The 72089-nt window shown below is 33.9% G+C and overlaps 1 long non-coding RNA gene across 1 annotated transcript; it reads left to right on the top strand.

The window, feature by feature from the left end:
* Positions 1-18459: 18459 nt before the first annotated feature.
* LOC143911141 (uncharacterized) lies at positions 18460-70084 on the top strand. The gene is made up of 4 exons (XR_013260551.1): positions 18460-18622; positions 49746-50227; positions 66302-66379; positions 69230-70084. It is a non-coding gene; the product is annotated as an uncharacterized LOC143911141 (long non-coding RNA).
* Positions 70085-72089: the final 2005 nt, after the last annotated feature.

Genomic DNA, 72089 nt, shown 5'->3' with positions numbered 1-72089 from the left:
TTATCGAAATTTTCGATATTCGATGTAGTTTTATTGCAAACGTGGATGCATAGTGCATCCCCGATATTTTCATTTGCACAAAAGTGAAAGGGAATTCGGATTCGATCCCCGATTCGTCATGGCATATGCCGCGTCATTTGTCATCGTGGCATTTAACAAACAACTGTTAACTTGCCGTTCTGCATCGAATGATTAATGGCGTATGCGGCCGATATGCAATTTTGTTATTTTTATGCATTTTTTGCCGTCGTTAATTGTCGTTCAGCAATGTTGCAATGTCATTATTAAATGCAACGCATATTTCTTCGATGTTATGAAACCGATCGATGCACGTGCTTAAAATTCACGTAAGACTGGATTCTCTAGAAGGCAATGCTTGATGGTTCATTTTAGCACCATTTCGATGTATTGATGATTATTTCATTAATTTATATTTCACAACGCGCTTTCAATTTTATTTTAGTAATGAAATACAATAATAGTACATTTATTTGATTAAATGAAAGTACATTTACTTTGATTAAATATTTCAAATTAATCTCTGAGTGAACTTTTTAATCTATTGCTGTAAAAATAAGGCAAAAATGAAAAGAGGTAAATTTAAATTTAATCAGTGTTGATTATTTATTGAAAAATTGTCAATAATGGTTAGGTATTCGGTTTTTAACAGCTATCGACTATGTAAAAGCACTGCTTTAGACATATAAGTTTCCTACTTATGTATTTTTTTTTACATTCAAAATCTAAGTGCTTCAATGAACTACATATAAGACAGATCAATGTATCTTGTTTAATGCAGTTTAATGGTAATATATGCTCTTTTTCATATGTAAATCTAAAATATAAATGCAATAGTCGGTCTCTAAGTAAAAATGCATTTTTGATTGCGCTTTCAACGGAAAAGAAAGGGCAGAAAAAAGATAAAATTAATTGTTACATAAGAATATTTTGATGATGAAATGTAGTATTGAAACCTTTATGTAAATGATTAAAAGGTCCTAGGATTGTCAAATTCGAAGTATCTATATTTTCGAGACATTAAAATAAAAAAAAATATTCAATTTTGGAATAAAAGAACATTTATTCAAAGTTGGAAAAATTTGTTGTCTACGATCGAATAGTACAGTGTTTTTTAATTGGGGTTTTCGTGGCCCTCTTGCAGTCATTGAGCAGTTCAAGAGAAAATCAGCTTTTGGGATGCATAGCTAACTCTAAAAAAACCATAGTCAAAATGAAATAATACAAATTGTAATTTGAAGTCCGTGTAAAAAAGTCATAATTGCTTTTATTGGAAACCTCAATCCTTTCTTAATTAATAATGGACGTCTTGAGATAATACAATCTCATTTGAAATACAAGATGATGATCATTTGATAGACATATGTATGTATATATATTATATTTCAATCGAACATGTACATATACTCGCCTTTACAGATCGTTCCAAAGTGACGAGTGTACTAAAACAGATACAATCAATACTAACATCTATGGAGAAATTTTTGCAGCATTATATTATAGAAATTGGCGAACCTCAAGACACTGAATAACTTGAGATTGGAAAGGAAATGCTAATTTATAGAAACCGTTTCAATGAAAATCAGAAAAATTGGCAAACTCTGATAGGAATAGATCGACCTGGAGTCACAAAGTCTGAACAACAGCTACAAGTGAGAATCGAAATGTGACCACTCTGCTCGAAAGCATAATATGCCAACTACTAGTTCACGCTGCTGGTTATATGTATATATATTAAACATTTAAAATAGCTTAATGATAATATGCAATCCGAATTAATCTATATATACATACATATATAAAATTGAATGTCTGTTTGTCTGCCTGTCTCGTATAGGCTCCTAAACCACTCAACCGATTGTGATGGAACTTTCAGAATTTGTTGTATGCATGTCCGGGAAGCTTACTATGAAAAAAACGGGAAAAAACCTCGTTATAATAATATTCGTAATTATGATTTTACCGATGCGAAAGTTTGAAGCGCCATTGTCTAGTCAAGGAAATGTGTTCGTTGGTAACCACGTTACCAGTTGGTTTATGACGACACGGCGTTGACGAGACGTTAGTAGAGCTCCAACCATCACTTGAAACGGAAACGGGAATTGCATGCCTTAGGGCCGGGCCGCACCGCTCAACTCGCGAACAACTTGGTTGAGGGCGACCAGACCAATGCATGCAGGTAGATGGGACATGCCACACCCGTCAACTTGCTTGTCGCACACATTTCCATACATTTTTTCGTGTCGCGCAACTTGTCGGCCGACAAAGTTGCACGGTGCGGCCCGGCCCTTACTCTGGCATAGCAACGCATGTCGGGTTCAGCTAGTAATACTATGCATATAAATATTCAAGATCAATTTAATTTGAAAGCAATCGATGTTATTATTGAACTGGAAGAAAATTTTTTTATCAGTAAAGTATATGTACATAAGCTCTGAAATGCTGGAATATACTACAAAAAATAGACCATTAATTTAGCAACAACGAACCGAAACACTACCAAAAATAAATCAATGCTGAAACATTGATAGAAGTTTTAATTAATTTTTCAAAAAAGTGAATCAACGAAAAGAAATCAAGCCACGAGTCTTAATTGTACAATGTTTCCCATTTAACTTTCAGTGCCCTTCAATATAATTTTTGATGAATAGCACCTTTAGAATAATCGTGCGCGCATCCCTTTGTGAAATATCCGAGCGGGGTTCCAACCCTCGAACGGAGTACAATGCCGGTCACCAAAAGCGCCCGCTGTTTAAGGGTTAGCCGGGCAGAACTTCTGTGGGTATTTAGCACCCCAGCTACGGCGCAAAACGAGAGAATGCGACCCTCATTTCGATATATGTATATATGTACGTTGGGGTACAGCAAACCCGCCAATTGGCGAGGAATACACCGCAGCTCAATCACACATGGTTGCACGCTCGGGGTTAGACAGGACGAAATTAGACGCGGCCCGGCTGCGAAGGGTTGAGGGGGTGGATAATGGGGGGTAGTTTCCGACCCCGCTGGCCTGCTTCTGTTGCACTGTTGAGGCTTAATTATGAACGGATAGTTGAGCCTGAAAAGGGGTTAAATTGAACACACTCGCTATTGTGTTGCGCGATTGAAACATCGGCGCCGAGACTCACTTGCCCCAAGTGGAATTGATTTTATTTATTATTATGTATATTATATATACTATACTTGAAGCTCGTTGCTGAATGTTTAATTTGTTAATTTGTTGTATAGTTTTTAAAAGTAAAAGTTTTTGATGTAATCGGTAGATGTCGCAAGAAATTGGTATGCGATGGAATTTTTGTGTGACAATAAATTAATCATGCGTAACGAATATTATTAGTAAAACAATAATAATATTATAGGTTTCTAAATGTTATATAGAACTGTCTTCTAATATGCACAGTTTGTTGTACAGTTTTATTAAAAAAAGAGGGATTCAATTTTGAAACTTTACATACATACATAAATATATGTTTCTTATCAAAAATGTTTGTAAAAACATACGCACATTATCTTTTATTTATTGGTTTGATTGTATTTGAAATACACATTACAATATTTACACAATCATATGGGCCGTCATAGTTGAAAGTGGTTAAAGTCCACTGTTCTTTATTTCTAGAAATATCTCGCAAAACATTAATAAATATAGAATTTGCGTTTAACAATTCAAAAAAATACTAGTAGCCTATTTAATACGTTTATTTTGCTATTCCGAGATTCTGGACATATCCAATTAAAAGAAGTGATAACAATTTGTGAATTAAGCCAAACAGAAATAGTGTTTTTGGAGCTGAAAATTGGACTATCGCCACTTTCAAATATAACGGCTCATATCATTACTTTTAGATAACATTTACAAAACGCAGTTTGCAATTTTGAGACAAATATTAGAGGTCAGTTTAAATTGGTTTTCAATCAATTTAAAAATTCATTCTTCTGAGTCAAATATGATCTGCGAAAACCTCACCACCTGTTCTTTTAATAAAAAAAAATCGCAATTAAATTTTGGCCCGACATCAGGTGGTTCATTCCCAAAGCGCCTACATTAAATGTTAATCTAAATTGAAATCACAGCGATCACATTATACATACTTTGTATTCAGATAGACACGGTGCAGAGATGGATCTCCTTTTCATTAAATTATTTGTCATAGTTCCCCACCTCCTCCCCCCAAATATTGAATGTGAACAAAGGTACGATGTGGGGTGCGCGAATGCGCGTCTGAAAAGGGTAAAATGGGGTAGTTTGAAGCAGGTGTTGCAGCAGTTACAAATAATAGGTTGTTTGGTCTCGCCAACCGCCATCAAACCCACAGATTCATCTTTATTAAAATATATAATACGTATACAAGTGTGTATTATATTAATATACGGCAAACAACACGCAAACGCAACCCCACAATACGAATTAAGTCAAACTGTGACAAACGAAATTTTGATATTGGCCCTTCATAAAACAAATCAACCAACTTCAACTTTTGATAATGCAAAATCACACTTTCATATTTCGACTTGAAATGATGTATACTCACTATCAAATTGCATTGGCTTATTGAGGGCACAAATAAGACAGTTTGAAGAATTACATAACTTAAATTTATAATAATAAATTTGTTTGGATATGACCAATATATGTACATTTGTATCTAGTAGAGTATTTGTCAAATTTGAGCTTATTTAATTACTGTTTAAAGATGGATATTTTTGCTAGCTAACTAACTGTGACTAGAGAGTGGATTTTACTGTATGTATGTAATTTTATGTTCGGACTATCAAACATTTTAAATGTCAACAAATTATGAGATACTGTAAGCTAAAATTCGCCTAATTTGTTGGAACCGTTTCCAATGTAATCAGATACATTGGCAAACTTTCAAAGGAAACGATCGACCTTGGAGTCACATATCCAAGGCATTATATAATCCAGGGATAGAGCGCTTGACTACACAATCGAATGCATTACATGCTAACCACTGATCTAAGTTGCTGGTTTTTTTTTATTTAAATTTCAGGATCTCTTGAACAGTCAGTTTAGATTTATAATTCTTATACTTATGTATTATGTATAAGATTTATAATTCTTATTAGTATGATTCAAAATAAGTCTCGAAAAAGCTATATTATAAGAAGTAATATATAACAGCTACATATCTTTTAACCATAAATCATGAGTAGGTCCTTTTTCTAAAATATGATTGACAACATTTTCTTGAGAGTTCAAGATTCAAATTAAAATGCATCGACCTGGAAAGTTAAATGGGATATTTAGCTTAACCTGCCGTTCGATTTTGTGATTTATCTTAAAATAAAACACCTGGTTTTAATAAGCTGTCGATACCTCGAGGTAGAAATTTATGCTTCGCTAAACAATTGATATTTCGTATATTATCATCATCATTCACAGCCATTTTCCATCTACTGCTGGATAAAGGCTTGTCCAAAATGATTTTCATATCTCTGTTTTGGGCAACTGTCATTCGTCTTAACCTACGAATTTTTCTGATTTCATCTACCCATCCTCTATGTGGCCTTCCTTGTACCCTCTTACACTCTCTCGGGTACCATTCAAGCACTTCTTTCGTCCGTTCATTACATCAAATACCTTTTTACTGGCCTCTTCTTACTTCGCTTTAGATTTTTTACTCCGATTTCGTTTGACGAAATTTGAGTTCTTATCCGATCATTTTAAAACTTTGCCATTTTGCTCGGTTTGGTCATCAATATATGCGGAAATCAAATCCGCCATTACGATGGTGCGAAATAATCGTAATAGACACGTTTGATAATACTCCATTATCGTTCTCGGTGACGTCTCTTAGTATTTATCCACATTCTTCTGATCGTTTTTTTCCCTTTTTGCCACCCTCTCGCTATGTCAAATTTTAATTAATTAAACGTCTATAACTTTTTCTTTTTTCACTCTGTCTAAAATATAATGTGGAAAGAGGCTTATATATGTATGTAACCTTCGTTCGTTGGGTCGTAAATTCGTGACGTCATCGAACAAATAATTCGATTTTTTTCGATTCAAAGGATTCGAAGTCCCCGGGGGGCAAAGGTGCCGAGGGCGAAGCTGCCTTCACGCCAGGGGCGAAGCCTTAGGGCTCCACCCCCTAGAGGGCACAGACGCTGGGGGCAAAGCCCTAGGTGGCGCAGACACCAGATTCTGGTGTACATATAATTTCATATACATATAATTGTTTATAAGAGACTTACTACACTAATATATTTGTTTGATCGTGACAGTCCTTTCTTCGATATATATATTGAGTGAATGCGACAATATATATATATCAATATATATATATATATATATATATATATATATATTTCGCATTCTCCAGTTTTCTCCTCCGAAACTAGACCAATTTAAAAAAAAAATTATCATCGGTATGAGAAAGATATTTTCTATGTTTGTGTGGTAGTATTTTTTTTAAACATCAACCGTTAAATAAGCACGCTAGACTTTTTTCGTGGGTGTAAAAAAGAGGCGATTTTATAGATGTTTGGCGGCTCCTAGCTCCTATAAAAAATAACTAATCAAAAAAATAAAACCACAAAAACATGCCTATGGTGGATATCCATAGCATATTAAAAAATAATTTCTCTAGTGCCATTATTGAGGAAGAGAAAAGTGTAATACATTTGTATGGACAAGGCGCTGGTGTACGGCCCTCTTAATCATATCTTGAACATTTTTGAGAAAAACCGCACAGACTTTCCGATATCAATCGAGATTGAATTCTATATATATTTTTTTTGATTTTTAAATGCTTTTTATTATTACGAAATTATGTTCACAATACATCTTACATCTATTTTAATAGCTACTGATCTACTGATCATTTTCTATTTTACAATTTAATTTAATTTGGTTATTAGTCACAGTATTATATTATTCTAATGTTAATCTAAAGCATAATAGGAAAAAGAGCTCAAAAACCTATGAATTCTATATCGTTTCTTAAGAATTTATGATATTTTTCACAATGCAAAAGTCACGTCGAAAATCAAATTCGAAATATATAACGCTGTCATACATACATACATATACATATACAAAGGCACGTTAAAAATGAATTAATATGCAAAGACGACGTCGTGCGATATTCGAGAGAGTGAGAGAGGCCCACACACGCTCGCACATAAATAATACACGAGGGTCGTGAGGGGGTTGAGCCGTGAGCGACAATCCCACGTCAATGGGGGTTAATTTTTCGGTTAGCGACTCCGAATAGTAGCGGGCTAATCACGGTTATCCCATCCCGGCTTCCCGAGGCGTCCCGAACCCCGACCCGATGTTTGCACAAGTGGTTTTCCCGGCTCGAAGGGGTCGCACATTGTGCACATTGTGCGATACTAATCAGAGTCCCTCGACACCTATCCCGATCTTCCCGAAATTGAAATGTCATCGCGACATGCGACACGTGTGTGCGGTCTTGCGAGGGTTAGCTGCCTACCTATGTGCAAACAAACATAGATATTGTATGTATATTGCGGTGATTCGTTTGAAATCGTCATGATTTATTTTCGATATGGTGTATGTATACTAGTATTTGAATTTCAATTGAAGACGTAACCCATTTACTAATTCGTGCTTTTTATGTATATGTTACAGTCAAAGTGTGTTTGTAATATATTCCACTTGGCGTTTTGGGTGATTCATATTCGAATACAATTCAAAAGGTAAATTATATACATACAAGAGCAAATACACTGTAAAAATGTGCGCCAGTTGTAGTATAACAGAGTATTGACAGCTCTGATATTTTTGATTTTTAAATGCTTTTTATTATTACGAAATTATGTTCACAATACATCTTATATCTATTTTAATAGCTACTGATCTACTGATCATTTTCTATTTTACAATTTAACTTCATTTGGTTAGTAATCATAGTATTATATTATTCTAATGTTAATCTACAGCATAATAGGAAAAAGAGCTCAAAAACCTATTTACAATCCTTATAAATGTTCATAATACATCTAATACAAAATATTAATTAAAGACTCTCTAAAGTCGATGACCTAAAGTAGATTGTGTTTAGGTAATCTGTGTTTATACCTAAAGGGTATAGATATTTTGTTGTAATCACCGAGACTCTTCACAAGTGTGTTAGTATGGTTATTAGTGATTCCGCCATAGAATCTACTGGTTAGTTTGTTAGTAGACAGCTCTGATGTTTTTACGAATGCATTAAAATTCAATAAAGCGTTAATATTACGAATAAAGGCAATGATTACCGTATTATGATAACTCTAAGAATGTGTTTAAAACAAAAATGTGACTTTCAACTCAATTTACATAGTAGTCGAGTGACGTTTTCACGAAAACCTAACCGTTCCATCCTACCTGTTACCAACTTATAGTTGAATTGGATTTTTATTTGTAATATATTTTGACCAGTTGTAATGATATTCGCCATATGAATATATTCCATTTTATATTCCGTCTGAAAATATACTTCAACTATAACGGTAGTTGGTACCAGGTTAGATGGAATATATTCCAACTATTCAAAATATATTACACTTCAAGTGTAACATATGTACATATTTTGGTTGAAGAATTAATGTGTTTTGCTAGTGATGACGTATGTATGTTATACTTAAAAATGTGACATATAGGTACATTAAAAAAAGCTGTGCATACATATGCTAAGCATAAAAAAGGATTGGAAACTTGGCTGAGAAGTATGAAAAGGGTAGTTGATATATGTATTAGTTTGAGTGACGAGATTGAAATGGCAATGGGCAGATCATGTAGCTTGAAGACTGGTCAAAAGAAAAACTCAAATGATAGCCAAGACAATGTAAAAGAGTGCAAAGAAAGCTGCATGGTAGATTTATGAATGGGATGGGTGGGAATTGGTCAAAACAGAGAGAATGGTAAAGAAGTGAAGAGTGTTGGAGACACCATCATTCAGCAGTGGATGATGAATGGCTTTGTAGATGATTTTCAGTTTATATTGTTGATTTTTAATGTAGTAATTTATCTCGGTATATGTACATATGTACATACGACAGATTTATTTGGTTTAATTTATTTAATAAACGATCCCAATAAGGCTTTAAGCACATGTTAGTAGCAGTTGGAACATATTATAGTAACTGTAAAACAAAGGGTATTTGATTTTGAACAATATTTAACTGTTTATAATTTATTTATTTATTGAAAAATAAACAAGCCCCAGATGTAGAAACTCATAAAAACAAAGAATAAATATAACAAAATAACATCTAAGACCAATTATAGATTTTTACAAAATACATAATATATTTATCTAGTACATAGATAAACAAATGAGAAAGAAAATAATAAAAACTAAAATACAACTAAATAGAACAATACACAATTAAACATAAAGTGAAATAATATAATTAGACAAAGAATATATAATAGAAATAGAAATAGAAATGGATCAATCAGTCAAAACTCTCCCGATGGCAGTCCTGAATTGATGTAAGGAAATACCGAATAGATCAACCTCATTTAACTCCCCGTTAAGCATACGATAAACACGCTGTAGATAGGAATATTTTAGAGAATTGGTTTTGAAAGGATTATGTGAAAAGAGTGCAATGTGTCTAGAATACCTAACTGGGATCCTGAAACCAACCCTACTCAGTAAATCAGAACAATTAAGGAAACCATTTAGGAGCTTAAAAAATAATGTAGCATTAGTGAGTCGTAATTATGATTTGGTCGTAGCAAAATGCTATTATACCGATATACTTGGGTTACACTGTATATATCTACTATTTTTATTACAAAAAAGTATGTTGTCCTGATTCGAGGACAGTTAATCATTAGCATCATTAGCAAGATCATATACGAGGCGAAAATCGAAAATTGAAAATCCGTCCAACCACTTAATGATAACCGGCATAAAAAAACGGCGGTCTAAAAAATGATTCAGTTTTTTATGGAGTACAATAGTCCTGGAGTGGGGGCGAGTTTACGAGTGTAGTTTTTACTTATTTTAGCCCGATGGATAGAAATAGTGCACGGTTTCGCACAACCCTATGATTTTCTGAAGCCAAGAAATTCAACTCCTTCAAGATTGAGAGATTGTAAATTTCCCTCCGTAATATAATGTTATAAGTGCTTTCCAAGAAAGATATCTCTTTGCTTTGCCAAGGAGTTGAATTTCATAGCATATAAACATACATAGGTATATCTATAGAACTTATAGGTCTTCATATAATATGAATAAATTTCTTTTGGATACGTTCCAACACGAAGGAGTATTTATATTGATAGAGATGCTAAATAATGGTCTCAAACACATTGCAAATCAATGTTTGATACAATAGTCGAATTGGCGTGCTCAAGATCTTTTTTCAGATCGAATTTCAGATCAAAAATTTTAGCATTTTTGATCCCTTCTACCAGGGAGTCGGAATCGTGGAGTCGGAGCATTACATGCGGAGTCAGAGTCTTGACTTGACAGAACAACTGACTTATTTTTATTATTACTAGCCTCTTCTTACTTCACTTTCGATTTTGTCATCTGACGCAATTTGTGTTCTTTTCCACTCTCTTCCGAACGTTTCCAAACATTGTCATTTTGCTCGGTTTGGTCATCAATATATGCGAAAATCAAATCCGCCATTATGATGGTGAAAAATAATCGAAATAGACACGTTTGAAAATACTCCATTATCGTTCTCGGTGACCTCTATTAGTATTTATCAACATTCTTCTGATCGTTTTTTCCCTTTTCGCCACCCCTCGCTATGTCAGATTTTAATTGTTTAAACGTTTTAATTGTTTTCGTTTTTCACTCTATATTTTATTATTTAATAGTATTACGTTACTTAAACATAAAATCAAGGTTTTATGTAATACATATAAACATATATTTAATTACATTAATCCTTTACGTTAATCATCTAGTATACATATTATTTTTGATTCATATAAATAAATTTTTTTAAGATAATCATTAAGCTTATAATTTTTAGATTTATTTTAAATATTATAGAATTTACCTATACATTTTTTATATTCATATTTTTTTATTACCAATCTATTAAGAAAAATCCATCCTACTAAAATCTTTCAAGTTGCAGTCGGTAAATTTTGATCCGACTCCACAGCTCTGCTTATTACAGATATTTTCAACGTGCCAAAATAAACTTCATTTTCACTCAAACAAGTAGTTTTTTTTTGATTTTTAAATGCTATTTATTATTACTAAATTATGTTCACAATACATCTTATATCCATTTTAATAGCTACTGATCTACTGATCATTTTCTCTTTTATAATATTAATGTAATTTTGTTAGTAGTCATAGTATTATATTATTCTAATGTTAATGTACAGCATAATAGGAAAAAGAGCTCAAAAACCTATTTACAATTCATATAAATGCTCATAATACATCTAATACATAATATTAATTAAAGACTCTCTAAAGTCGAAGATCTAAAGCAGATTGTGTTTAGGTAATCTGTGTTTATACCTGAAGGGTATAGACATTTTTTTTGTAATCACCGAGACTCTTCACAAGTGTGTTACATAGTATGGTTATTAGTGATTCCGCCATAGAATCTACTGGTTAGTTTGTTAGTAATGTCTGTAACAAACGGAATATTATTTATGGCATGCAGTTTTTACAAGTTAGTATATATGGGTGTATTATAAATTATTTTTAAGGATTTATTTTGTATTATTTGGAGCTTGGAAAGGTTAGTATTCGAGGTGTTATTCCATACAGGTGAAGCATAGGTTAATTCAAAAAAATAGTCAATGTGTATGAGGCCTCAATTGGCGAATGTAAACAGGAGTAAGAATTTTTGAATATTAAAAGTATAGTGTATTGACAGTAGGCCATCTAAGAAGAGAATGTCTTAAGAAGCAAAGTCTTTCTGAATCTATTAGATTTTTATAGAGATTTTTTGCGGATGCTGTCGTCGATATTACAAGTGTACGATATTCTAATGGTGTGATACGAACGGTGATTTTTAGTTTGGATTTTTTCTCAGTGGGAGCTTGCGGTCTACAAGTGGCGTAACCCGGAAAATTCCAGGGTCCCGGGAACAATGGGTGTCGGCGTTCGAGTCGAGCGACAATGGCGACGCGCCGCTCACATAAATATATATGAGAGCCGAAAAGCAGCCGCTCATAAAGAAACGGTCGCTTTTGTCGAAAGTGTTGTTTGTCGACCCATATATGCATACAATGGACCATGGGGGTATTCCGCTCACGAAATCCACACCAAACAGAAACGGAGCTTTTTCTACAAAGCTCCGACTCCGTGCTCTCAAAGTCGACGGCAAAACTTTCTATCCAGATAAATCTGAATCGTACGTATTGGGTCCTTGGAGCACCTTGGTGATATGTCCAGGATTTCGCGCTTAATTGATTTATTTTATTATAAGTTTAAGTTTGGACCATTGTGGCATTACAGGAGTGCCTAATGCGCCATACTGGTCGAAAAAGTACAGAGAGATGAGAAAAATAAAATTATATACATATATATATATACACAGACAAAAATACATTTATACATAATCATTTACATACATACATATATACAAATATACCAGGAAGGCTTAACAGGTAAACCCCAAATGCGCCTTCCTGGTCCACATAATTATCACACAGATACATGTAAATCTAAACAATATCTGACATCTATCGTCAGATATTACAACTATCGTATTAATACGATAAATAACGATGAATAACTTTCATGTAACAATACGAATTTTATATTCGATAAACAACCACAGAGACATCTATGGTGAGTAATATGGCGAAACCTAAGATATAACAATAACTAAAGGTGCGCAACAGAAAATTGGGAAGGAAACGCCAATTTTACAGGAATAGTTTCAATGAAAATCAGAAAAATTGGCAAATTCTGATAAGAAACGATCGACCTTGACAAATCAAGGTCTGGCCGATAGCGAGATTTAGCGGGAATCGAACTCGTAACATCAAGTACGAAATAATTCAACATTCACCGCTAGACCACGCTACTGGTTCATAACAAACAACAGCATTATAATAATAGCAGATAAAGTAAAAATATCAAATAATAAAATACAAAGTAGGGAATGTCTTGCACCTATAGCCAGCACTAATTTATAAGAACCAGATGCAAATACAAAACATCAAATGGCAGAGAGAAGATCAAAATTCCTCTCATACATCACATTCAATTATGAAAATAAGGATGAGCACAGTCTACCTGACAGATAGGTTGAAATAATATCCGATAACTTACGCTCACTGAGGTGGAAAATATCACATTCAGGCTCAGCAACAACGATTTCATTGATAAGTCAGATAGTTCTTGGAATAGGAGCCATCCGATAAAGAACTGTGCGAGCAGGAGGTACAACCATGAAATGGTGATGTCTACTACGCATATAACACTACGTAGAAGCTGGAGAATTTATGTTCCTTTTGATATGCTATCATTTGGCTAAATTGAGTTTTATTATAATTTTTATAGTCAGACCCGTTACGGTGCAAGCGCTCGACAATCACCAGACAGACTGAACGACAAATAAACTGGATGGCAGCTTTAAAAGCAATTCTCGACTTCTCGAATGATAGATTGCACATCAGATGACGAGTAACTTTTCGATGTGCACAGATGGAATTATTAAAATGGTAATTATTAAAATTGAGTTGGATCTTTCTGGCGAGATTAATAAGGCAAGATTCGGAACTTATCGAATTAGTAATTTATCTGCCAGCAGCGTTGACTTGTGGTTGGCATATTATCCTTTCGATCAGAGTGGTCACGGTTCGATTTCCACTAGGTAGTAGCTGTTGGCCAGACCTTGGTTTGTGACTGCAGGCCGATCTTTTGCTGATTTTTCTGTTTTCATTGAAACGGATCCTGTAAATTGGCATCTTATTTTCAATCTCTATTGCAAATGTCAAGTTATTGAGCGTCTTGAGGTTCGTGAATTTTTATAATAAAATTGTGCAAAAATTTCTCCATAGATGTCATTGTGGATGATGTTTGTATAAATTCACATTTTATAAAAATGCTTGTTTTAATTGTATTATTGTATTGTATGGGTATTAGTAGGTACCTATGAACACTCGTTGCTTTAAAGCGATCTGTAAAGGCAAGTATATGTAATATATCCACAGTTTTCATTTTAGATTCATCAAATTTGGTATACTATATTAAAGGCTTTAGTTTTTGGAAGAGATCAAAATTCAATCGGCTAATAGAAAATTGAAGACAAAGGAACTTGCACTTTCGCGAATCTTACAATTGATGATCTGATAAATTGGGTTCTGTGGATATATCGCCGTTGTGCTCTAAGGATGCGATATGATTTTAATTTTTCAATTTAATCAAGTGCTGTCACGTGTAACATAGACGTTTCAATCTGAAACTTTTTTAATTTCGTTTCAATTAATCCGTTGCGGAAGATACTCATCTTTGGCGTTACGATTTGAAAAGTTAATTTACTATGATTAATTAACATCGTTAAATTGCATCGTAGCGTAACGTTTTGGATCGTTAATCGTTAATCCTACGGTGCATATGTTCCTTTTTAGTTTTTTTATTATTATGGATGCATTGAGCGGCGGCTTTTATTTTATATATGTGTCTATTATTACTAAGATTGATAAATGCGAATCTTGCGGGTTTTTGCTTTTTAAATTTTCACACTTCAGAAGACGTAACATTGGTTTGAATTAGTTTGGACGCCAATTAAATTATATTTTATAAAAGAATTTCATAAATTATGATATAATTATATGTATGTAGTATATGTTGAATGGCATTAATCTATTTAATTAGACCTAGACTATTTCTTTTCTGAGATTTGCAACTTCATTGTAGTTTTTATTATAAAATGTACATAAATGCAAACTACTACATATGTAGTACCACAGATTACCTAAACACAATCTGATTTAGGTCATTTACTTTACAGAGTTTTTAATTATTATTATATATTAGATGTATTATGAGCATTTATAAGAATTGTAAATAGGGTTTTGAGCTCTTAGAATAATATAATAGAATAATATAATACTATGATTACTAACAACATTAAATTAAACTGTAAAATAGAAAATGATCAGTAGATCAGTAGCTATTAAAATATATATAAGATGTATTGTGAACATAATTTTGTAATATTAAGAAGCATTTGAAAATCAAAAAAACATATGTAGTATATGCAGTTTAACGCCGTGGAGTCGTTTATCGAATAAAATTTATCGAATCCGACTACGACTTCATATTATGATTCAACTCCGACTCCAACTTGAAAAAAGTTTGCAGCATTATATTATATTATAGAAATTGGCGAACCTCAAGACGCTGAATAACTAGAGATTTGCAAGAGAGATTTGAAAGGAGATTCCAATGTACGGGAACCGTTTCAAAGAAAATCAGAAAAATTGGCAAACTCTGATAGGAAACGATCGACCTGGAGTCACAAACCAAGGTCTGCCCAACAGCTACTAGTAAGAATCGAACCGTGACAACTCTGCTCGAAAGCATAATATATATGTCAACCACTAGTATACACTGCTGTTTAGAAAAAAAATCATTGAAGAAATTTAGTAATGAGTTCAATATATTCTTGATTTTGATACTATCTATATTATAAATATGTACTTACATAAGATCATTGTGAATAACTGCCGCGCGAACCAGCTGATTTTACCCTGGAACGTGTTCTGAAAAAAAATTGAAAAAAATGATTATATTAAAAAATCAAATATGTACATATGTGAGTATATATATCTACGCCAAAATTGGCTCCAAACAAATCTTTTGTGTGGCCCGAATTGGTAAGTGTAAATCGGTGGCAAAAATATTTGTGCCGTTAGCGGTTAGCTCTCTCGGTTTGCGGAGTCAGCGAAAAAAAAGAGTCTCCACGTCCATATACGTCTATGAGCTTCTAATTAATTATTCAGAGCAGGGTTGTCTCTATATTAAGACGTACCACATCTGCCACTGCCATCTTATTGTCGCACACTGTCCGACTGACAGTCAAGGGTCATTCCCAGTGTACGTGTGTGGCGATATTGACTCGTTGTGAATACGAATCGCGAATGCATACTTTCGCAATGGCTATAAAATATATTACACCCACCCGGTAGTGCACGGAGCAAATTTGGGTCTTTGAAATGTTAATATATATGCGTTCTGTTGCTATTTAGATTTAATATAGAATGATAAGATTATATCGGTTTCATCTTCTTTGTTTCGGAACATAAGCAAGTGAATTCTTGAGCCTACTATGTACATATGAATTCGATTTATTCTTCAAGTTTTTTGAATGCAGATAATTCTTCAAGTTTTTTGCTAAGCAGATCTTCTCTAATCATCAATACTGATGTTGCTATATCAAAACATCCGAATATTCACGTCATTGCTTGCCATCAATATCTAGAGTTTACAAGATCAATAATACTGACATTACATTAAAGTATTATTGAGCGTATCAGGTCTGCTTTAAAGTCAATAAAACTTAATAAATCTATAGTTTTGTAATAATTATTTTATTTATTTAACTACCAAACATTAGAAAATTGGTAGCTGTATAATATTTAATGACATTTTCAGGTATTGAAAGTCTAATATAGTATGCAAGTGTTAAATTTCCTAACAATTGTGAAGAAAAATCGACCCACATATCTACATATACATAAGAGCCTTCCTATTAAAATTGGTTTTGTTGATGACCAGGTCTTGGATTTGTGAATCTAAGGTCAATCGGTTCCTTTTAGAGTTTGCCAATTTATTTGATTTCATTGGAAATGGTTTCAAAAAATTGGCAATTCTGTCCTATTTTTAGCAAAATTTGAGTTTATAGCATCTCATAATTTTTGTTAATGCAAAAATATGTCCATATATGTCTCAACGATAATTGCAATGGATGATCGATGTTTGTAATTGGCCATGAATAATACTTATATAAAGTGTTGACCATATACATATGTATGTCCTGTTAGTAAAAATGAGTGTATATCTGCGTAAATAAATAAATATATTGTAAGTCCGAACATAAAAATGATTCATTTAATGATTTACATACAGTCAAAAGCCACAGTTAGTTAGCTAGCAAAAATATCCGTCTTTAAATACTAATTAAATGAACTCAACTGAGACAACTACATACTCTAATAGATATATTGGTCATATCCTAACAAATTTATTATTATAAATTTATGTTATGTAATTCTGCAGACTGTCGTATTTGTGTTGTAATAAGGCAACGCTATTTGATAGGAAATATTCTTCATTTCAAGACGTAATTTGAAAGTGTTTAAACTAATTAAATAGTAGTGTATTTTGCATTATAAAAAGTTGATTGTAGTGGATTTGTTTTATGAAGGGCCTACATATGTATATCTAAATTTCGTTTGTAACAGTTTGAGGTAATCGATGTTTGTAATTGGCCTTGAATAATACTTTTGTACAATGTTGACCATAGATGTCGTGTTAATAATAAATGGGTGTATACTTGTTTAAGTAAATCTATTTGTATATACATATGTCACAGTGAAATTGTATTTTAAGTGAAAATATATTTTTCCTGACATCTCAGTGAAATCGGTTACATTTTCAGGGTTGGTTTTATTAATTTAAGATTAGATTGTTCGGGTTGGTATTGTTTAAGGGTTAGGATAGGTTAGGTTAAGTAAGGGTTGGCCCTATTCATTTAAGATTGGGTTGTTAAACGTTGTAAATTCATTGTTTGATACATTTTCACTTGAAATATGCTTTCACTGTAACACATGTATAATAGATTTGCAAGAATTTCTATTACTATTGATATAAAATCAGCGTTGTGTTGCTTCAAATCATACATAAAATTGATTTTTAAAAACCTCAACGTATTTATAATATATGCAAAGACTTCCTTTGTTAATTTTTATTTAAAAAATAAATGAAATTTCTATTGTTTTATTTGTATACTGAGTTGTGGTAGTCAAGTTGCAAAAGCAGACCCTCGCACAGCAAACGATCCAGAATCACACTCAAGTAAGCACTTTACACCATCCAAAGAGCAATTTGGACCATATTTGATCCAAAAATATCTATTATCATCATCATCAAAGGTTACAATGCTTACTCAACGCGGAGTAATACGCATGAATTAGACGTCAGTTGACGTTACGTGCGTCACGAAGCCATCAATAGCCGTCGTCTAAAAAGTCAACGTTTTGAATATGCGGACACGTATAATGGGACACGTAAACACACTCATATCGTAGTCGGTTATGTTATAATATACATATGTGGGTTTTTAAGTGTAGTTGTGTGTCACGACCCGACCCAGCCTCATCTGAATAGGCGTCGCTGTTGAACGGTGAGCGCCGTGTCGAATCCGGAAACACCGTTAACACCAACCGACGGCGATTTGTCACACAACAAGATGACAATGATGGCCGATAAATAGACTGTGCCATGCTCGGTACGTCTGTGCCGAAAGAAAGACATTTTTACCCGATGCTGTGGTAGCCGAAGCCCGGTTGAAAGGACCATTTCTTCGGCCGTCGGCTATTGTCAGCCTCCCCCGGTTGATGGATTGACATGGCGACTCGGTTACCTCTGGCAAGAGTACCTTGCAATGCCAGAATTACAAAGAGGTGCTCAAGAGCAAGAACGATCGTGGTTCTCTTTAGTGTTTCGGTAGCGTGCTTTGCTTGTTGATGCGGGCTAGAGGTCCTCTTTATAGGTGCATGTGTTTAGTATAATATATAGGTATGCACGGAACGAGAACGAGATGGTATGATTTATAAACAATTTTGATGTTTATATTTTATTTCCCAAAATAAGCAGTTTGTTTGTGTGACCGAGATCTATGTAGACATGTTTTGAGAGGTTCTAGGACATATGTACATATGTATGAGTTCAAACCATATGTATGAGTATCGAGAAAATTTGGTTTAGGAAACCATTTGTGTATATTTTAATTTAACGTGGTGTATGTACATATGTACTTAAGGCTTTGATTTGAGTTTCTTTTTGTATTGGTAAAAGAAAAAAAATGTGAAAATATATAATACTAGGGTTCTAGGACACTTACTCCCTGGACATAAACCCCCCCCCGTGCAAATAACCCCAAAGATAAAAATATTTTATAAAAATTGACAGTATCTTTAATAAAAAAAGTCAGTATCAATGCTAATTTATTTCAGCGAGAAAAATACAGATTCAGAAATACAGACACTCCCCCCTGGACACATACCCCCCGGACACATTCCCCAGGTTGAAAACCCCCTGGACATTAATTCCCCGTGCAAATAACCCCCCCCCCCCTTCGTCAAAGATGAAAATAGACAGTATTTTTAATAAAAAGTCAGTATCAATGTTAGTTTATTTTAGCCAGAAAAATACAGATATTAATAATACATATGTACATATATCAGATTCTTTATAAATAGTTAATATTCAATAATAATAATTTAAAATATACAAAACTCTAAAATCAATTGTATTTTAATCTATTTTTCTTTTCCTTTTCTCGATTTTACAAATTCCATCATGGATAGTTAAAAATATTTAAAATATAATAATATAACAATAATATATACTTTTATTTAAATTTACTTTCAATACTACAGAACGCAAACGCTAACTGGTGACTAAAAGTCTTTTTAATTGATATTTATACTATTTACTACAATAAATTGAAATTAAATATTGTATATAAATTTAAATTCAAAATGCTCTACCACACTCAATTTATTCTTACTTATTACATTACTTTATTATTGATAATTAATTATTAATTACTATTTTTAAACAATTTAATTATTATTGTACGGGAATTTTTGGCACGGGGGTTTTTTGCACGGGGGGTAAAAGTTCAGGGAATTTTGGCCGGGGGTATGTGTCCGGGGGGTACGTGTCCCCCTAACAATTGATTTCAAACATTGCAGATTTTTATTACACAAATCGCTGTATTTCCAATTAATTAATTAATCCATAGAGACATCTATGGATTTAGACTTGTGCAGAATTTTTTACATATGTATGTATTGTACATAAATATAATATAATTCAGATATTTGTGACGTACTGGGTTGGGTGGTTTTTGCCAATTTGATGGAGGAACCGTTTCAATAATGAAATCAGATAAATTAGAAACAATCGACTTGGAGTCACAAATATCCAAGTCTGACCAGCAGCATTAAAGTTTAGCACGGGATTGAACCCGGTAATCTCTCGGTGCTAAGCATAAATGCAATCACCGAGCTATACCACTGGTCAATTTGTCTTGCTTTGAATTCATATTACTCATTTGATCATTTGAATTCATATTACGGTTATTTATCGATCTTCGTACATATGTAGTTTCTGTTGCTAATTTTAAATATATTACATCTACGAAAAAAATGTATGAGACAATGGTGATGACGATGAGATAAATGGAAATTTGTACAACGGTATCTTTGGTATGTATGTAATACGAAATCCATAGTTAGAGTGAATGTACGAACTAACGTAGTTCTATGATACGTTTCCTTAAACATTATACGTTAAATTAGAAGAAAAATCAAAAGTATCTGTGCTTTTGTATTTTCGATGGGAAATACGCGTTTTCTGTTGTATGGGTTTGTGTATACAGAGGTACTTTATGATTTTAAAATCTTTTTACAAAACATTACTTTAAAAATGTTGAAGTTTAAATTTATTACTAACTTATTGATTTTGCTTTTTTATACATAAAAAAGCAAAATCAATGAAAAATGAGTTTGAAAATGAATAATGGATAAACTGGGTTTTTCACCAAACATACATGTATGTACATATGTAGTGAAAATTTATGTATATTATAAACTTGATGCTTTTATCAAGTATTTTCAAATTAAAAGGCAGATATTTTACAATATAATTTAGGCGTTTTATTCTAAACGTGGTTTTTATTTGTGCAAAAATAATTTATTATAAAAATTATCCATGAACCATGATACAAGTATGATCGTGTAAGCACTGAAGTGTTCTGTATATCCATCCATATACAAACATTTTGATTTAAAGTGTTAGTGGTGGTGACATTTTCACGCTTTCTGTGGTATATTTCTTTTAATACGAACGTGTACTATGATAACATGAGGCTTTGGTAAATTTTAATTTGAAAAATCGTTTCAGTTACTTTTGGTTGTTTATATTGTCTGAACGACGTTACATTCAGTTGGAAATGGTATTATATATGCATTATGTATGCGTAATCAAATAAAATCTTCAAAGCAAGACTTTTCTTCGGATTCGAAAGAAGAACTCTTCGCTAATTGACGACAATCGTCCTCCATATTATTTCGAATGCGAAAGAACACAGCTTCGCGAAATCCTCCTTTTGAGAACAGTCACATTTGAAATGTAGATTTAAGACTCCGCGCGATACGCGAGCCCGGTTCTCTAATTTATCCGAATTGGTGCTCGCAACAAAATGGATTCCGCTCGAGTGGCACCCACTCCACTTTCGAGCTCTCTCCGCTTTTATCTGTTCTTCTACTTCTTCTTCTTCGTCTTCCTCTGGTTCTACGGCAAACACGGGCGTATAATAAACAGGACTCTGCCGAGAGGATATTTTTCTTCGTTCTTTTTTCGTATTTTTTTTGTTCTTTTCCCCCGACAGACTCGTGGCTTTCTCCGCATTCTCATCCACTCTTCTGGGTGTTTGGGTGGGTGTGTTCGAGAGGCGGGGGTGGGCGTTCTCGCGGATGATCCTCCTCGAGGTGGTTTTTCCTGGACCAATCGCGCGGCGAATTTTCCGCTGGAGAAAACTCCGCAGAGTGGCCCATCTACGGCGCCGATGTGTTGGTGGAAAAGTTTATCTTTCCCGTGGGTGAGTGGGTGGTTTGGGGGGAGGGGGTAAAAGGGGGTGGTTTGGGGGTGTAATGGACGTCTGTGTTGGAGTGCGTCCGGCTCGTAAAAGTGGACGTAAATCTTATAAATCGACCGCTCTCGAGTTTTGTTCCTCTCTTCTCTGCTATCCCGGATAATGTAATTCTTTTTCGGTAAATACGGCGTTTAATCTCCACTGCCGGCTTCTTATTATATCCGGGAACGCGGAGGGAAACTTTCGCCGTATAAATTAATTCCTGAGATTACAATCGCATTTCGTTCCATGAAATATTATATATACGAGTATATGTATGTATGTATATATTTTTATTAATGAAATTGGTTGAAATCGTATTGAAATGCTTAGACGTATCTGATCAGTAGATCAGTAGCTATTAAAATAGATATAAGATGTATTGTGAACATAATTTCATAATAATAAAAAGCATTTAAAAATCAAAAATAAGAACGTATAGTTTAGAATTGCTTTCAGGAACGGAATAAACAAAGTTGATGTTTCATCAAGATTCACTAATTTGTCTTACTTTTAATTCATATTACTCATTTGATCGTTTGAATTCATATAACTGTTATTTATTGGTCTTCGTAAAAATTTTCGCATAGTTTGGAGCAATACTGCATATGTAGATACTCTCTGTAGGTCACTAGACTAACTTATTACTACTGTAACAAAGCATAATTCTTACTCATGTTAATGATGTATACATATATCTATCTAAGTATCATTGATATTGTGAAATATAGTTTTAGATTTATAACGATCTTAAAGATACATATGTATTTAATATTATAGAATACAATACATAAATAAGTGGTTGATCGTTCGGATTAATATCACATGTGATATGAATTGAGCCAATTTTTTAAAAATACCGAAATAGAAACCCAAACCAATTATTTATTTTATTATCTTAAGGTATTTTAATATTGCGTAAGAGCACTTACGGTATTCGATTTAAATAAATAATTAATTCTAAACAAGCAGCTTAAAGTTGTCAAATTTCAAAAATTCAATGACAAAATGTTTTCCGTCAATAATTTAGGTTATTATTTTTATATCCTAAATCAATATCTTAATTGGTATGAATGAAATTTCATAAAGAAGGGTGCATACATTAGCACAACAGTTTAACCCACTAAATGCAACCGATTACAGTAGGCATTACACTTATGTACGTATGCAGGTTTAATTAAAAATAATAATGTTTAAACCAATTCAAATTTAGTGTAATCTGATAAATAACATGAAATTAATTGTTTCAAAAACAGTATCGTTTATTTGTGTGAAGAAGAGAGGGGGGAGGGGGAGGGGGGGGGATTGATCGTTCGGTAAATTTGTTGTGACACGTCAGATCACATAGAGAGCACTCTGGGGGCAAATAAATTATCATACATTTGGTTTAGAATGTGACCGAATGAATAGAATAGAATACCTGTTAGTCAAATTGTTCGAAATAAAAGAAGTATAAAAAAAATAGAAAGAAAAAAAAACCCACTTACTTACTTATTGTATGAAAACGGGGGATCCTTGGTCTACATTAGCATATGCTATTCGTGGGGTGAATAACTTCATACGATTGTATCTGTTACGCAAATTTCTTTTAATCTTCATACGACCTCAAAAACGTCTTTCGCTTTATTTCGTATGCGTTTATCTATTTTTTTCCCCCCCATTGGGTTCACTTCCTCGAATATATTTTATGGTCGAGAGGCGATGCGTTCGAAAGTGGTGTTTTTAGGTGAACCTCGCAAAATTCTTTGATGTATGTATTATGAAATTTCGTCAAATTGTCTTATAATAATTGTTTTAAAATAAAATCGGTAAAAAAAAACCCGCTAAAAACAAGTTCATATGTTTGCTAATAGTTTCTGAATTTGCACAGAAACGAAAATCGTTCGTGAAAAATGTCAAAGTGTATGTAATTATTTAAAATTTTTATTTTGTTTTATTTCTATTTTTAAAAACTTTTTGTTGTTAATAAACTGTGCATCTATGTAAGTCCAATTAACGGTTGCTGATCCAGTGATCATTATCTTTTTTATAAATCTCGTTACTATTTATAATGTTGTCTTACTTTGATGTTAGTGTTTAAGGCATAATAGGAAAAAAAGCTTAAAAACCTATTTCATAATATATTATATACATATGTATATATGTATATGTATATATGTACATATATGATTTCAAACTAAAGTCTTTTTATTAAAGTTGACGACCTACAGCAAATAGTTTTGGTAATTTTTGTTTATACCCAAAGGGTAATGGACCTCTTGTATAATGTATGTTATCACTAGAGGTAGGATAGTCACAGTGCTATCCATTGTTCGGCAAACCTTTAACAATGCATTTACAACCTTTGAACAATACACGGCCCCCTCAGGCTCCGGTGACTAGTTATCACCGAGACTCTTCAAATTATATTTTATTACTATTTTTATGTATCTTGTTAACATGTTAACGGAGTGTTTTCGGTGATATTTTATCGTTTAATTGATATATGTATGTAGGTTTGACAGTGATTCTCATATTTAATGTTTGTCTGCCTGTCTGTCTGTCACGTATGCGTTCCTATACCATTCAACTGATTACGATGAAACTTACATGAGTTATTGTGTGCATGCCCGTGGTATAAAAGTCAGAGTAAAAGTCGAGTTAATTGAGGGCACGGCAATACTTGGAGTTCTCGCAAAGAGCAACGAATGACAGGAAGGAGCGGGTCAACCGAGCCTCGCTTAGGGCCGGGCCGCACCGCTCAACTCGCGAAAAACTTGGTTGAGGGCGACCAGACCAATGCATGCAGGTAGATGGGACATGCCGCACGGTGACACGACAACTCGTTCACAAATTTTCCGTAAACCAGGCATTACGTATACGGCCATCTCTTTCTCACCCCGTCTGTTCACCAAGATCTCGTTTACTATGCCATTACGTATGCAGCCATCTCTTTCACAGACCGTCTGTTATCAGAGATGGCCGTATACGTAATGCGAGTTGTCAGGTAACCATGCCGCACCCGTCAACTTGTTTGTCGCACACATTTCCATACATTTTTTCGTGTCGCGCGACTAGTCGGCCGACAAAGTTGCACGGTGCGGCCCGGCCCTTGCGAGTCTAGAGGGTCCGCCCTGTCGAGAATTCCGACTTTTACCCTTGTAATTAATTAGCCATAGTGACGATCTGGAGCTAATCTGTAATATCACTATGGCGAAATTGTAGAAAAAATATTAATAAAATAAATTAGCCCATTAGTGAAATTACGAGCAATAGAGAGTCTCGCAAAATAGCCGAGTTCTGTGTACTGAACTGGTGTTTTTGATCAAAAGTGTTTGTACAGAGGAGGAGGAGGAGGACGAGAGGAGGAGGAGGAGGAGGCCCTCGTTGTGGGTTTTCTCTCTCGTAAGGAATGTAAGTTTTTGTTTTTAACAAAAGGAGAGGTGGTAGGCGTGTCGGTGCGGTTCGCTGGGCGTTCCTATAGGCCGGCCCAGAACGTTTTCAAGTGCGTCGAAACGAAACGACGCGTACCCGTCTCTGTCTCGCTCGTCTCTTTTGGTCGCGTTTCTCGTCTCTGTCTCCGACTCGACGCGAATGTTTTTACGTCTTTTGTTTTATTCCCGCTGAGTAATGTTTGGTTTTTGTTTGGCGAGCTGTGCCCGTGACAGCGCGCAGTGGCGGCACTAAATCATCATGCGACAATTTACTTTTTATATTCTCTGTGTTTGCCCCCTGCCGTCTGACGGCTCCGCTGAAATCGTTAATTCGAGCGCATATTACGTAAAGATGAATGAATATCCATCTACATATGTACATATATCCAGAGAAATCTGATAATAGCCAGCAGCGGGTCTACGTGACGAGACAGAATGTTAAATTACAGAAAACACAAATATCGGAAGGAAAAGATCGAAAATCGAAAGATCTTAAGTCGAAAGATCAAAAAAAAAAAAATGGTGCATGGTAAACGGTACATACTCACGTACATACTCACTTAATTTGCGTGAGTAGGATACAACAGGAACAAGAGGAACAGGCTTTTTCTCTCGTATTAATGTGCGCGCGCAGAATACGGGAGGAAAAGCCTGTTCCTCTTGTTCCTGTTGTATCCTGCTCGCGCAAATTAAGTGAGTATGTACCGTTTACCATGCACCATTTTTTTTTATCTTTCGACTTAAGATCGATCGGCTTGTAGTAAAAGTGCTGCATTTGTATTTGTAATTGTAATTTGTTTTATTGGCCAGGAAGGCGCATTGGGATTTACCTGTAAGGCCTTCCTGGTATATATGTAAATAAATAAATAAATAGAAGGGTCTTTACGAATAAATAAATTGTGTCAATATTACGCGGTACGTCTCCATAACTACGCTACAACCATAGAAGTAGAATGCATAGAATCGCTCTCAGCCTCCAAAAATGTTGCTACAAAAACTCTGCGCGGCAGAGTTTGTTCATTGTTTGCTCATTTTTTGCTAAACTTCATCTCTCTCTCTCTCTCTCTTGTCTCTCTTCTGACTTTCCGTCTCTCTCTTCGATGGCTCGCTTTTAGACGGCACTTTTGTTAACAATGACCATTCTATGCATTCTATCATTCTATTCACGGAATACAATCAGATCAATTTGCTTATAAAAATGTATCCCATGTTGTTTATTGGGCAAAAGTCTAGAATACATATAATAGGGCGGCAGGTAGTCTCGGGACGTCTCTGAATCAAATATACATCCAAACAGAAACAGAAATTGATACGAACAGATACATAGATAGATATAGACAGAGAAATGTTATAATAATAGAAGCGGCTTTAGACGTTATATTGTTGTCAAGTGACGATTGTCCACAGACATTCCTAAATAATTTTAGCATCAGTTGTATTTGATGCTTGGTGCTCGACGTATGTCCGATAAAAACTTCTCTGTTTGTTTATATTACTCGCAAGACGGGCAAGTGCATCGTTAAAAATTGCACAATGCATTGAAAAACACAAGATAAACAACATGGGATACATTTTAATAAGTAAATTGATCTGATTGTATTCCGTGCGTTGTAGCGTAGGTATGGAGACGTACCGCGTAATATTGACACAATTTATTTATTCGTACGGACCCTTCTATTGTTATAAGATTTCTTTGGATATAGATGGATATTCAGTAACAGTCAGAAATCTCGACAGGGCGGACCCTCTAGGCTCGGTCGTACCGCTCCTTCCTGTGATTGGTTGCTCTTTGCGACTACTCTAGTATTTCCGTGCCCTGAATTAACTCGACTGTTACCTGATGAAATACTCCGACATATACTGCCTGGTTCGCATATAATTTCGGACGGTTGGGCTATAATTTCGTGGATCCAAATGATAGTGAAATACATACGCAAAATGTAGAAAATATGTGTATGCGTGTGAAAAGAAAGATGAGGCGTCAATTTGGCATAACGCGTGCCCGTTTTGATTCATATTTAGATGAATTCGTATTGAACCACAAACGAACGCATTCCATTCGCAATATGTGGAATATTTCCGTACGCTGCCCAACCGTCCGAAATGATATGCGAACCAGGCATATATGTAATTTCGGACGGTTATGTCTATATCTATCTGTTCGTATCAATTTATGTTTCTGTTTGGATGTATATTTGATTCAGAGACGTCCCGAGATTATCTGCCGCCCTATATTCAGTCAAATTTCAAAATGCTGCTCCCTCTAGATAAAAATAGATGACAAAATCGCTCTACAAATAGATGACAAAATAGTAGAAGTAGTCGATAGTTATCTATATTTAGGACAAATGGCCAGCAGTATGGCTTAATGGTAGCGTGTATGTTTAGCACCGAGTGATCAGTGGCTTTGATCCACCATACTGCCAGTTAGATTGGGGGGTATTTGTGACTCCAAATTGATCGTTTCTTATCAGAGTTTGCCAATTTTATCTCATCATTGTTGAAACGGTTCCTCAAAATTGGCGAAAAATCATCTTTCCCGCTGTCACAAATCTTCTGTATTTATTGTGTGTATAATTTGTAAAAATAATGTACAAAATCTAAATCCATATATGTCTCAATGGATTAATTCTGTAATTAATTAATTAATTAATTGTTATTTCCTGTTCTTCAACCTCTGGAAATACAGTGATTTATGTAATAATAAAAAATGCTCCATTGTTTGTAATTAATTGTCCAGGAAGGCGCTATGTTATGTTATCTATGTAAAAATAAATAAATAATAGACATATCCGGTAGTAATGATGATGAAATAGAGAGACGTATGAAATTAGGATGGAGTGCATTTGACCGAATGAATGTGGATTTTAAATAGTAAAAAAGTCCACTTTTCCTGAAGAAAAAGATCTTCGATCAATGTGTTTTGCCAGTGATGACGTATGGATGTGAAACTTGGAGATTGAACGCCAGGTTTCTATGCAAAGTCCAATGCACTTAAAGAAGTATGGCACGTTGTATGGTTGGCATAACGAGGAAAGAAAGGAAACGGAATACGTGGGTGCGAACTATGACAAGGGTAGTGTATATAGTGGCTAGAAGAATGGACGAAAATGTGCTAGAATGGTGCCCGAGTGAATTGCAAAAGAGAAAAGGAAGACCACAGGGAAGATGGGTAGACGAAATTAGGAAAATGTGTGGGGTGAGATGGGTGAGAGTTGCGCGAAACGACGACAAGTGGAAGCATGTTTGAGAGGCTTTCATCCAGCAGTGGATGGTTAATGCCTGTAGATGATGATGACGTTATGTGGAATGAATTGAGATGAATTGAGCTGTAGTAGCTCTTTGACCATACCGGTGACCAAATGCAAAATACCAACGGCAAAAATACCATGCATACTTACTATACGGGGATATGGACTATATCACCACTTATATATGTACATATATAGTTGAAATATTTGAAATTTTATTGATATTATTTGTCGTAAATTTATTTACAATGTCTTCGGACTTACGTGTTTAATGGTAGTCATTATCACCTAAGTACCAAATAAACAAAAAGCTTTTAAAAAGAAAGTGTTTGGTCTTTAATAGTTTTGCATCAGGACAGTCCAATTTTAAAGGCCTCGAATATTTTGAATATGTAGTCCTTGGAACAAAAATTCGACATGTCTGTATTTATTTAATAATTAAATGATGATTTAAGTATGACAGGTATGTTTCAAAATGCTTTCAAACCTACATTGAGATTTTTTTTTACATACTAACTTAATTGTCAAGATCCTCAATAGAAGCTACATTCTGACGAATAAATATTAAATTGTGATAGATGTATTACATTGCCTACATACAATAATACGTATAATATGTGCATATGCATTGAAAGCAATGCACGCCACTGGAGCACAATGCTATAAGACAAGTAGTGAGTGGGGCATTGTTCAACGCAAAAAAAAACAGTATATTATATTATAGTTGCGGCAATTTACAATAGGTGTCGTTAGCCGTCCGCAGATAAAGTGTCCAACTATGTGTTCGATTACATATGTATGTATATGTATACGAGTACAGGCATGTGTTTATACCGAAGCGCCGAAACAATACACATATTCCGAGAAAATCAAAGCAAAAGCCACACCCGACATAAGTATGTACCTGAGAAAACACCCACACACAGTCAACAATTGTATATAATGGGTATACTTAAAGGTGGCCATTCACATAGAGATTAGTCTGCGGGCGTATGTACATATGCGCATATGTATCTCTCGTATGGTCATTGATTTTTGATTTTTAAATGTTTTTTATTATTACTAAATTATGTCCACAATATGTACATCTTATATCTATTTTAATAGCTACTGATCTACTGATAATTTTCTATTTTCCAATTTTAATTTAATTTTGTTAATAGTCATAGTATTATATTATTCTAATGTTAAGAGGGCTGGACACCAGCGCCTTATCCATACAAACGTATTAGACTTCTCCCTTCCTCAGTTATGGCTTTAGAGAAATTATTTTTTAATATGCTATGGATATCCACCATAGGCATGTTTCTGTGGTTTTATTTTTTTGATTAGTTATTTTTTATAGGAGCTAAGAGCCGCCAAACATCTATAAAATCGCCTCTTTTTTACACCCACGAAAAGAGTCCAGCGTGCTTATTTAACGGTCGATTTAAAATATATATATATCGAAGAAAGGAACGGCAACAAAATTAAGGTTTCGGATGTACAGCCCTCTTAATGTACAGCATAATAGGGGAAAGAGCTCAAAAACCTATTTACAATAAAATTCTTATAAATGCTCATAATACATCAGCTAATACATAATATTAATTAAAGACTCTCGAAAGTCGATGATCTGAAGCAGATTGTGTTTAGGTAATCTGGGTATATAGCTGAGGGGTAACGATATTTTGATGTAATCACCGAGACTCTTCCCAATTAGTGTGTTAGTGTGGTTATAAGTGATTCTGTCATAGAATCTACTGGTTAGTTTGTTGGTAATGTCTGTAACTAACGGAATATCATTTATGGCATGCAGTTTTTTGAAGTTAGTACATATAGGTGTGTTATAAATTATTTTTAGGGATTTATTTTGTATCATTTGGAGCTTGGAAAGGTTAGTATTCGATACGCTATTCCATACAGGTGAAGCATAGGTTGGTCTCTAATTTTGACAAAGTTTTTTCAAAGGCTCAATCAATCAATCATATGAGCCGTTTTAATTGAAAGTGGCATAAATCCACGTTTCTTTATTTGGAGAAATATTTCGTATACATATGTACATTAAAAATATATCCAATAATACATTAAAAAACGTGAATAGTCCCGTTCAAATTTAGGGGGAGTATTGCTCATCCCAGCCCCCCCCCCCCCCAAATGACGCCCCTGCCTAAGAGTAAATATTTAATTTTCAAATTCTTCAAAAAGAGAAAATGAAATATATGTATATGAAATATTAATTAATTTTTGTCTGAATTTTCACAACTTTTTTACACATCTTGCACAGAGCTCCGCAAGGCTTGGGGTCGGTTCTAACTAGGACAATTCGTCGGATTATATTGCGTTGTTAAGAGGGCTGTATACCCGAAACCTTAACTTTGTTGCCGTTCCTTTCTTCGATATACATATATATATATATTGAGTGAATGCGACAATATATATCATCAATATATATATTGAGTGAATGCGAAAGTTGCGCCTCGACCAGATAATATATATTTTAAATCGACAAAATCAAGGTTTCGTATTCTCCAGTTGTCTCCTCCGAAACTGGACCAATTTAAAAAAAAATTTCATCATCGGTATGAGAAAGATATTTTCTATGTTTGTATTTTCATATTTTTTTAAAAATCAACCGTTAAATTAGCACGCTGGACTCTTTTCGTGGGTGTAAAAACGAGGCGATTTTATAGATGTTTGGTGCCTCCTAGCTCCTATAAAAAATAGCTAATCAAAAAAAAAAAAAAAAAAATGCCTATGGTGGATTTCCATAGCATATTAAAAATTAATTTCTCTAGTGCCATAATTGAGGAAGGGAGAAGTGTAATACGTTTGTATGGACAAGGCGCTGGTGTCCAGCCCTCTTAGCAGAAGCCCGTATCAGTTGGCAGACAAGTTGAAACCACTACCGCAGACAATTTGTCTGCATACAAATCGCCACGTGAATGGCCACCTCAACACAACAACGAGGCAATAATGGGAAAACGCGGAAAATTCTCACTTTCGATTTCGTGTCATTCAAAATATTATACGTAGGTATATATTCGTGGTGACGTATACGTACATATGTATGTACATATATTGAATGGAGATGTGAAGCACGCGCACGTGCCGGATAAGGGGGTATTGTGTTCCGGAGGGGTCCAACCGAACCACTCCAACGTTCCGGAGTTTTACCGGCAGAAAAATCGTCAGCCGTCATATGCAAAGCGTCGCGACGCCCCCGATTTTCCGGGCGGGCGCCCCCATCAGGCTCCCATTGTTGTACCACGGCCCTCCCCCGCCCTCCCCTGCGACCCTCTCCTGTGTCGGGAATTGGAGGCGGCTTTCGCAAACTAAGATTTGCGTTGTTGTCGCCCCGCATTACCATCTGTGTGCGGAGCTGTTTGGGCGCCCTGATGAGGTACCACAATGGTGCCAAATTCCAATTTGCAGGTGCGAATCGAGACCGCGATCCTTCAATAACCACCCTCTCCCGCCCTCTCTCCCCCCCCCCCCCCCCGTCATCCTTATTCTCCCCTTTCGGAGCGATCATAAGTTGGCGTTTTCAAAAGGCATAAATTTTGGCGGGAATGCGATATGTATGGCGTGTCGATCTTTAGGTCTGATCTGGGAGTTTGATTAATGTGTGAATTTTTACACGCTTTTTATTTGTGCTGATGTTTTTGAATTTGGATAATTTTCGTTGATTTATGCTATTAAATGTGTCGGGTGAAATTCTAAATGGTTTCTAATTGATTTATGAGTAATTACTATACATAGGTAGATTACTATACATATGTTAGAATAATATCCAATGTTAGAATAATAGACAATATTTAATAATATAATAATATCATTTGGATTATATGTATGTATATTGTTCTATGTACATATTCATAGTATATTGGTATTGTTTTATGGTTAGTATATTGTATAAATCAAAACATCGTAATGATCCCAGAAAGGTTTTAAAAATGTACATGCAAGTACAAAATATACTAGGCGTCACCCGAACTAAAATTATTATCAATGGTTCTCTCACTATGGACTGCCCAAATTTTCTGAAATATCTCTATTTTTTTGATTTTTAAATGCTTTTTTTTTATTACTAAATTATGTTCACAATACATTTTATATCTATTGTAATAGCTACTAATCTACTGATCATTTTCTATTTTAAAATTTTAATTTAATTTTGTTAGTGATCATAGTATTATATTATTCTAATGTTAGTGTACAGCATAATAGGAAAAAGAGCTCAATTATGTATGAATGTATTTATCTATGAAGAAAGATATTATCAGATGTTCCCATCATAACGTTGGTAGGTTTATTTATGTAGTTTTATGTTGGTATGCACTTAAATTGTCTAGTTTCCAGTATAACGAATAATTTTCGCCATTTTCAAATAAAATATTCGGGATAATTCAATTAATTATAAATTATTATTAATGATAATTAATGAAAAAAGATTAATAAGATGAATCAATTTAAAGGTATAATTTGTGGAATGAAAATAATATTTTTAATTTAAATTATTTAAATTTGACAAGTTTATGGTATTACTTAATTAATTCTTTCATTAGAAATATGTGCTAATATATTTTATTATGATTTAAGACATCAATTTATTTGATGAATTGGCCCTTAAAGTTCGTTGTAGGTGTGTTTCATTGTATATTTTGGATAATTGACATATTTTTAAAATGTTTTTATTATTATTCGACTAATTTGAAATCCAATATAAAATTGAAATATTTGCACACTTATTATCAATAATATTTGTATCGTTAAATGCAATTTAAAAATAATGGAAAATCGCCTAAAAAGTTCAGAGATTATTAAGCTCAAGTTCTGTTTGTAATTTATTTCTTAACGTGTTTATTTTATTTTATATATATTTTTTTTAATATTGAAATGAACCAGAAGGATTACATCACCATTTTTATTGCCATTCTTAATACTTTCCAATACGTATTGAACGTTTAAATTGCATACTAATTAAATACTAATCATATCTTAAATTGCTTATCAATGTTGAAAAACATTGATTCAATGAAAGCAAGGAGTAATCGTATTCATAAATAATTTGATAAATCTATTTTATATAAATGTTTGTTGTACGTTTTCATCATTTGAAATGCAAATTTTCAACCTTATGGTAATATAATATTATTGAAGAAATTTCACGCGGAAAGTTTCCCTATAAATATACCCAAAAAGTGTTTATAGTGTAAGAACGTTTCGTAAACAAAGTATAAAATCGGTAAATACAATATGTGCAATATGTCGTCGAAGTTGCATAATTGCATAATACATTTTTCGTACGGTCGATACGGTTAAATAATAGGTTATTAACAAGCGGGTCTGAGTAGGCAAACACACACAAGAACAATAAAATAACCACGACGAAATCAATTTAAAAACACTTTACATAAATAAATAAATAATAACTTCATTGCACTTGCATAGTATGCGCATAAAATTATCATAACGATAGCATCTCATCAATGAAATTCGTACTATCGCGTATACTGAATTTAGGGCCGCAAAATATATCACCACAACACACACGTATACAATATGTATGTTGAATATTTAACAATCTTGAAACTTGACGTTTCTGTTTGCGTTGTTGATCAAATCTTGATATCAATTCATGACCCAATTATGTATATGTATGTATGTGGAGACAATTTTCTTTAAATTTTGCATTCTTATACATATATTTTTAATGTCAAGACAATGTTTCATCACAGTTTTGGTCAACTTGAGTGATACGTAATTTTGTCTGCTGTTTAGATTTTAAATTTTGATGAAATCATTTCGGGCTTTCGAACTTTTTTCGATGTTATGATACTTTTTTCGATAGTTTGGGGCTGTTGGGTCGGTCTTACCACGGTTAAGTTTCCGTGGCTGGGCTCCCTTAACACTTTGTTGTCACGCCATTACACGTCCGTCACGGCTAGGCCAAAAAGTGATTGATAGTACTCGGACTTTTCCCCCTTTTTCTGGTACTTTTCGGGCACTTTCGTGTTTGTCGAACGTGAATGTGTGTGAGTTGTTGTTGTTTTTTTTTGTTTTTTTTTCCGAACCGAGACCGTAAAATATGGCCGACCGTGTAATCATATATAACCACGAAACGAGCGATAGAATAAAAATAAAGCAACATGCATAGAACAAACGGTCGTATTATTTGTCATAATTAACGGTGAGAACTGAAACACCTATGCCAAATATAATCTGGCTATATATATGTACAGGTATAATATACCAAGGGAATAATATTTATTTAGGCAATTTAATACTAAATCATTTTGTTTATATATTTTTATGTATAAATGTGTGTGGCCTATCTTTATTACGTATCTGCATAGGTTTGGTTTGTTTTTGTGGAAAACGCATGAAAAATTCACATTGCAAAACGCCCGAGGATTAATCGTGCATTTGATTTAATAACTGTATAATTTGAACGTAATTGAAATAATAATAATAAAAAAAATTGTACGAATTATAATACGTTTTGTAGTAGAGCGGTGTATTGTGATGCAAAGCGCGCCGCAATTAAATCGTTTGCATATGTAAAAAATATAAATATTCATAAAAATGTCACGAAATTTGTAATTGTATATTCTTTATAATAGAGCGCGGTACAGTCGCACAATGCAAAGGGCGGGGGGTGGTGAAATAAACAAATAAAAAGGTTTTTTTTTTGAGGACGTGGCCGCCTCGGTTTCAGGGGTAATTGAACACGACGTACAATGTAATTGTTCTGTCGCCGTTGTTATTCAAATTTTGGCGGGAAAATCGCCGAGAAAAAGGCTTTTGAGGGACGAGCTCACCCCGAAGGCTTTAACTGGCTGTAAATTATTTTTTTATTAAAATATTTATAAAGAATTCTGAACCGTTTCCGTAAGAACGTGATTATGCTCTACATATATAACGTAAAATGGGTTTGTGTTGTATTTTATTTATCCATAATTTTGAGTGCGAGTTTTGTTCACCGGTATTTATTTATTTATTTACTACACCCATTGATGTATAATACACTAGATCCGCCCTCACGTCTTATACTGGTCTCCCTTTTGGCGCATGCAAAATACATGGCGCATGCACAGTTTCTCTTAGTAGGTAGGTAGGTACCGCTGCGTCGTAGGGAAAAAAACCTTTTTTTTCCCAACTTCCCCGCTAGTTAAACCCCCCGCACCCCTCAGTTAGTGAAGACAAGATCTCCAACCAAAATCACACGTCAGGGCCCATCTATGTGTGCTATACATCAATGACTACACCAGCAGCGTGGTCTAGTGGTGAGTATTGTATTCTTTCGTGCAAGGTGTCACGCGTTCGATTCCCATTAGAGTTTCGTTGTTGGCCAGACCTTGGTTTGTCGAGTTCGATCGTTTCTTATTAGAATTTTTCATATTTTCATTGAAACGGTTCCTGTAAAATTGGCTTTTACTCTTCAATTTTCGAGTTATTGTTATATCTCAGGTTTCGCCAGATTTCTCTCCATATATGTATGTCTGTGTGGATGTTAATTGAATGTAAAAATTCGTATTGTTACATGAAAAATGTTATTGGTCGTATTGTATACGATGTTTGTAATGTCTGACCATAGATTTCAGGTATTGTTTTGATTTACATGTGTATGTATGTGATAATTAGGTGTTTAATATATGTAACATATAATTTCTCGCGTCTTAATCTGTTTAGCACACTCGCCGTTTTGGAGCAATCTGTTAGGCGAGTGGCCATTTTTGATTGAAGATAAAATAAAATGAAATTTATTATTAAACTTAAACATTCAAACTAGTTTTATCATTAACTCTCCCTCACCGAAGTGGGGTATGCAAGTGCCCCAATTTTTACATTTTTCGTAATAGCTATGTGATTTTCACAGCTATACACCCTATATTTCTTGTATTCCTAGAATGAACTACAAGAAATTTATTTTAATAGATTTTGTATGTTTAAGAAAAGGGGTACATCGTAAAAAAATACATGTCTACGTTCCAAATTATGATTCAAAGGAAGTAGCGATAAGTCGTGTTTTTGACTGTTCGCTTGCATATTCTTGATGATCGATGAATCAATGCGAGAAAAAGAGACACCTATATTTTCGTCGCTTTTGGCGCGTGGCTATTGAGTCATGCAGTCGCCTGTTGGCCATACCCATGTGCGTTTGCATGTCGATACTTGTCGTTATTTTTAATACAAAATTGTCAAAATAGACTAAAATAGGCTAAAACTTTTTTATCTTGATGTATAAAATGATTAATAAGATATATATTCAACCCATTTGTCTTGAGAAAAGCTGTATTTTGATTAAAAAATAATGGGGTCTTACTCGACCCCAGTTAGGGACACTCGTTCGATCTCGACGCTACGTCCTTCAAATGTTAAACTAGCTTGAATGTATGTATGTATATCAATGACCAGAAGATATATGTATTTTACATATAAATATAAATATACATATAAATATATGGTTGCTATAAAATATAGGCAGTATATATTAGTTTTGGATCGACTATGTTTCTTAAGTTACAAACTATCATTGTATGTGAGATGTTAAGTCTAACAATGAAACGATTGAAAGTAATGTATTTTTATCGAATTTAATAGTACTTGGTAAAGGGCACTAACCACTCGAAACAATCGTCTAGCGAGACGACAAAAGACAAAAGCGTTGAAAAAGTGAAACCGAAACGGAATCGGACGCGTCAAAGGAAAGCGTCACAATATGCATACGATATGCATAAATTAGGCGTCGGTCGTGTCAAACAGATCAAAAGCACTTGCGTGTACATACGTACATATATATGTATGTACATACATACACATATCCGGATGTATGTATGTATGTATGTATGTTTGTGTCTTGTGTTCATCGTCGTCACAAAAGGTCCCGGGCCTGAGGGGGCGCAAACAAGGCATACTATGTATGTAGGTATACTCGTACATACAATGTGTGTAATATATATGTAAGTGTATGTATGTATGATATAACAAGATAGATAGGCAGATACGGGTGTGTATGTTCAAATGTATGGCCGGATATGTGGCGCGACACAAACATAACGAGAGCGAGGTGAGGCGATTTGCATGAAAATCCATTTTACACAGGTTAGCTATTTTAATACACTTTTCGCTCGGACACCGTATAAATATTCAAGCGGGCTTTTAAGGGATGATACTCGACGATGAGGCGGAAAAGTGAAGGGGGTGGGAGGGGGGGGGGTGGTTGGAAAATGAGCGGGCCGTTTTGAACATCTCTCTCTCTCTCTCTCTCTCTGGAATAAGATGTAGATTTAAATTGCTTATTATTAATTCGAGTGACCGATGAATATTTTGGCGGGACGGCTTAGGCTTTAAAGAGCGATTCTAGATTGGTGAGGTTTTGGGTTTTTGAGTTAGTATTGCTGTGTTGGATGATTTTTATTTTTAATTGGGATTGATTATTTATTTTTTCTTTTGAGGTTTTTTTTTATAAAATTGACGCTGTTTAGTGTGGGTGTGTGCGTGTGTTTTTTTTTGGTTTTTAAATAATTATTATTTCTGTACATGTGATTTGGTGGAAAAAGATAATTATTTAGATGGATGTACATATGTATATAATGTTAATAAGGAAAATATTTTGATTCATATTGTACATATACATATATGTAGTACATATATATGCTTAAATTCGTTTCCGATACGTCAATTTCTAGATCTTTATTTTTTTTGTTTGCATATTATACATTTTTTTTAAATAATTAGGTGTTGGTATAAAAAAAGGGAGCTTTTGACATTTCTTTATAAAGCGTCCTCATGAATTTTTATATTTTGTATGAAAGGATCTTTTTTTATTCACTTTGAAAAGCAGAATTTTCTTTTTATTTTAATACTTAATTACAATAATAACGTGCAATGATACATAAAATGATGATTCTGAAATTTCAGTGACGACTTTATTGTAATGTAATAAAATATTGGACAACAGTGGATTATGACTTTAAAATAAGACATAATCCACTGTTAATAACCACTAAATAAGACGCAAATTTTGTCTGAATTTGGGTTATAATATGGTGGAAAAAAATAACCTTTCTTAACATTTAAAACAAAATTGATATCGGCAAATTTCATTATTATTTTTCGTACTTTATTATCGCAAATTTATAATAATTAATAATATTAAACTACATTAAATTGTTTCTATTGTTGCTTCTTGTTATTAAATTTAATGATTTTAATTTTTTGTCGTACAAAAAATATTGATGAAGATTTACATATCAACATATGTATAATTCTCACTGAAAATATGCTATGATTTATGTTTTTAAAAGGCTCATTTCGTGATTTTAAAGTTTAGTACTGCGGTGTGTTGCATAAGTGTACCCTTACAAATAAGTATATATAAATATTTGTCATAAAAAGTATTTCATTCAGTTAATAAGAATCGTCTTAAGTTCAAGTCCCTCATTACGGAATTTCGCGCATAGTGACCGTACGTATGTAGTAGGGTTTTAACCGTTGTTTACTTTACGATTGTTTATCTGAAGGAGTCGAGGTGAAATAATAATAAAAATTAAACGAAATAACAACAGCATAAAGAAATGCACCTGTCGGTTATTAAAGTGTGGCTCGCGTGACCTTTCAGCAGGGGGACTTATTCGCACGGCCGTTACTTTCGATATAAATACATCAAAAGTGGCACGGAGAAGTGTAATATAGCGTTTCATGGTGTTTTTTGAGATATCGCCATTTATGGCCGTTTCGCACACTAACCGGGTACGATGGTGGAAAATGAGGGAAATGAGGGAGGAAAAGTGGGGGGGATCCAATTAAAAAGTCTCGCCGTTTTGTTGTACCGTATTTTTTTTTTGCTTTATTTTCGTACACGGTCGTTTTCGTGTACGTGTAAAACTATATGGTTGTAAAGTTCCGATAGTGGTGTATGGGTTAATTTATGAGGCGTGTTTCTTATTAGATTTAAATTAACAATAATGAAAAAAAAAATGTATGAAAAGTGTACGTACTTACATTAGCGCTACTGTGTTCTTAATCTATCATTCGTGTGTGAGTCAATCTTTATAAATTATTTTATTATATTATACGTATATGTTGGATTGCTTACATACATACTACATTCACGGTAGTGCGATTATTTTAAGCTTTTAATTTTATTCATTTCTAAACGATATGTAATTTTAAATAATATAATATTACAATATTTTTGGTATGTATGCAAATCTTATACGTTTTATTTATGTATATGTCGTGTATATTATATTTATTATAAGCACGGTATTTTAATTATTGAATTTCACACTATATATCTATGTATGTACATAATTATGATATGAACACTAAAATAATATAATCGAAAAACTCACACACTTCAGTTGGATATTTTATCAATGAATGATAAGATGAAAATAATAAGTACAAAAAGCGTTTGCAGTGCTAATTTTTTCGGGAATTCTAAGTCTGACTCTTTCAAGTTAGATTCTTTTGACAAGGTGGGTTAAATAGTTAGAATCCTGCCTAGTTGGAATAAAGAAATGGAGATAAGAATCTGTGGAATAGTTGAATTAAACTATTTTTTCTCGTATTTAATACCATGTGTTGTTTAAATAATTTTTTGTCTCATAAAAGAATACTAAAAAAGTAATTGATTTATTTGTCTCTCAATTTGGAGTAGCAAACTCATTCAATTTGTATGAATATATGCACATACATACCAAGTTATGGCAAAATCTATGGTAGATAGATCGTATGAATTGCCTCTGCTTGATTAATTTTATATTTATAATACTCAAGTATAGAAGAGAGGCAAATTTTGAGACGTTTATACTGTTTCAGTTACAATTTCTTACGATGTGATGACTTTTTTTTTAATTTATATACGATACATTTTGGAATTTTGACTGATTTTTATATATGTATGTACATACGTACATATGTATAAGCATATCACATACTAGAACTGCGCAAAAATTGACACACACTTAAGAAACACATATTTAATAAAGATAGTCAATGCTACTCAATGCTAACAATATAAAACGGTTAGGTTTTTTCCCAGGGTAGATAGAATAATCTAATAACCATTATAATAGACTAGTGGTCGCGGGGTCAAATCCCACTGGTTTCTGCTGGTCAGACCTTGAATTTGTGACTCCAGGTCGATCGTTTCCTATCAGAGTTTGCCAATTTATCTGATTTTCATTGAAACGGTTTCAACAAATTGGCAATCTTACTCAATTTCTCGCAAATCTCGAATTTCACTGAATTTTATAAAATGCTGCAAAATTTACAAATTTTTACCATGAAATGTCTCTGTGGATGTTAATTGATACATATGTATATATGTATGTATTTACTGAATTTCGATGAATTGTTCAAAACTTTGTTTACTTTGTAAAATACCAATAATACTTGTATCAGATGTTTCTAGCCAGGAAGGCGTATTGGGGATACCTGTTAGGCCTTCCTGGTATTAATAATAAATTAAAAAATAAATAAATCTATTAGTGAAGTAAAAGTATATATGTACATATGAGAGATAATGAAAGCCTATAATGCAAAATTTTAAAAATTAGATTGAAAAATATAAAATTATAGGCGTTTAAGCAGTTAAAATCTGACAAAACGAGTGGGGGGAGAGGAGGGACGTAAAATCAAATAAATAAAGCTACTGGCTAATGGAAATGGGTTAGCTGCCACCGTCTTCATAATTTTTGAACATATTGATGGCGAATAAATTTCACTATCGACTTAACGGAAACATTTGAAATCTCTATCGGGGGCCAAGCTTCGCAAAATGACAAATTATTTTTGAACGAAGTTAAACTAATATACAGCTAGTATAATAAAAAGAAAGACCGTGTTAATTCACACGTATTGAAAAAATAACGTACATATGTATTTATTATCTGACTCAACTCGGATTCCCAAGAATAGTCGAAATATGATTTTTTAAGTGGAATTTTATTTAATTCTCATATAAAGACAATTTAATATATTATCCCTATTAATTCAATTCAGATTCGTGTAAATACGAGTAAATACTAGTACGAGCTTTTAGCTCGCAATTTTACCGATTTAAAATTCAGCACACTTCCAATTAACCCTTTTAAACGAAAAAAAAAATAGTGTGGCCAGAAAATTATCCTAATCAATATCTTTCAATTAAAAATACTCAATATAAAATAATATTAACAGTGGGAAAAAATCCCAAGTGAAAATACGTACTTTTGACTTTTGATTTGAACTGAACGACTACTTAGAGAGATTTGAAAGCTGAAAAGTACTACAAATGAAAGATAAAATACCCGACTATAGCTTTCAATATTCATTTTGAACTGGAAATAGACAGATTTTAAGACATCGACCGAACAACATCAAGATATAGAAAAATCGCGCGATTTAAAAAACACATATATCTCCGAAACTCGAGCCAATCGACATTTTTTATTACCAGATTTGTGTTCACTGGGCATAGATCTATATAAAAAAAGTCATATCTCGTCTCTGAACCATTTTTCGTGTCGAACAGTGTAATCATTAGACTAATATCGTATATGGAAAACACAGTGATTAAATTTTGATATGAAGCACGTCGCTCGTAGGCAACCTGTGTGCTTCCACAGGGTCGGTTGTGCTAGGGGTTGTGCCGCGCATGCCACCGATTCTACACGACCTCTTCTTCGGGGTTTCGGTCATTAAAAGCTGCTTATTTACTTTTAAGACATTTGTGTCGTGTCGATCGGGCATTGCGATACGAGTGCGGGCGAGTTTTTCCACGCCGACGTTAAATGGCGACCCACCACACACCCCCACCCCCCTCTCCCTCCCACGAGGAGGGTTTTTCCTTGTGATAAATTAGAAATTTAACGCCATTTATTTTGTGGGACATCAATCATGTGCGAGTGACGTGCCATTATATGTGTGTGTGTGTGTGTGTGTGTGTGGAAAAATAACGAACGACCGAGAAAAAGGCATCGTAATGACACGTATTGTTTCACGGTTGTTGTTTTTTTTTCTCTCGACTATATGTATGTATGTATGTACGTCGTTCACGTGACGCCTAGAACAAATACATTTTTTTCAACGTACTTACTACCCTTTTACAATTTTTTTCAAGGTACTTCAGTCTGCCTTAGGGGATCTGAAACTCGTGGCACGGTATACTTGGTAGGGTGATCCTAGTTGCAATGGTTGGTGCCTTTCAAGAACAATTTGGATGATTGTGAAATCCAGATCGATTGTATCTTGTTATGTTTTTTTTATTTGATAATAATTGTTGAAACATTCTTATATGAAATCGGCTTGAGTTTCCGCTTCATATAGTAAACTACTGGAAATATTATAATAACGTTCTTCAAGATAACTTGCTTTAATGTATGGCAAATATGTAGATAGGAACATTGTTAGTGAGTACTTATTATTCAATGTAAATAAATAATTGTAATATGTACCTTTATCTATGTATCTGAGGAATATAATTAGTATTGAAAAAAAATCGCTTAATGCCACACACATTGGTTGTGAGACAGTTTTCGATACCCGTTTGAGTGTTAACGCAGATAAAAACAAATTGAGCGCAATCGTATGGAAACTTGCACAAGACAAAAGTTCTACCTCCGGTTGTCGGATTTCGTTCAATTTTTTTATCACTTAAAATCACTATCAGTATTATACACAATAAATATCAAGAAGATTCAAATAATTTAAAAGGTCAAAATAAAATAATGAAATATTGTTTTAAAACAAGTACTACTTCCGGTTTACGAATTCTGACCAAAACCTAATCAACTCGGAGTTAGTATATAAAAAATACAAATATAAATTTTCAGCTTGATACGTTCAGGGGTGTGGACAAACTCGTGGCGACAACATTTTTGACTTTTCTAAGATGAAAAAATCCCACTTCCGGTTTATTAAATTTAGTTTTTTTTTTTATTTTCATCACATTAATACAAGAATTATACTTGAATTTTTTCGTGAAGGACCCACATGTTTAAGGGGTCGAAAAAAAAAGTGGAAGGAACATCGAACAAGAGTAAACTGCCACTTCCGGTTGAGGGATGCTTACCAAATTTTATACATAACTTGGTATTACGCTTAAACTTCTAGATGTGAAATTTCAGTTCAATAAAACAAAAGGTTTCTGAGAAAAATGTAAAAATCTCGATTCTCTAGAGTAAAAGTACTTCTTCCGGTTCAGATAAAAATATTTAAAAAATATCAAGTTATAAAAATTATTATTTTTATTACATGTAAACAAATTTCAGTCTGATTCAGTTAGCGGTTTGGGGGATAATTGAATTCAAAAACTTTAAAAAAAGAGGCCACCTATAAGGGGAGGTACCATTTCCGTTCAACTTAAAAATTTACGTCATATCGATAATAATTTCAGTAACCGATTCTAAGTTTTGGTTCGATAGGACTAATGGTGTTCAAAAAATCCCTAAAATAGACACACAGACACACACATTTTTTTCTATATCATGAAAACGTGATCAGTAATCTATTATGAGTTCGAATCAGTCAATATCTCGAGTTAGAATTTTCGCATGACCACAAAACTTCATCTACATATTGTTACTACGTACATACATAGATAAAGTAAAAACCTCGGGAGGACACAGATAAAGTTAACGACAACTGGAAGTAAATAAAACGTATCTTATCAAAAGAACGAACGTTTCTTTAATAATGAATACTTTAATTTATTTATAGTGAAAGTTATAGTCGATGGTTAATGATGATGACGGCAAACGAAAAACCACCGATGATAATAAAAACAATTCATTGCATGTCAAATAGTACCTATGTATGTATAGGTAAATACAAATGTTTGCTACGTTCGCAGTCGAGCGTGCATAAAATGAAAACTACCCTTTTGAAAATTGCATCTTTGGGTCGGTCGGTCGGGTTGACGCAACTGCAACCGCATCACGATATCGCGAGATTCGATTGTGGCAAAAATTACGATCAGAATTGCGTTGCAATGTGCCGGGGCGACACGATCCGACCACAAAGTGCCGTGAGACCTCACGACACTGCCCCGCAAGAACGGACCTCAACACTGGTCGCTGCTGAGGTCACAGGTCACAGCTACCGATGCTGCAGATGCGATTCGTATACTCCAAATTCGCATCGATCGATGCAGATCGCGGGAGTATCAAAGCAAAGAAGGCGGGGGGGGGGGGGCGAGGTGATGAATCGCAATATGGAAGATATGTATGTATACGCATATGAATTTATGTATGTACATATGTAGCCAGTGCCGGGTTTACACCCGATGGCGCCCCCGGGCAATTTTTTCTAAGCACCCTTAGAAAAAACTTTCACCTTTGGCGCTCTAATCTAAAATTTTTATTGGCTTTTGGCGCTCTAATTTTAAATTTTAAAGCGCCTTTGGTGCATCGTGCGGCGCCCTAACTTATTTGGCGCCCTCGGGCCCCGCCCGACTTAGCCCCCCACCCCCTAAAACCAGCACTGTATGTAGCATGGTTACCTAGGGGTTTGATCATTTCTGTTTATACTGAAGGGTATTGGCATCATAGTCAATGAGACTTAATGTAATCAATGAGATTACATCTCATTGTAATCGATGAAACACAAAATTGTAACAATAACTCTAAGCATGAGTTCAAAACAAAAATGTGACTTTCCAACTTAACGTATTAGTCGAGTAACGTGTACCGAATCGAGTGACGTTTATATTAAGAGGGCTGGACAGCAGCGCCTTGTCCATACAAACGTACTATACTTCTCCCTACCTCAATTATGGCACTAGAGAAATTATTTTTTAATATGCTATGGATATCCACCATTGGGGTGCATCTATCGTTTTATTTTTTTGATTAATTATTTTTTATAGGAGCTAGTAGCCGCCAAACATCTATAAAATCGCCTCTTTTTTACACCCACGAAAAGAGTCTAGCGTGGTTATTTAACGATCGATTTAAAAAAAAATACGCCGATAGATGCACAGAAAATATCTTTCTCATACCGATGATGAAATTTTTTTAAAAATTGGTCCAGTTTTGGAGGAGAAAATAGTAGAATACGAAACCTCGATTTTGTCAATTTAAAACACGTTTTATCTGGTCGAAGCGCAACTGTCGCATTCACTCAATATATATATTGATATATATTGTCGCATTCACTCAATATATATATCGAAGAAAGGAACGGGAACAAAATTATGGTTTCGGGTGTACAGCCCTCTTAACGATCGAGGTTAGAATCTCGAACTGTCAAATGTGTTACGAGATTTTTTTGGCCGTAAGAGCGATATTTGGTTTGAGCGATGGTTGAGGTGATATCGATAACATTCATTATTAACACTTTGAGTGAACTAAAAATTTATATGAGAGATAATGAGAACCTATAAAGCAAATTTTATAAAATATAGAGTGAAAAAAGAAAAAGTTATAGGCGTTTAAACAATTGAAATCTGACATAGCGAAAAGTGAGAAACTAAACAAACAATAGTATGAAAACGATCGGATAAGAAGCAAAATTTTTACTGAATTGTAATCGTAAGTGAAACGTATTAGAGGTATGTAAAAAATGGTTGTTAGTGATTCTTTCATATAACCTCTTGGTCAATGTGCTATAAAATTATTCGAATTTGAATAATACATACATAATACGTCAAAAATATTTTCATACCGTTTGTTTTATTTCTGTTTCATTTATTTTTGATTACTTGATTATGATATACATATACGATCTTTTGTCTGATCTAAAATTGACATAAATGAGCATCCCCGTTGAAAAGCCGTAGCCGTCTGCGCGACCGGTGCTTGTTTCCCATCAAGCTCGTATCACCTTGGATGCTGAAGTTCTCTACAAATCTTTTGCGCATGCGCACAAGTGAGTTTTAGGTCTGTTAGGAGCTATTAGGTCTTAAATTAGAGACGTTAGGTCTTCGCGAAAACGTCACTCGACTAGTAAATTGAGTTTGAAAATCACATTTTTATTTTGAGCACATTCTTAGAGTTATCGTAATATGGAACTTATTACCTTTTTTCGTAATATCTAGCATTTTTGAATTCTAAAACATTCCAAAAACTCAACTGGCGCACATTGTTGAAAGTGGACATATTTGCGCTTGTAGATACATAATTTACTAGTTGAATTGTAGTCGAATATGAATGACCTAAAAAGTCAGTTGGTGGTAAGCGTCAGTTGGTCAGTTAGTATTACAATTATTGAAAAGACACTTCAACTGGAACATATATACTAAAAGCAGCAATGCAAATATGTATACATATATGGTGAACTATAAATCGTATGTTCTTATTAAAATTTAGCACTTTAGTTACATACATGCATATATATGTTATAATATGTACATTATGAAAAATGTAATAAAAGGAATTGTTAAGCCTTGTTAAGAAGGCGTAATGTTAAAAAGGCAGTAATAAAACCGTATAATAAAGACGTAAAATTATGTACGCCGTGGTGTGTATTTATTTATGTATGTATGTATGTAGGTACTGTAAGTACATAATGGTTTAATAATTAAAATATTTATGTACGACCGTGTAGCCATTATTATTACTGCGTTGAAATTATTTTTTAAGCATACAATTAACCGGTCGTTAATTAATTGGCGTACAAAAAATAAAAACCGGCAAACGGGAGCAAAACCCGCGCAGACGAGGATTGGTCACCCCATCTGCCGTAGACTTTGAAAGACCATAACGACTCTCGATAGTCTCACGATGTAATGGTCCACAATAATCAGTTTCCCTCCGGTATTCTCATGCCATATTGGGTAACCGGCAAACGTCCGTTTTATGATCGTGCCCTCTTACTTGAAATTCCCGTTCGGTAGTGCTCTCCTATATTTTTCTTTTTATTTTTTTTTGTTGCTGTTTTGTCCCCTTCCTGTGGTCGGTTGATCTTCGGCGCGAAACGATATCGTTTTCATTATTTTGCTCGGTCTTGGTCTCGTGTGAAAAATTCAACGCGCGTTCGCTTCATCGCTCAATTCGATGCGACGTTCATTCAATATCAGCAATGCGATAATTGTATGAGAAGTAGATAAAAAGTGTATGAGATTTTAAAGATGTTGTCGATTTGTCTGATTTATTTTTGAAGCAATCAATCGGCTCGAGCGATTTTAATTAGGCGCTTTGGATCGTTTCGAAGGTTCGCTCGTTCGTATAGATATATATGTTTCAAATGAAATGTCAGTCAATTATTAAAAACATCAACTTTGAATCTTATGAAGTCAAATAATTGGAAACTCTAGTCGGTTAGAAGCTTAGCCAGCAGTATGGCTTAATGGTAGCGTGTATGTTTAGCACCAAGTGATCAGTGGGTTCGATCCGCCATACTGCTGTTCGATTTTTCTTCCACTATTTTTTTGTAATTGACCAGGTGGGCGCATCGGTTAGGCCTTCCTGGTATAAATATATAAATAAAATAACAGCTCATATTATAGAATAAAGACACTTTTTTTCAAATATGTCATAATGCTATGACAGGTCATTTTAAATCGAACTCGGCACGTAAAATCCCTATGTTAAAGCTAAGCAGAAATATCCAGAAAGGACTAGAATTGTAAAATATAGTAAATAAAACTAGGACTAGATTTTAGCCAACAGTATGGCTTAATGGTAGTGTGTATGTTTAGCACCAAGTGATGAGTGAGTTCGATCCGCCGTACTGCTGATTAGATTTGGGGGTATTTGTGACTCCAAATCGGTCGTTTCTTATCGGAGTTTGTCAATTTTAACTAATCATTGTTGAAACGGTTCCTCAAAATTGACAAAAAATCATCTTTCTGCTGTCACAAATCTTTTGTATTTATTGTGAGTAATTTGTTAAAATGATGTACAAAATCTTAATCCATAGATGTCTCAATGGATTTATTCTGCAATTAATTAATTAATTAATTGTTATTTCGTGTTCTCATCTTCTGGAAATACAGTAATTTATGTAATAATAAAATGCTATACTAAGTCTCTTTCGAAATTATATGTATACCAGAATCCGTAGCCTCCCAGGGCCGGAGGCGATTTCGTTTCCCACCCAACTATAGTTACAAAGTCTCTTTCGAAATTATATATTAGATTAACTAGTTGAATTGCATTCGAATATAAATTTGAACACTTTGAATGTAACACAAGGATACCAATACGAAAACTTACAAAATTGACAAAAAAAATCATCTTTCCTGTTGTCACAAATCTTCTGTATTTATTGTGTGTATAATTTGTAAAAATTATGTACAAAATCTAAATCTATGGATGTCTCAATGGATTAATTCTGTAATTAATTAATTGTTATTTCGTGTTCTTCATCTTCTGGAAATACAGTGATTTATGTAATAATAAAATGCTGCATTTTTTATTATTACTTGTCCGGGGAGGCGCATTGGTGTCTTCCTGTCAAGCCTTCCTGGTATATATCTATGTAAAAATAAAATAAACAATACTCTATATATTTTAATAGCTTTATTTTATAGAAATTTATTTGAATATTCACTTGTTTTTGTTATTAAATTGACTGTCACGAATAAACAAACATATGTACACATATACAAAGTCTCTTTCGAAATTATATGTATACCAGAATCCAGCGCTTCCCAGGGCCGGAGGCGATTTCGTTTCCCACCCAACTATAGTTACAAAGTCTGTTTCGAAATAATAAATTAGATTTACTAGTTGAATTGCATTCGAATATGAATTTGAACACTTTGAATGTAACACATGGATACCAATACGAAAACTTATGTACTTATTCGGTGACCGTCACTGCATCGAAAGGTCGAAAAATTGAAAATGTTCGTTTACCATGAATACATATGAAAAGCGGGTAGTATGTATATACATATATCAGTGGCGTGCGGTAAAACTCTCTCTCCCCCCCATCGTACAGCCTCACTTAATTTGCGCGAGCTAGAGGAACAAGAGGAACAGACTTTTCCTCCCGTATTCTGCCCGCGCACATTAAGCAAGACTGTACGACAAAAAGAGAGATAATTTCACATAGTACCATGCATACATTCTTTTTGATCTTTCGATTTTCGATATTTGCTTTTTCAATCTTTCGACCTTTCGATGCCGTGATGTAGACCGGTACTTATTTTAAGCATTTTTGAGATTATGCACAGCACCAGCTTAAGTACACATTCCCCGAGATATCTTCGACGTTGCAAGCAAATAAACGAAACGATGCACAGAGCGATGAGCGGTTAAACCCCTCCGACTATCATTTGAAAGTAGTATTTTTTTTCTAGGAGAGGTGCAGAGATGTGGTTTATCCATGAGGGGGAGTGGTCCAGCTGAGATCAACGGGGTGCAATTGTCGAATTATCGCTTCCGAGGCGCTAACGGCTGCCGTGATTCACGCTACGACAACGTGGCCATTTTGCCCACGACGACCATCGACCACGACCGGTGAGATCGTGGGGTCGTGGTCGACCAAGAACCCCTCATTACTATTGCACCGGGGAGAGTGCATGTGCAATCTCCGCACCGGATAGATGAGATTTGAAGAATCTCTCGTTTACGCATCTCTATTCTGAGCAACGCTCTCACTCCTAATCCCACACATTTTCCTTACGACGTTCACTCATCTCACTTGAAGCCTTCTTTGTAACATTTAAGCACTTACTTAATGCATTATTTTCTTGTCCATAGATTGCTTTTTGAGTTAGCCACTCCGGTCTTACTTCCCACCCATGTGTGACTGGAGTGAGTCTTACGTTGCTTGAATTTGGTCAGTAATCACATCGATATTTTCAATATTTCACCGGATAATCTATCCGTATTTTTATTGTTTTTTACTTTTAATTCAATTTAAACGATATATTTTTTATTATTTCAATTTTTTAATTTTTAATTCTTAAGAGGGCTGTACACCCGAAACCGTCATTTTGTTACCGTTCCCTTCTTCGATATATATATTGAGTGTATGTATATGTACATATATTGAGTGAATGTGACAATATATACATATCAATATATATATATATATATATATATATATATATATATATATATATATATATATATATATATATATATATATATATATATATATATATATATATATATATATATATATATATATATATATGTATATATTGAGTGAATGCGACAGTTGCGCTTCGACCAGATAAAACGTATTTTAAATCAAATTATTTAGTATTTTGACAAAATCTAGGTTTCGTATTCTCCTATTTTCTCCTCCAAAACTGGACCAATTTTTAAAAAAATTTCAGGTATGAAAAAGATACTTTTTGTGCATCTATCGGTGTATTTTTTTTTAAATCGACCGTTTAATAAGCACGCTGGACTCGTTTCGTGGGTGTAAAATAGGGGCGATTTTATAGATGTTCGGCGGCTACTAGCTCCTATAAAAAATAATTAATCAAAAAAATAAAACGATAGATGCACCCCAATGGTGGATATCCATAGCATATTAAAAATTAATTTCTCTAGTGCCATAACTGAGGAAGGGAGAAGTATAGTACGTTTGTATGGACAAGGCACTGCTGTTCAGCCCTCTTAATTTTTCAATTTTTTAATTTTCTATTTTTATGTACAATTTTTTTAATGTTTTATTTTTATTGGTTATTTTTATTATTATTATTTTATACAAATATCTTTTATGTATTTTCTGGCCACAGTGTCATATTGGGGTGACCTGTGAAGACACTGTGGTATAATTGTGTATTAAAAATAAAATACATAGATGTGTTTCGTTTTCTATTGATTCTCTATATACCAAGTAGATTTTCCAATTATTTGACTTCATCAACTATTCGAATATCGAATAGTGAAATTCGAAATATTCGAATAGTTTTAAACAACAGAAAACAGTATTAAATATTAATTCAAAATAATTAAAATGAGTGGGTTCCACATATGTACATATGTACATTAAAAAGAAAAAGTAAATTTATCGCCATACTTAAACTTCATCTTAATTTTGAATATACTTATTTCAAAAATAATAATGCGTTAAGTGTTTCAAAATTAATTTTGTTTTTATTATTCCTGCTGTGGAGAACACTCTTTCAGTAGCAGTTGAATTTGGCTTGATTGTATTTAATTAATAAAGTTTTTAGAAGGATATCTAAAGCTTCGCTTCGTTTTTTACAGTTGTCCAAGTACTTGAAATCTTTTTTTAACCTTTTGAATTATCTTGAAATTTGAAAAACGTACTTTTATAACGTGCACGCGCGTTCAATCAATTTATTTAATTTGAGAAAAAATACCCGGATCGATAATGCATCACTATGAACTCCGAAACACAACTGATGTTCGAAACAAGATAAATGAACGAAATATTTCTGCTTATCCATAAAAATTTCGTTACCGCTTCGGACTGTATTTTCGTTTCCGTTTCAAATAAACGCTGCAATACGTTCTCTTTCGTAAAATATATAAATTCAATTTCTAAAGCGAGGAATTCCAATGTCACTGAAGCGATAAAATGACTCCGAGTCGACGACTAATACGTCTTTTACACAATACACTGTTGCGTTACACATTTCGAGTTAAAATAAAATTTAATTATTTTAAAAAAATTCTAAATTTGTAAAATATTTTATTAAACTTTCACGAATATTATTCGAATAATTGCTCAAATATTCGAATAACGAATAATTCAAAGTAGGTTGAATTTATTCGAATATTCGGACTGGAAACTCTAATACCGAGCTTAAGTACAATATTCCGTACTTCTGTAGTTGCATTGAATTTCGTACATGGTCATGGTCAAAAATCTAGTGTATCAGTAGTGTAATTAGTGTAAATGTGTATCATATTTTTTGAAGGGGCGGCTTTTTACAAGGTTTTTCTTATTGAGATTCATTTAAGGAAGCGATATAGTCCAGGGACATCACTGTATACCAAGTTCGTAGCAGTATTATATTGAGTTTAGGAGAGTTGGGTTCGTCTTGCCTGACACCGTTTTAGCATTTTCTTCCGACAAAGTGGCATTTTCAGTTTAAAAACTGCATTCTTTCGGCTAAATGCACTCCATCCTATTTTCATTTATCTCTTTATCTCCTCTTCCTTAGTTAGTATGTTAGGTAGATCAGACGAATCTCGATCTATTACCGCAAATACTGTAATTGAAAGTTTTTGTCTGTCACTTTTTCTTAAGTCGAACGTACAGTACATATCTACATATGTATGTACTATCTCTGCATCCGTGAAAAGCCTAACTGAAGCCGCGGTATGCATATGCATATACTTATATACACCTGTACATATGTATACGCGAAAAGATATACCTACAAAGGGTCGGTTAATAAGCCCGTTTCGGCAGTGGCGGATCGACGGATCGATCGATTCTCGATCGATGGACGGGTGCGCGTCTCTCGGGTGCATTCCTATGCATTTCTCCGACAGTCGGTCGTAAATCTTGCGCGGTGCATTGTGAGCGGAGACGCAACTGTCATTCTGCATTTTGGACCCCCTTGACTCTCTTCGTCTGTCCTTCATGTTTTTTTCATCGTCAGCAGTTCGGCAGGCCCGACCGATCCAAAAACCATGCTTGGCGTCGTCATCTTTGGGCGACGGTTCAGTGGTGTTTTTTTTTTATTTTTTTTTATTTGGTCGTTCTGCATAAATATAAATTGTGACGAAAGAGCTAGGAGGGTACGTTGAAAAAAAATTCAACAATTGCATAAATTATAATGCAATTTTTGGTATTTAGATACAATTTTCACCATTGTTATTTTGATAATTTAAATCCGTTTGTTTTTAATTACTACTATGTAGGTGTAGAAGTTGAGTCAGTTTATATTGTATAATAATATTTTATTTCCTTTCAATTTTGCAATCATAACGTTGTATGCTTGGCATAACGAGGAAAGACAAGAAACGGATTATGTGGGTGAGAAGTATGACAAGGGTAGTGAATGGTGACCGTGAAAATGCACTCTCAAAATATCAAAACTTTCAAAGATGTCCACCTTTCGTTCATTCTTTTAACCACGTGGCTCACCCATTGTTATTTCAATATCTTCACTCTATCCAATATATTCACTAAGGTTTCCTTGAGATGCACTAAAGATGTAGCGCAGTTTCGAGAAGTCCCAATTTTCCAAGGCGCTCAAAAAGAATTTGCGCAATAGAATTCCACAAAAATGCGTCAAGGGGTATTTGTACAATGTTATCCGAGGATGCTAACGTTTTTTTTTTGTGAAATTCTATTGCGTAAGTTCTTTTTGAGCGCCTTTGAAAATTGGGACTTCTCGAAAATGTGCTACTATTCAGTGCAATTTTGTGCATCTTTAAGGGAACCATAGTGAATATAGTGGATAGAGTGAAGAGATTGAAATGACAATGGGCGGGTCACGTGGTTAAAAGAATGGACGAAAGGTGGACAAAAGAAGAATGGTACCCGAGACAATGCAAAATGGCAAAATGAAGGATGAAGAAGAAAAATGAAGGGAAGATGTGTAGACGAAATTAGGAAAATGTGTGGGGGTGAGATGGATAAGAGTTGCGCAAAACAGAGACGAGTGGAAGCGTGTTAGAGAGGCCTTCATCCAGCAGTGGATGGTTAATGGCTGTAGATGATGATGATGATGATACAAGAACAAGGGAGCTGAATTCGGTTGATCTATTCGATATTTCCTTTCATCAATTCAGGACTGCCATCAGGATATTCTTGATTGATCGATCCATTTATATTTCTATTTCTATTATATATTTTTTATCCAGTTATATTATATCACTTTATGTTTACCCAATTAAATTATATCACTTTATGTTTAATTATGCATTGTCCTATTTAGTCACATTTTAGTTTTTATTCTTTTCTTTTTCATTTGTTTGTCTATATGTACTAGATATATGTATGTATAATGTATTTAGTAAAAATCTATACCTGGGCTCAGATGTTATTATGTTGAATTTGTTTTTTATTTTTATGAATTTCTACATCTGAGGCCTGTCGATTTTTCAATAAATAAATAAATATAAATTTCCAATGCGTACTTGTATTGAGTATTGAGAGTTTGGATTTTGCCGATTGAATGAAAATATTGTAGTCAATTAAAACATTGCGGAATGTTAAAAATTTCATAATGATATCGAAAGGATTCCTAGCGGATACATACAAGTGAGATAAATGTAGAAAATGTGTTTTCCCTATAATGAGAGTCAAAACACGAAAGTTACACTTTATAAGTAAGTGCTCGCGGCTGTATAGGGAATCTAAACAACTTTTTGCGCGCGAATTTCACTGTTCTGCAATCTATGTACAATATATAGCAGGTTGCATCGAACGAGTTCGATTTCTTCGAACAAAAAGCAGTCTCGAACGATCGAGCGTTTCGAGAATGCCGTCAGTGACGACGACGACGACAACGACGACGACCAAACGACGTTTTTCGAACGTGAAATATGATCTTTGGGAGCAAGACGAGAAATGCTAATTGTTACCGGTAAAAAGCGCACCACCAGAACTCTCCGGCCGATGTTAGAGGACGTTCTGTGCGAATCTGAAAGTATATTAGACGGAGGTTTCGTGGGTAGGAGTACGACATCCGTGTCTCGAGGGGAGAGGTGATGTCAAATCGTATGACGAAAGTCATGATTGCGATCGGTCGTGGGTCGATTGCGAAATGTGACTTGTCGTACAAAGGACACGTGAACCACGGCTATCACGAACTCATAACAACGATCACTCAACATAGACTTCTAACCCTTTTTTTTCAGTCGTCGATTACTTCTGACACGTTCTTGTGACGACGTATGTACACGCATTTCTGATGAAAAAGTTTTGATAAAAAATACATTTCATCTGATATGAAAGTACATTTCAATTATAAGTTGATACCAGGTTAGACGGAGAGGTTAGATCTTCGTGAAAACGTCACTCGATTAGTAAATTGAGTTTGGAAAGTCACTTTGTTGTTTTGAACACATTCTTAAAGTTATCGTAATACGGTACTCACAGTGGTGTAGTGCTAAACAAAAAAGAACCAGGGCGGTGTTTAATTTTTATGACCCCCCCCCCTTTTTTCATCACTTAAAAAATACGTATCCTAATATTGGTAGTTCAAATATTTATAAAAAAAATCAAATGCTAATTAACAAATATTCTTGTTGAAATTATGATGTGTTTTTATATTTTCTAAAAACTTCATAATAATAAATAACATCATAACTAAAATATAGAAAATATATTGGAAAAGCAGAATTAAAAAAATAAGTTTAAGAAAGGCTTGTTTTTAAAAATATTATGGTTTTCAGAATTTACTACATTGTTGGGAAGATTATTTCACACTTTAACCACTTTGTTGAAAAGAAGAAATCTCTGATCAATTTATTCGATTTATCTTTTTGTAGTCTGAGAGTGTGACCTCTAAGATGAGTGTTTTCATTGAACGTAATGAGTTTGGACATGAGACAATTATGATGATTATTTATTATTTTAAAGACTTTGATTAAGTTGCTTCCTATTCTTCTCGTCTCAAGTGTTATTAATATTAGCCAAAATATTTTTTAATTTTACTCATAAAACAATTTTCATATCAATCAAAGTGCCAGATAGAATCATACCAATGAAAGGGCTGCGCCCTGCCCCGACCTTTCCCGACTGCACCACTGGGTACTCATTAACTTTGTTTGTAATATCTAGAGGTAGGATAGTCACAGTGCTATCCATTGTTCGGCAAACCTTTAACAATGCATTTACAACCTTTGAACAATACACGGCCCCCTCAGGCTCCCGTGACTAGACTAATATCTATTAAACATTAACGCATTATTGAATTCTAAAGCATTCGTAAAAACATCAGAGCTTTCAAAACTCAACTCAACTCAACCGGGGCACATTTATGAAAATGTATTTGAGCTTGTAGAGATATAATTTACTAGTTGTTCTGCAATAAAACGGAAAAGAAGCAAGAAGGGATATAACGTCTTCTTACATTTTCATATTTTTTTTTATGATTTTCTCTTCTTTTCTAACATTTCTTACTCCCATTTTTGCTGAACCAATTCAGCACATTATAAAATAGTCGATTGTATGTTTTATTAAAATTTTATGTTTTAAATTTTTGCCGTCCAGATGACCGTCGCCTTCTTTGACGCGCCCAATTGACCGTCTCGTCGCCCAGTTGTCACGCAGTATTTGTATGTATTTAAATCATGGCATTGTGCCACACAAGTCTTCATGGCTAACTGCGTACATAACCAGCAGTATGGCTGTTTAGCACCAAGTGATCAGTGAGTTCGATCCGCCATACTGCTGCTTAGATTTGGGGGTATTTGTGACTCCAAATCGATCGTTTCTTATCAGAGTTTGCCAATTTTATCTGATCATTGTTGAAACGGTTCCTCAAAATTTGCGAAAAATCATCTTTCCCGCTGTCACAAAACTTTTGTATTTATTGTGAGTATAATTTGTAAAAATGATGCACAAAATCTAAATCCATAGATGTCTCAATGGATTTATTCTGCAATTAATTAATTAATTAATTGTTATTTCGTGTTCTTCAGCTTCTGGAAATACAGTGATTTAGGTAATAATAAAATGCTGCATTTTTTGTAATTAATTGTCCGGGAAGGCGCATTGGGGTCTTCCTGTCAAGCCTTCCTGGTATATATCTACGTAAAAATAAAATAAACAATTACACTATGCTTCTAATAACTTCAAATGATTGAGAATATTTCCTCAAATATCACTATTGATAAGCCTCTTCGCTTTATAATCAGTATACAGCGATATTTATCAAGTTTTTAAATGTTTGTATAATGAACAAATAAAATAAAATATCCAAACATATTATGTATATATAATAATATTATTAATATTAAACATGTGCTCAATAAAGTGATAAACCTAGCCTCAAAAATCTTTTGTTTAAATATTGGAGAATATAGTGTCAAGCTACATAACTCATTTTCACTTCCTGAAGAGTTATAATACATCGGAACATAATCTGGATCAAGTATAGAATCATTAGAATCCTCAGCAATACGTATTTTATCACAACCAAGTCTTCTTTGGGCGCCGTCAAACATTTCGTCACTTTATTTATTGAGGTTGACACTATTTTGCCGCAAGTTATTCATAAAATTTTCTTTCCGTTAAAAAATGCATAGAGGCTATAAAGTCATCTATTGTTCAAAAATGAAATATTTTTGGATCAAAATATAGCTGATTAATTTACATATATGGCATATTCAGTTCAATTTTGACCAAAATGAGGGTTGACACTATCTTGCCCCGAGGCCTTCATATGTAGAAAATCGCAAGCAAATTCAGATTGGTAAACAACTGGTTACATCGTGGAAACAATTAACACAAAGGGAATAGATTCCGCTTAAAGCCTTGGAGAACATGGTAGTGTAATTTGGCACGCGAGCCACAGTTTGAGGTGCGTCTCGAACAATATAATTGGCGTATGTACGCATGCGCGTGCTATCAACGTGAGTGCTCTTCATTCAGCAATGCGGTGTGTGCGGCCCCGGTTGAGTCGCTATGCAAGGAATGCATTTTACCGCATCGGAATCGATCCGAACTCGGCTCTTTTATTTTTTAATGTTTTTTTCTGCTCCTCTACCTCAAGACGACATGCAGTTTTGCAACAGAACTGGCGCATTTTCGCCGTTCTCGGCCGCCGTCATAAATGCGCGCCGAGTCTGTGGCACAGTGCACCAAAGTGCATTTTTATTCAGCAATTACAATTAAATCGGCCGTATTAATTTATATCACTTGTCGCTGGACACTGATGGTTATTCGTGTAATAACAATCCTTCCATTCCGGTCCTACGTTTATTGTATTTTTATGACGCGTACATTTTTAAGTACCGACGAATTTTATAGGTTTCAGATTTTTAGACATATAAGGATTTATTATTTCTTTTAATAGCTTTCAAATTTGTTGAACCGTTAAATTAAATTTCACTTATTGAATGAGTTGTCGTGTTGAATATATATATATATTTTTTTACAATAAAATTCAACATTGTTTTATTATAAAAAATTTTGATTTAAAAAATTGTCGAACGATTTTTTTGAATTGGGTCAGAATTTTTAATGAAATAATTTGTGTTTATTATACATATTTTCAGTAATATATTTAAGTATGTACATATGTATGCAGTCAATATAGTATTTATCTAAGACTCGATAAGTAGGTAGGTATATGCATACATAAATACATACATATATTTATTGACTAATCAATGCATAAAATTTTTATTTTTTGTGTTAAAAATGATGACGATTTTCTGAAAATAACGCTTTCCTTATACAATCACCCATTGTAAGCGCGGTGCGCTTTGTGTGGGGACTTTCGAACGAAACGCCAACTTTGAATCCTCGTTAATCAGTCAAAAATTATCACAATCAACCCAAATAATCACAATCCATAATGGGTGATTATTGAGCGTTTATTTTTTTTGAAATAGTAAAAAAAAAACTATTTTCGGAAAGCAGATACATATGTATATGAAAAAAATGTTTTTTTTTTTAATTTTTGTCGAAATAAATTGATTTGAGGCACAGGACATTCTTTAAAATCAATATTTTTTTAATTAATATTTCCTTGATACGACGAAAATTTTCTATTTGGTCAAATTCGCGTTTTAGATCTAGCCTAGTGTATATTTTTTTAATCTATACCAGGAAGGCTTAATAGGTAACCCTAATGCGCCTTCCTGGCCAGGAACAGTGAATTGAATTAATAGGTATAATATGATAAATTGTCTTTATATGAGAATTAAATAAAATTCCACTATTCTTGTGGATTAATAACAAAAATTCGTTTATTTTATCGAGGTAAGCCAGTTATCAATAGAATTTTTGTTATTAATCCACAAAAATAGTTGAAATATGATTTTTCTAAGTGAAATTTTATTTTATTCTCATATAAAGACAATTTAATATATTATCTCTATTTATTCAATTCAGATTCGTGTAAATACGAGTTAATAATAGTACGAGCATTTAGCTCGCAATTTTACCGATTTAAAATTCAGCACACTTCCAATTAACCCTTTTAAACGAAAACAAAAAATAAAACAGTGAAATTCAGTCAATACATAACATTCACAGATATGTATGTACATTGATGGTCAAATTTGATAATTTGTAAATTTGCAGCATTTTATACAATTCAGCGAAATTCGAGTTTGCTGAAAACGAGAAAATGGGTAAGGTTTTTATTTGTTTGTTATTTTATTAGAACCGTTTCAATGAAAATCAGTAAACTCTGATAGGAAACAATCGACCTGCAGTCCCAAATCCAAGGTCTGGCCAGCAGAAACCAGAGGGATTTGAACCCGTGACCAATCTTTTCAAATCTAGTCTATTCTGCTGGTTTTGTCCTATGTATGTACATATGTACATATATGTGTATATGGACTATGTATAATGAGAGTACATTTAATTTTTTTAATTAGTCAGTATTAACTTCATAACCGTCGAGAAAAACTGTCAAAGCCAACTGAATGAATGTAAGCAATTACATTGACGATGCATTTTCACCCGAAAGGAATTCCACGACTCCATGGCAAATAGTCATTTTATCACTAGTGGCGACGGAACACGCACTATTACGCGACTGAAAATGCGATTTTGAATTATTGCGCAATCGTTCGTGCGGTAATTGGCCGCTGTGCGCAGATTCTAATGTCGATAATGAGACTTTGAAACGGAAAAAAGTGTATATTGTACACGATTTTTCCCCCCCGCCGTCTTGTCCAAGCCGAGGCGTGATGATGATGACGACGATGATGATGATGATGACGGTGTGACGGCGCACGCGCATCTCCGTGCCAAGTTGCAGTAATGAGTGGCCACCATTGGCAGCCATTGGAGTGCGTGTGCGTGTGCGTGGCCAGCCTGGTGTGTCCTTTGGTATTTTTACGTGATTAGTTTGCTTAATGGCGATGCCGTACCCGCAACAGATACATAAATATCGCACACTTCGCAATGACGACGTTCGCATTCGCAACCGCGCATTCATTGCTTGCCTCCTGCTTTTTTTTTTTTTGTTTCGATTTTATTTTATTTCTTCTCACAGTCGGTTGTTTGTCAGCCTGTATTGTTTCGTTCGAACCGAGGAAATCGTGTTTCGTTACGTCATCAAGTGCCGTATGGGTTTCGATGCCTGCTTTTTTTGATAACGCTTGTGGATGTTGTCAAGATTTAAGTCATCGGGTCATCTGCTGTTCTATGTGTCTAGCTTTACATTAGGAATTTCCGTGCCGAGTCCGATTTAAGGTCTGACCACACTATGCGACAACCGAACGATACGACACTTTTGAATGTGAGGAAACGTAAGAATGTAAGAAGAATGTTAGATGAATTGAAATATTCATATTTATTTATTTATTTACATATATACCAGGAAGGCCTTACAGGTAAATCCCAATTCGCCTTCCTGGCCAATTACAAATTACAATTACAAATAAAAATGCAGCATTTTTATTACAAGTCGTTGAATTGCGAGACACTGAAAAACTCGCAAATTAACGAGAAATCTATGAATTGTACATACATTTTATTGTACATCAATCAAACTTCAATTTCAAATAGTGGTGACATAGTAGGTAGGAACAGAGAAGTGTTATACAATAGAAGTGCCTTTTTGAACAAATACCCTGTGTCAAACGCGTTCACAGTACTATAATTAGTAATAATAGTTGTCTCTGTCACGCTCGTAAGCGTGTCCGCGCGCGAGAAAGAGTCAGAACATCGTGTCTACGCGCCAGCTTTTAATTAACAGACCTTTTTTCACGAACGGAGTGTGGCTACAGCCACACCGCAACTGTCGACACTTTTGATGCCTTAGGGCACTTCTATTGTATAACACTTCTCTGGGTAGGAAGGATTTTTAGCCATTTTTTTTTTCCGGGAACCGTTTCAACAATGAAATCAGAGAAAATTGGCAAACTCTGATAGGAAACGATCAACCTGGAGTCACAAATCCAGGTCTGACCAATAGCATACTCTGAAAAATTCATTTTTCATTCAGGGATTGAACCCGGCAACTTCTTGCCGCTAAGCAGAAGCTTAACGACCGAGCTATGCTGCTGGCTAGATATTAAATGGTTAGATATTAGAAATAGTCTTAAATTAAGCACTTTAAAATTTATATATAAGCTAGATAAGAATCTATTACCCAAAAATTTTAATAATCATATAGTTAGGAATAGAGATATATAATACATAGTTATAAACCCTGCGCTGCAAACGATTGCAAACCAAGCGGGCGCATGCTCATTTCATACTTTTGTCTCGGCTTTTGCCATTTTAAACTTGCCAGAAAGATCCAACTCAGTTTTCAGAATTGCCAATCATCAATTTACGTCGAAATATCATCTGTGCAACCCCATGAATATCTCATCTTTCGTACATGCTGAAATTCAAACAGTTAAAATGCAATCGAATTTTTGCATGCAGCCGGGTGGTTTGCAATCATTTTCAGCAAACCCAGTTATAGAACTAGAAATAGGAATAAATTAATTATAGGTAGAGTTAAGAAAGTTAAAACTGCAGGAGGTGTTTTCCACAGAGGTGTTCAAATATATAATGCCCTTCCTGAGAGCATTAGAGATGCTTTAAAGGTTACATTGGTGCTTTATTGAGGGGTGTTAATGGATACCTCTGCGGAAGATGACGTAATTATATGTATATGTAAGTTTGATAAAATGCTATGTTTGTTCATTTTGTTAACTATGTTATATTATAGTTGTTAGTTTAAGTTTGAAATTGTTAATTGTAAATAATTCATTAGCAATTTGCTATTTTATAATAAATAAATAAACTTCACAACAGTACGCGACCAAATATTGTTTGTATGAAATTGTATGAGACATAACGCACTGCGCGACAGTCGCATGACGTAGAATGACACCGTGCGTCAAAGTTGACTTTTCGACCAACTTTGATGCAAGGTGTCGTTTGCGACGTGAGAGGGGTTTGCCTTACGACAATAATTCTCCTTCTTCATATCGTGACTTTGAAATAGCATGTAGCCGTAATCTTTTGGTTTTTATCGATTGTTCTTCTTCCTTGCATATCAAAGATACTATAATAGCGTCCGTTTCGTCCATCTTGCTCCGAGGTACCGAACGAATGATTGACATAATTTACTGCGTAGTGTCGCATCGCTGTCGTTCAAGTGCCGTTTACCTAATATTGTCTCACACTGTTGTGAAGTGTCGGATCGTTCGTTTGACGCATAGTGCGGTCAGACCTTTAGAGTGACTTTGTCATTGCATTATGACGGTTAGAAAAAAAGTGTCTTTATTCTATTACTAGCTGAATACGGCATGTGTTGCAATACCAGAATATGCCATGAAATTGGTTGGAACTCAACAACGTCTCTTCAACGCCGTGTCGTCATAAACCAGCTGGTATCGTGGCTACCAACGAACACACTTCTTTGACTGCCCAATGGCGCAGCCAATGACCAGGTTATATGAAGACGTTAGGTTTTCGTAAAAACGTCACTCGATTAGTAAATTTAGTTGGAAAGCTACATTTTCGTTTTAAATATATTCTTAGAGTTATCGTAATATGATAATAGTTAGCTTTCGTAAAAAAAAATCAGATTTCAAAACTTAATTGTTATATTACAACTGGCGCACATTGTTGAAAGTGTATTTGCGCTTGTAGAGATGTAATATACTAGTTGAATTGTATTAAAATATGAATGACCTAAAACGCCAGTTGGGATATATCACAACTGAAAATACACTTCGACTTTAATATATGTACATACATATATGAATAATATAAAGGTTGTAGCTATTTTTTTATTTATAATAAAATATTCTAATGGGAAAGTACAAAATTTTCGTATTTAATTATAAATTGGCTATGCCTTCAAATATCAGATTGGGATACTATATTTTTACAATGAAAAATTCTTATTTGAAATGAAAATTTTACCGGTTTTCATTTTCAGTCCAACTGGAATAAGTGAAACTGTATTAATTATTAAATGGAAAATTTTCTTTGAAATATGGATATAAAAATTGCACATTTCAGTTCAAGTTGGAATATGTAAGAAAAATATAGTTCAATTTATATAATATATAAATAGTTGATTGAAATATTAATATGTATGTATTAACATACAGTGCCGGTTTTAGGAGGGGGCTGGGTCGGGTGACGCCCGAGGGTGCCAAATAAGTTAGGGCGCCACACGATGCGCCAAAGGTGCTCTAAAATTTAAAATTAGAGCGCCAAAAGCCATACAAAATTTTAGATTAGAGCGCTAATGGTGAATTCTTTTTCTAAGGGTGTTTAGAAAAAATTGCCTGAGGGCGCCATTTGGCGTAAGGCCGGTACTGTATACATATGAATTTCAAAGAATTTCAGATGGTATAATTCTGCCAATTAAATTTGGACTAAGTGTCCAACTGGTTTTACGGTTTAATTTTGTACATTCAGTTAAAAATCCTATTTAAACAATATATTTCTGGATGAATTCTGATATCTGAGGTTTTTTAATTGGATGTTTACGTTGGTATGTAGAATCTACATATAAGGCTAGAAAAAAATTCAACGTTTATTTTATAATACGTCCCGGCTGTTATTTTTTTGTTTGAGCGAATTCGGATCGAAAGTTTATGATCGAATTACGAACAATGGACGATCGAAATCCGTTAGTGAAGTCGTCACAAAAAATGCATTAAATATGTATTCGACGAACCGGTGCAACACGACGACAGTCGAAAAGACGCGTTTTTGTATGCACTTTTTGTTTTGTGTGTGAATGAAAAGGTTTCGACGACGATAAATGACATGACGAAATTTCAAACAGACTATACATACATATGTATATACAGCTTTAAAATTAATCTGCAATTAAACGCGTCAAAAAAGTGAATCGCGTTTGAAATGTGAACGGAATGGAATTTGGATCGAAAGCTTTCGAATTCGGTCGAAAGCCTCTAATCATAATTTTTGAAACGGTTTGATTTATCATCAAACTGTGTTTGAATAGTTTGAAATTTAATGTATGGCGGATTCTTCGAGCCAAGATGGCGGCCGATGATGACTTCGTCTTCGCGTTGTGTAAAATAGCAACGGCTGCTATTTTTTGGTCGGTTCGGCGACATGGTCCATCATCGGACTTCTTTGTTCCGAAGGCGATGCGGTGCATCATCAATGATGCGGCCGTCATTCAAACTCTGCCAACACAATAACGGGGCTTGGCGACTTCTCTTCATTTTTTCCAAGACCGTCGGCTCTCGAAACAAAACGGCGTAAATTCGCAAAAATACCGCAAACAATCAATTCGTCCGCAAATATGTACGAAAGTGAGAACACAACAAAAAATAAACAAGGACAGAAAAGTACGCCGCAACGATCGAACACGAAGTCGTGATGATTCACATTCGAATAGTTGGAGAGCGATTAAAGATATTATAGCCAGCGGTATGGCTTAATGGTAGCGTGTATGTTTAGCACCAAGTGATCAGTGGGTTCGATCCGCTATACTGCTGGTTAGATTTGGGGGTATTTGTGACTGTAAATCGATCGATTCTTATCAGAGTTTGCCAATTTTATCTAATCATTGTTGAAACGGTTCCTCAAAATTGGAAAAAAAAACCATCTTTCCTGTTGACACAAATCTTCTGTATTGATTGAGTGTATAATCTGTAAAAATTATGTAAAAATCTAAATCCATATATGTCTCAATGTATTAATTCTGTTATTAATTGTGATTTCGTGTTCTTCAGCTTCTGGAAATACAGTGATACATACATACGTCATCGATTAAAGATATTTTTCTTCGGGCAAAGTGGCATTTTTGATTTAAAAACCGCATTCATTCGCCCAAATGCACTTCGTCCTAATTTCATACGTGTCTTTGTATATTTTTCTTTACTACCGCAAATTTCGATTATTTGACCTAAATATAAATAATTATTTACTACAACGTAGAAACATCAGAATAGGATTGATACAAATCAAATGAAAATAAATATTTTGATATTTGCGATAAAGATTCCAAATTAAAAGAATATATTATAGTACATATACATATGTTTGTACATATATGTTACAGTGAAAGTATATCAGTGAAAATGTATCAAACAATGAATTTACAACGTTTAACTCTATAAATTTAGCCCTAACGGCCTAATCTTAAATGAATAGGGCCAACCCTCACTTAACCTAACCTATCCTAACCAACTAATACCAACCCTATCAATCTAATCTCAACTGAATAAAACCAACCCTGAAAATGTAACTGGTTATGATTTTACTGTAAAGTCAGTGAAAATATATTTTCACTTGAAATATAATTTCACTGTGACGTATACATATATTATCTAATATATAATTTTGAAAGAGACATTGTATGTAAGTATTTTTGGTTGGGAACATCGAAAACAAGTCTAAGTTTCTATGACGACGATTCAATAGTTGATTATTATCGATTCAAATAAATTTAACAAAAAAACAAATGAATATTTACTATTAGATTGGCCATGTAAAACAACTAGTATATAATATATATTACTATCTGAACCCGGCATGCGTTGCAATGCCACAATAACACGTGTAATTCCCGTTCCCGTTCTTGTTCCCGTTCCCGTTGTCATTCTCGTTCCACATACATTCAATTTTATATATAGGATATATTTGTTGACGTGGGCCATCCGCTGTGTGTTTGTGGTACAGCCCTGAATGGTCAGTACATTCAAGTGCGAGGTAGGCGCGGCGCAATTATTGTCACACTCGCGGCGTGTTGCGTTGAAGGCGGGAGGATAACTTTACTTTCGCATCAGTAAAATCGTAATTACGAATATTATTATTAAGAGGTTTTTTCCCGTTTTTTTTTCACAGTATTAATGTGCGCGCGCAGAATACGGGAGGAAAAGCATGTTCCTCTTGTTCCTGTTGTATCCTGCTCGCGCAAATTAAGTGAGTATGTACCGTTTACCATGCACCATTTTTTTTGATCTTTCGACTTCAGATTTTTCGATTTTCGATCTTTGCCTTCCGATATTTGCGTTTTCTGTAATTTAACATTCTGTCTCGTCACGTAGACCCGTATATATGGATTGTATATGGTTGATTGAATTTTGTATTGCATTTAAATAAATCGATGACATCACCTAATGTTGATGAACGAGTTTAATTTCATATTGCATATATTCAATCTAGAAGCGTCTATAGCCAACGGGCACCATTACTACGCGCGTAATAGTTAATAATAAAAATTTAAATTAAGAACCGAACCGATTGATTCCAGTTTGCCGAGGGTATTTTTTGCACGGTAGCCGGATTTCAATTCTGTAGAACCTCGACCAAGTATTCTTGTTATTGGAATTTATCGCCTGCTAGGACTGGGTAGGGGAAACATTCCGAATTGTTTGAAAGATGTTCGGAGACGATATTCGATGGTCTGGCAACTGCGTCCTTTGCAAAAACGTGAATTTATGCGTGTATATATTTATGTATGGGGTTTGATTTATAGATATTGTAAGTATAGCCATAAACGGCGGTGTTGGGCTTAATGACGATATCAATTACGCGCGCGAGATTAATTAGATGGGTGGGTGGGTGGGTGTTGCTGGGCAGCGCGTCACGGTGCAGCGTGCACTTGACTGCACTCGGAGAACATCCCATTTGGTGTCGTTTAAGTTCCACAATCAAATTACTGTCATTTTTTTCCCGTTCGTACGTGATTTATTAACTGTATCAAGACCACGCATCCCAAACAAATTAACGCAACCAACACCTTCGCTGCCGATCTTCTTGTATGTATATTTTTGGTTTCGTATGATTTATTTTGCACTATTTGATGATAAGCATGTATGTATGTATTAGTTCGTCCCGGAATTAATGTCGTTTTTCATAGTAAAATTCAAACTTATTTTTTTAATTATTTATAATTCGTCAAGATATATATCATATGGAATCTATGGTCGACTTGGGTATCACTTTTGATCCTCAATTCACCTTTCACAACCACATCAAGACAGTCGCTGACGTTTCCTTTCATCGACTTGGATTTGTCTTGTGACATGCTCGGTTATTCTCCAACCCCTTGTCGTCTCGCTTGCTTTTCAACTCGCTTGTTAGAAGTAAGCTAGAGTATAATGCGATTGTGTGGAATCCGCATGAAGCAAACTACTCTATTATGATCGAAAAAGTGCAAAAAGAATTTCTTCGTTTTCTATATAAGAAAGAGTAAGGGTACTGCCCATATTTATATCCTACTCCTTTCTTTTTGGACATGCTTGGGTATAATTCCCTTGAACTTCGGAGAAACTTCTCGTTATTTCGTTTCGTTCTCCAGCTACTGCGTGGTAATACGTCATTCCCGTTGTTGCTGGAACAGTTGGGACTTTATGTCCCTAATAACTATGTACGTGGTAGATATCTTCATTTGATGGTTGTACCTCCTGCTCGTACAGTTCATTTTTGAATGGCTCCTATACCAAGAGCTATTCGACTTCTCAATGAAATCGTTGCTGCCGTCCCAGAATGCGATATTTTCTACCTAGGTGAGCGTAGATTATCGGATATTATTTTAATATATTTGTCTGGTAAGCTGCGCTCATCATTATTTTCTTAATTTTAATGTGAGGTATGAGTGGAATCTTAATATACTCTCTTCCATTTGGGCCTCGCTGTGATTTTATTTTTTATTTATATTTTGTTTTACTTTTTCTTTTTCTTTCTCCTTATGTACATTTTTATGTACTATTTTTCTTTTGTTCAATGTTTAAATTTAGTCGCAGTTAAATGGTTGATTTCGTTAATAGATTAAATAGGTTAAATGTATCATTTTCGGTTTTAAGATAATTTAAAATGTGTATCGAATATTAAGCATTTTGAATCGTATTTAACATTTTATAGAAATTTTCTGTTATGTATATTTAAAAAATAGCATATTATCCAATGTGTGGTCGTTTTGTTATATGTAAATGCATAAATATATTCACAAAAAAAGTGATTTGATTTTTAAATGCTTTTTATTATTACAAAATTATGTTCACAATACATATTATATCTATTTTAATAGCTACTGATCTACTGATCATTTTCTATTTTACAATTTTAATTTAATTTTATCAGTAATCATAGTATTATATTATTATAATGTTAATGTACAGCATAATAGGAAAAAGTGCTCAAAAACCTATAGTGAAGAATTTCAAGCAAACAAACTTAGCGTCTGAAAATATTAACAGAAATTAGTCAGTTTTTTTTTAATATCATACTTTCAAATAATATGTACAATTTGGCAAGAATTTGAATCGGTTGTAAATTCGTCCGAAAGAATGCGACCTTTACGAAAATATTTTCCGTCGTTTCCGGTCGAGCGTTTCCATTAAACGAAACACAATTAAAATTTTGTAATGAAAAAAAGAGTCGTATTGAATTTCGCATTTGTGTGTAACGTAATTACGCATAATTATAATATACCGACACCCGTCTTGATAGACTGCAGCATTAAGTATCGTCATTACAATTTTTTCAGCCCGTTCGAAATAATTCACACACACACAATGTATTATACGAAAAAAAAATATATTCAAGTTGCGAAAAACACGTGAAGGATCTACGAATTAATTAATTTCAGTTCGGTATCAAATTTAGCGCCATTATTTGCGGGTAGGTGAACGTGTTAATTGCAGAATGGACGCGGAACGGTAGCCGGCTCGTCTCTAATAAACAAATCAAAACATCGCAATTATACCGAACACGTTTAACAAGCTCGTTAATTTTAATTGCAAATTTTCTTATCCAATTATTTTTCAGGGCGGACTACGAGAGTCAGCCGACACGAGTGTACTCGGCCGAGACGACACAAACCACTTCAATAACGTGTCTATACGTGCGACAATTTTCATCTACTTCATATATTGTATATGTGCATACATACACGTGGTGTATGTAATCTAAATATCCTACAAAACCCACTCAATGATGCTGTGTTGTATTTTTTTTTGTTATAAGTTATGCAGTGTGTGCTTGATTATGAGTGATGTTACTTTATAGTGTTGGTTTGTATGTTGTATGTATGTATGTTTGAAGTATTTTAGGATGGGTGTTGAAATATGTGAACAATGTAGGATGAATTTTTAGTGGTGTTAATTTTTTAAAGGTGTCGTGTCTAATAATGTTAAAATCTGATGGGATTTGGGTTTGTGTAGTTGAGTTATGTAGGTACAACATATGTATGTTAGTATGGTTATAAAATCACCGAAATATTTAGACTTTATATGGCTGAGAATTTTAATAAAACTTTTAATCATACTAAAACACTTGTGAAGAGTCTTGGTGATTACAATAAAATGTCAATACCCTTCAGGTATAAACACAGATTACCTAAACACAATCTGCTTTAGATCGTCGACTTTAGAGAGTCTTTAATTCATATTATGTATTTAGATGTATTATGAGCATTTATAAGAATTGTAAATAGGTTTTTGAGCTCTTTTTTCTATTATGCTGTACATTAACATTAGTATAATATAATACTATGATTACTAACAAAATTAAATTAAAATTGTAGAATAGAAAATGATCAATAGATCAGTAGCTATTAAAATAGATATAAAATGTATTGTGAACATAATTTTGTAATAATAAAAAGCATTTATAAATCAAATGAAATAAAACTTTTGAAGATTTTTATTTTTGATATTAGCATGTATATAAGGGCTGTCAAATTATTTAAATGATCAAATATCGAATATCAAATAGCTTTGGAATATTTAGGAAAAGTTTTGGAATGTTCAAAATTATATGACTTTTATCGAATTAATGTGCTGCAGGTTGAAATAAAATTCATTGGATGGATTTGAAACCATTAGGTAGTACATACATATATCTTGTAATGGAAAAAAGTTTAATTACATCTTAACCCTAAAAGGGTGCGGTTTTTTAAGAAAACAAATAATTGCGACTTTTTCCGTGCTCTAAATTTGGTTTTAAATTTTTATAATTAACGTAATTCTTACTAAGAAACTCTCAAATATTAGATAATAAAAATAAAATAAAAAATTCAAGGGCAAGTGTAGGTTTTTTTCGATTTCAACTTTTGAATATGATGATTATTTTCTATATAATTTTTAGATGAAATAAATTTCAATATTTACTTAAACGTATTTTTGCGGAATAAATTTAAACTTAATGAGTTATTTTTGACTCCTCAATGGAATGAATCTCTTTTATTACAATATATAAGAAAATTTATGTTGGTTAAATACTTTAAAAATCAATATTGTATATTGTTGATGCTACTAAATTTATAAATTCTTATTCTCAATTTTAATATTCGGGGAAAATTTACAAAATAATCAAATTCAGTATTTTCTGAAAAAATTTTCACGAATAATATATTATTTTTGGCCAGTAACCGTATTATATATTTTGGCCGACAGTTAGTCGGTGATTGATGTACACTGATTTACTTTTCTTTAAGCAATGCTACAAAGCTAAATATTTTTTGTACAATTTATACAATTAAGTTGTAGTAAAAATGCACTCGAAAGGAAGCGTGATGATATTCTATTATATCGAATAATAATTGTGGAACATGCGTCGCGACATTTATTCCTTTGATTCGCAACAGTTTATAGGCGCTATGAATATTAAGCAGATCGTTTCCAACGTATGTGATCCGAAAGTTAAGATTGTGCGATCGAGAATCCTTCTGCTGAACACTCACTGAATTCCACTTAACTCATACATACACATTTAACATACAGACGGTGCGAAAGATGTGTCGAGAAAATAAAAATAATAATAAACATCAAAACCGACTACCATACGTGAAAATTTGTGTATAGAAACGTGCCCATCACTCCTACTACATAGATATTTGCTAGGTAATAAAGAATAGATATCCATTTTCGATTTTGTTTGATTAAAATTCTATAGGCTATCGTTGGAGTGGGATGTGTGAGGCCATTTAGTATATAAAAAATCAAATAATAAGATTTGAAAAAGTAAAACAAAAAGCCCAGTAGCTACTGTGCGTAGGATTATCATCGGCTTATGGCCGCCATCTCAATGAGTCGATGTATATTTATGAGCCGGGTCCCGTTTTGTAATTGAGACGAGGTGACTTTGAGTAATTAGCGGTTAATTTCCTCACGATATATTTATATCGAAGACCCGGAATGGCAACTAGATTATCGAGACGAAAAAAAATACAGCTCGTGTGATTTGTCGCATTCTATAGGGTGGTTCGAAAATGTTTTACAAAGGAATTGTGTAATTCTATATAGTAGATCTAGTATATTCGGATTTCATGCCAAAATGATAGACCTGCTGTTTTGTGAATATGAATTCATTTTACCACCGTTCTGTAAAATTTTACGATTTGTCTTTTATGGTATATATTATATGTATATATGTAAAATTTAAAACATTTTTAGAACAAATTTGACGAAATACAGTAAGTCCATAAGTTAACTGATTTTATTGGTACAAAGCGCCAATTTTGCTCTATTCAATGATTAGATATAATGTCTACTATGCGAAAGATAGTCTTGGATTTATAGCAAATTTAAACGTGATCATTTTTATGTGCATTTGTGAATAGGCGTAGTTTTACATCAAAAAATATATCAATAAGTTTTTAAACGCTTAGATTAATTATTAGCACTTA

The sequence above is a fragment of the Arctopsyche grandis genome, chromosome 4, assembly GCF_051622035.1.
Source record: "Arctopsyche grandis isolate Sample6627 chromosome 4, ASM5162203v2, whole genome shotgun sequence".
NCBI classification, from domain to species: Eukaryota; Metazoa; Arthropoda; class Insecta; order Trichoptera; family Hydropsychidae; genus Arctopsyche; species Arctopsyche grandis.
The sequence above is the reverse complement of the archived record's forward strand: the minus strand, read 5'-3'. Positions and strand labels throughout refer to the sequence as shown.